Source organism: Diadema antillarum, unplaced genomic scaffold (assembly GCF_040938485.1).
Source record: "Diadema antillarum isolate AM-2024a unplaced genomic scaffold, OU_Dant_1.0 seq00000563_RagTag, whole genome shotgun sequence".
Lineage (NCBI taxonomy): Eukaryota > Metazoa > Echinodermata > Echinoidea > Diadematoida > Diadematidae > Diadema > Diadema antillarum.
In genome coordinates, this window is record NW_027271502.1 from 895540 (window position 1) to 967628 (window position 72089).

The window sequence follows — 72089 nt, forward strand, 5'->3', positions numbered from 1 at the left end:
TTTCATTTATGGAAACTGACAAATCAATTTGAAATTCATGCAAATCGATACTTCACATTCTTTCCTCACAAAACTCATGAGTGATCATCAAGCAGTGTTGGGCATTAATTCCTATTACATACACTAGTTCAACTAGTTCACATTTTGCATACTTCTTTTGTTGCTATGTTTGGCAAGCCACTGGCGGGTTTTGCATGTAGAGTGACACTCACAAGGTAAAATGCTGTCAAAGTTCAAATGCTGTGCTCAGAAAAGCTCACACTTTTACCTGCATATCACTGATTAGCAAGCAACTCACTGGTACCCAGCGCAATAATATTCAACTCTTTCTAATCTGCTTACGTAGTGAGTACTTCATACGCCATAACAGGTTTCGCCTTGTTTTTTACTTTTACTGTATTCTACGAGTCAAAATACATTCACGAAATCAACAACTCGTGAAAGTGTTGTCTAGAGTGACTCTTTATGCATTCCACAATTAGAAATGGCTAAGTTTTCTCTTGAAAAGGACTAATCATTTCACATTCTGTCAATGTTGTCCTTAATCTTGATTCCAATTGCTGGCAAAATCGTCTTCCAAGTCCCAATCCTTGAAATATATGGCATATATGCTGTGTAATTTTGACGAGAGAGGTTCAGTGATTGTGAGTGTGCAAGTCCCTTTCAACTTCTGTGTTTGCACTCTGCATTCTTTAAACATCATCACTCACTGGCATTCCGTTTAGCTCTCTCGTCTGGGATGCTTACAGCTGTATTTCTACAGCAGTCGGTACCCTATAGACAGTCCCATCCACAGGGAGTTTGTACCCCACTTTGGGATTGATCCTGCAGTAAGTGGGCCCTTCAAAGTGGAGCTAGCTTGGAAGTTAACAGCAGAGGGGTACATGTAGTGGCCCACCTGATGACTGATGCAGGTGGTGGGGGTGAGGGAGAGGGCAATACTACTAGTTACCATGGAGGAATCTCAGTCCATTGGGATATTACCAATCAAAGCACTTTTCCCTTAAATCGGTAAGCTTTTCATACACAAAAGACCATACACACAGTGGATCATACTATATACATGTACATGATGATCAACAATTAATTTGTGACTTCATTTACTTGAAAGTACAGGGGTCTACGTCGCTACTGTGTTAATTACAGTTCAGTTGCTCAGTTATTACAAAAGACAACATTTGACAGATGCAACTATTCCACACCTGATACAAGGATACCACAGGAAAGGTACTCAGTCAATACTTGGAAAATGAATATTCATTACCATAAATGTAAATGTTTTTGATTTGTACTTTCACAGCTTATCATTTCACCTTTGTAACATGTTACATACAGTAAATCTTTTCTTAATTACGTTTGACTAGTTGATATCAAATCTCTTGAACATTCTTAGCACCACCTTAATCTCACCATTACAAAAATAGAGATATTACACACATAATACTCTCAAGCCAAGGATGCAATTGCAATGTGAGTATACAAAAAACATTTCCAGTATATACATGTATACTTTTTCGCAAAACAAAAATAATTTTCATCTCAGTTCTGTTAGTATCATTCGCCATTCCTCTACCATCACGAAAAACTGGACATCTCATTGTCTGTATACAAATCACTAAACTTGCTGCAGGGTGGGATCCAGGAATTTTGCAAAGGGGAGGTGCCTTTACAAAATAAAAGGGGGCACACGCATCCCCCCATTTTTTTTTTCTATTTCTTTTTTTTTTCAAATAAAGAGGGGTGCGCACCAGGTGCGCCCCCCCTCAATCTTACGAAATACTAAGATTGCTTTAAAATTCCCATCTCTGCATCGCCAAAATCCCAACACAGTGATTGAAAATCAAATGAATACCAGTTAGACTATGAGCCCTCTCAAAAAGCTACAAATATAACTTGCTTGTGAATGAGTCTGGCAACACATTCTATGCTCATAAAACTTATCTGTCCTGCATCTGCATGCAAACCAAAATAAGGCTCACCAATCAAGTATCTAATATCACAGTTCTGACACTCATAAGAAGGTGTCTTCCAAGCAAGTATTGCTTGATTCTTAGTGCTGATTTGTCATCACATCTGTTTGACCTCTATAAAATATTTGGCAAAGCAGTGCTGAGCTTAACCTTGTATTCCCTTCTACAATAAACCACATGCTCCTTACGTGGAAATTATGTGTATCATAGTATGGAGTATGCATGTGTGTATGTGTGTGTGTTCTATTGCATGAATGCATGTTGAGAGCTAACTGTTTGACTCACAGGTTCAGGATTTGCATCATGCCTCTCATAGAGATTATTATCACTATTATTATTATTATTATTTTTTTTTTTTTTGCAGTTTGCAGTCAGTGAGGAGCATATGAAAAATTTATGAATGCGAGCTGGCATCTGTCTCACTAAATTCATTACATAAATGACATTTTTATTTTTTGGCATCTGAAAGTGAACTATGACTCCAAACACTGTGCTGTGAGCTGTTTCTGTCATGAGGTTCATCTGATTGGTAAATCTCTACTGGAAGCAAATTTCATCACTTTACAATCAAAGTTTGATTATACCATTGTAAGCTTTCCCCTACACTGTTGTCTGCGGGCTTTGGCAGACCACAAGACTGCCAGTACCCTATCTACGGTGAAGTCAATGCCAGTCCGTTGAAGCCCCCAGATATCAGAAGGTGAAAGCTCACGAAGGTGAAATCAAATTTTGATTGTGAATTAATGCACTGCTACTGTGGCGAGAGTGGGAGATTGGACATGCCACTGTCAACGATCTGACGAGGCCAAGCATGTGCCATCAATTCCACAGTACGGAGACATACAGCAAGACGCGTCAGCCTAGCTACCATCTGAGCGAACTCATGAAATCAAAGTGCAATGCAATTTCTTCAAAGAGAAGACGATTATGATGGCGGAAAATGACGTACCATGGAACCTGTCTGCATATCTTTCTTGTTTTGTTTTGTTTTGTTTCTACAAGGCATACCTCTGGTAATCTCTCTCTCCATCATTACATGAGTTTATATGCTGTAAAACACAATACTTTGGGGCACGAAATTTTTGTGAATTGGAGCCAATGGCCTTTTTCACAGCACAAAATTTTCACGAATTGCCTTTAACATTCAATGCATATAGTGTAGACAAGAACTTTGTGGTGGAATTTTAATTTTGCCAATCTTGGCTCACGCAAAATCTGTGAAATTAAAATGCACGCAAACATTCCTGTATGCTGCAAAGATTTTTTTTCTGGACATCTAGATGAGAGATGGAGGGAATAGGAAGAGAGGGCGAAAATGAGGATGTTGCCCATCAAAGCTCGCAACTCATCATCTACATAGAAACATGTGTTGTAAAAAAATGAAAAATTCATAATAACGAATTTTGCAACATTATGAATGGCACAAAGCTACTGTCATTCATTAGAGTATAAGGGGAATAGATACCAGGTACACCAAGTGTACTTCTGGCGACATAAAAGGTGAAGTGGGAAGAGAAAGTGTCATGTGTAAGTTATGTAACCCCAAGACGTGGGCAGAAGAGTTGTCTGTAACTGAAGTACATGTATATGAGTCTATCAACATTTGCAGGAAACCAGGTAGCAGGTGGCCCTTACTGTTGCTGAATGCATTCCAGACATGCTAGCCAAGCAGTTCAGCTACCTCCATCTTTCCCTGACCTCCCCCATCACGATGATGGAGAGAAAATTTCCCACTGGAGCACAGAAATGGTGTCCACACCCAGTTCGCATTTCATTCTGTGCAGCAGTGACAAGCACCAAGCTCCCCTGAGAAGCTGGCTTCGAATGCAGTGATGAGAGTTTGTTTGGCCTGGCTCTACACGACTGCGTGAGGCGGGTCTTGCATCATGAGCAGTGCTCCCGTACTTCAATAGCCTTCTTCAACAGCTGATGAACGTCTATCGCTGGATAATTCTGCAAACAAAAGGACATACACAGATGATCAAGCATTACAAAAGTATAGAAGTACCAGCTCGCAATAGCCAGACTGCTTTTCTACAACACTGGTCCATATCTTGTCTTGCTTTCAACTCAATCCTTCATTTCTACCCTACAATGTAGTAAGCAAATATACAACACACTGTGATGCTATAGATGAAATGATAAATTCTGAGGTGGCAGGAATAGCAGCATTTTTGAGGAGCAAGCACCCCTTAGAAAATGCTGCTATTTCTGTCATCAAGAAATCTGTCATTTCTATAATGGCTTGAAACAGTGGAGTATACCTAATTTGTTTTAAATCCCTTAAATGAAACTTTTAAACAAATAGCAAATATGATGGTAAGGGTGCAGATAATCATTTGTCTCGTGAAGAAAATCTTAAGTAAGATGTATGACGTTTCACTCAGTAGTGCTAGGCTTCGTCAGGTACAATGAGACACAGCGGGGCGTGCACGCAAGTTATAGCATGTATGCGGACGTGGCTGGCGGCACGCCGTCTCCAAGGCCGGGTCGGGCAGTGCGCCATCCTGTGTCTGCTGTTTGTAGCTTTCATGTGGACCTAGTTGGCAACATGCCGCCCTCCGGGACAGGCCCGGCAGTGCGCCATCCTGCATTTGCATTCACCAGCACAAGGGACACAAAGCTACCACCACCAAAGACACAGCAGACATCTTGGACGTGATCTCATCTTCGATGTTCGCAAGAGAGCCGATGAACCGGACTGTCACCGAGTGGACACAAGATGGCGCACTGCCGGCCTGTCCCGGGAGTCAGAGTGCTGCCAACTAATCCCGCATAAACACTCCAAACAGCGGACACAGGAAATTCCATGTAAGCTTCATTTGCAAAGGTTCCCCATATCAACCACAGAGCTTGCTGGAAGTTTAACCTACCAAGCAACAACGAAATGAATTCCTGCCCAAGAAACTCGATGGGAGGAAGCAGATGAATGAAATGCTCAGTTACTTGGCGCAAGGAAAAGAAAATGTAATATTTACAGAAATGGTCTACACCTACAGAATGAAGGCACAATGTAAAACACAAAATTCAATATTCACAAAATACAGAAAATATTCTGTGTTTGATTGACCAAATTAAAGAATTACTGGTCACTGAAAGATAAGTATTCTGATGAAACACTTCCTGAATTTGTGATGTTCAGATTTATTTACACAAGCTGAAGTAAATCTGTCACTGGATTTCACCGGCCCTACAAGTTACTCCTGTTGAGATTACATCAAGAATTCATAGCTGATGCCATTACATGTAGATTCTCTTACCTGAAGTAGTTTGATATTTGTTGCAAAATCTCCTTCTATCAGGGTATCCTTTTGAGACCTGACAAAAATCAGAGATAGCCAGGTTATACAGACAGTGGTGATCTATCACTTGGTCTACTCTCACTTCGTCTAATAGCCATTTAGTCTCAACCCACATGGTCTAATCCTGTTTCTTCTGCAACCAGTTTGTCTAATGACCATTTAGTCCAATTGCAACTTAGCCTCATTACCAGTTGGTCTACTTCCAGATGGGCTATGCCCATTTTGTCTCATACCCACACTTTATTAGACAAAATGGCAAAAAAAAAAAAAATGCAAGGAGTCAAAATTGCAATCAGACCATCTGGTCAATAGATGGAATGATGATTAGTCAAACTGGACATTAGACCAAGTGAGGATTAGACTAAACAGGCAGTAGATGAAATTGATGGTAGACTAAATGAGTTTATCAGTAGTGGTGTTAGACGAATTAGGAAGTAGACCATCTGATATTAGACCAAGTGGCAATAAACCAAGACAGTGATCGAATTCTTCATCGCAGCATTCTTTCCAACTACTTTTAGGATAATTCACCTTCTACCACAACATGGGATTATTCCCAAATGGGGGATTCACATCTGTAGTAGTTCTTTGTGGATTTGACTATCGCAATTATGGACAAAAATGAAAAGGCTCAGTACAAAATCCACCATGAGCAATAATTATGCCAATAAAAACATTGATATTTCATTTGGTGTGCATGGATGACAAAACAGAACCAGAAGCACGCTTAGCAAGTGTTCTTTAGAATTTCTCAAGGCGACAAAGAAAAATGACAGTATTATTTTTCTCTTTCCTCCACTGAAAGACCAATGTAAAAACACAATAATGCACTTAAGCTGACATCTCATTGTGCATTGCATTTTGCAACATGTTCGACTTTTTGGTTGCACTTTATTTTAATTTTTTTAATTTTGTTTTTATTTTTAATCAATGACATAATTCAAACAAGCAAATTTAGAGTTTACATATTTGCCATATCAAACAGTTTATGGAAATGAAAAAGAGAACTAGAGAAAAGCCTAGGCCTTTTGTATGAAATAAGTTCTCTCAGGTATGAATGAGTGCTTTTAGAGGCACATTGACTGTTTTACAATTTCAAACAACAAAAAAAAACATAGAAATGTAACAGTATGAAAATGTACAGAAAATAAAAATAAACAATAAGGTTCAGTATTCATCAAGAAAATACTCTTTGAGAGATTTTTTTAACAGCTTTGAATACTTAAGACAGCATATACAGTTGTATCATTTGATAAAGAATTCCAAACAACGGGGAGATAAAAACGAACAGATTTTTTAGCAAAAGTTGTATTAACTTTAAACTCTATTTACAGGAGCTCATGCGGCCGGATTCACATCAGACTTTCTGCAGCAACACCCTGCATCATAGCGAGAAGTCATGGCTGACGTACACATTACATCAGCAGCCACCTACGAATATTGCAGCGGCCCAATATGCATGGCAACTTATATGGCTTAGAAGGAATAAGCAATCACTCTCTTTCTTGTTGCCTACAGACCAAACAAAAAAATGATTAAGCAAACAAACAGGAAAATGATCAAGGCCAGGATAACTTACAATATCATGGCACAGCAGACACAGAGCAAGAATTCTGGGTTCCCTTCGTCACTTAGCAACGAGTCCCATAATCTGATGACGTCTACAAGCAAAGAAGAGTAAAAATTGAGTAAATAGCTGTCATATATTTCAGTGATAGCCAGATATTAATTACGCCTCAGTTCATGGTTTATTTGTAAATCACACAGCATCATGGAACATGATGGTAAATTCTTAGACACACTTACATTGACTCATCTATTTTCAAAGTGATATGAAGATACATGACTTTTTTTTTCTTGCATACAGCCATGTAAACAGTAAAGCACAAAAAATACCAACAAAATAATCTTTCATCAACAAAAAAATTCATAAGAGAAACAGGTAAGTAAAAATACCCATGAAGGTCCAACTTTGATATCTGATAAAAATCCTTAACGCAGGAAGTACCTACCTTAGGGAGGGTCAAACATTGCCTAGTGAAGTGTAGACAGAGCAAAAGGTAGACAGAGGGGTTCTAGCAGCTCACTAACCATCACTGCTTTACGGGGTGAAGCCATTACAAAAGAAAAGCCTTTTAAAGATTTTATGACATACAAATGCATGTTGATTTGTGTTGATTCATGATACCCTCAACATTACTTTTGCCATGACACAAATATCTAGGAACAATCCATACATTTTTGAATAATTTTTCTTCTATTTTTCTTATGATTACTTGGACACGCCCACCTTCCCCTCGACTCAGCATAACTTGCATGTTTCTGTGATATTAATGTGATTAACAAAAGACATGGTGAGGGAACATGCAAGTTACCCTCGGTCTCAGGGAGTATGTATTCCAATTTCTTTTGTTAATCATAGTGTACTCATACTAGCAATGATTGACAGACAACCAAAATCTTGGTTTGGAAGGTTTTTTTTTTTTTGCTGGGCGTATCCAAGTAATCTGAAGAAAAATAGAAGAAAAATTATTTCAAAATAAATGGAATGTTTCTAGATATTCATTTCACTGCAAAAGTTATGTTGAGGGTATCAACACAAATCAACATGCATTTGTATTTCATATAACCTTTAATCTTTTGGCCAGAAATACAGAGAGAGAAGAAAAAAAAAATCTGCATATATTGTCGCTGCTGCGATGACTGTACATGCCTCTGACATACCAGGGAGGGGGAATTCCTGCGTTAGCCACAGGGTCAGCCAGCGGAAGCCAAAGAACTGGGGCTTGAGGTCCTGCTGCTGGAAGCGCAGCCAGAGCTTCGGGGCGCACTTCTTCACCATCTGCATCAGCTGCTGCATCTTGGCGTTGATGCCCGTCGGCGAGTCGTCCAGTGTCTTGATGAAGTTGTCCCGCATCTTCGACATGAGGTTGGTGAAGCAGAAGAAGGTGTCGGCCTCAGCGTGCTCTGCCGGAGGAGGTGGTGGTGGGTGGAGGAGGGAAGAAGAATTGGAGAGAGGAAGGGAGGGAAATGGAAGACATATACAAGGGAAGATTACTGCTGCCCTACAGACTTTGCTGCAAATGTTGAAGTGGACATCAAGTCTTCACGGCCTATTTAGGAATAGACACATACAACAGAGCAAGAGAAAATTGAGCATACAAACTAAGCTGGAAAGAGCTACAGTTGAACCTCTATTATCCGGCCTCCCTTTATCCGGATCTCTCTATTATCCGGACGCAATCTCGCCATGATTTTTTTTAATAATTACGGGAAGAAAGGGGGATTCCCAACTCCTTGAGAACTCCTACCCAAACACACATGAATTACATATTACTTCCAATATGATTAACATACATTGCATCAAATTTCCTTCCAAATTGCTTACCTTCAGACATTTCAACATCCCGAAACATCCCCAAATGTAACAATGAAAAGGTTGCAGTATACACATTACTACATGTGATACTACAATGGGCTACGTCAGTACATGTGTATGTATATGTACATGTATAAAGCATTGAGTCTCCCGTATCCGGCCAAATCCCTTATCCGGATGAGCCCCGGTCCCGACTTGTCCGGATATGAGAGGTTCAACTGTATATTTATTTTCAAAATAATTAGAATATGAAGTCAAATAAATTGTAGTTGTTTGTTACTGCAATCAAAGTGCGAAACATTTTGCTACTGAGACAATAATTGCCAAATATCAAGTTTAATGCTTCATTGCACATAGCACCTTTTTCATTGCACTTCTCTATGAATGTCAATACAAGAATTAACCTGCTAAGGATGGGCTGATTTTGCTACAACACACATTTTCAATAGACACTTGCCTGAGTATACTCTGGATTCGTCCTCAACAGGTTAAAAGACAACACACAATTTTGGCAGTCATATCTTCACCTGACATCATAAGGCTGAACTATACTGTAAGATCATTGCTATTTGAAGAATACTATTACTGAAAGAGTCTGGGGTGGAATTTCTACGTCCGAGGAGATGGCATATTAAACAAAAGTGTGCCCACCACCATTTGTTGCACATTTGAAAATTAGTCTACTTGTAAAGGATCCTTAAAGGGGAATACTGAAGAAATAAAATTACATATGAAGTCAAAGAGTGGAACACATAGAACAATTTGTTGTTTACATCGTTTAAAATGGCCTTTTTGAAGTGGAGTTAGAGGATTTTGAAAATTTACACCTGTCACCCCCCTGAAATCTAGGTCACAGCGTAAATTTTGAGGCTTTGCCGATGACGTCATGGGTTGAAGGGAATCGCGCGAGGTCTCAAGCGCCACAGGCCCGCGCGCGCATAGTGCATGCATTGTATTATACAAGTTGTTGTAGATAGTATTTGCATAAGTTTTGAAAGTTTGTTTTTCGATAATGCGCGACATCGTACGTTATTAAAGGCCAGTGATGATCAGGATGATTTCTTGGTGGAATTTGAATGTGGAAGCAGTGATGAACTGAGTGATACAGTACACACGAGTGATGATAGCGATGAGAAACTAGCGATGATGACCCTGGTGAAGTTGGAGAGATAGATGTTGATGACGAGCTGCACGGCGGGGCGCAGGAGGGAGACGCTGCGGGCGAGCTAGTGGGGAAGGCCCAGGGCGGTCCGGTTGAAGCGGACGGACTTAGTGGAGATTGGCAATACGAGCCCTTGCCACACGGCAGGCCAGGGGACAATGTTGGTGACGCAGGACCAATGCCAGATAGGCTTCAAAATTTAGATTGGTAAGCGTTGTTTTTATTCTGAACTGAAAATGAATTGAGCTTAGTGCTGACCTGAACTCGTACTTCAGAGCAGCAGTAGGCCTAACTGAACACAACCCAGTCGCTAGCCCTATAGGTAGCGCAGCGTCTGGTCGGGCTACGTATCATCATATCTTATCACATCACACTCACTCCGTACTCCCGTTCACAGCTCATCAGCACTCTATCCAGCTAGGTACCCTCACAAATTCACTGCACGATCCATTCATTACTTCACCGTGTCCATCAAAGTTTTATCACTATCGATGAAAATCGCAGTGCTCTGTATCGTTTATTTTATCACCAGATAGGCCGGCCGGCCTAGTCAAGACTTCGACTTAGCCGATGCCCGCGCGTGGTATCTAGTATTAGCGATCCATGTACGCCGAATGTTTCGTGAGGGTTTTTTTTTTATTTTCGTGAACCTGGTGCTTTTTGCGAATTTAAAAACACAAGAAAATATTAACTCTCTTTCCGTATATATATTTCCCCCTTCCGTAGTGTACTCCCAGTACTCCACAACCATGAATTTAAGCACTCGCGAAATTATTGGCAAGTCCCGATTCGCGAAAAAAAAAAGACTCGCTAAATATATGGCGTACACAGCTGTAGTACTATCGAGGAACTGCTGATATAGTACATTGCACGTACCAAAGAGGTACGAAGCCCAGACTTCTCCGCTCTTTGATACACAGAGACTACTGCATTGCGACATAGGCCTTACGCGGCCGGTGATGGGCGCATGCATGTGACTGATCGACTACAAAGCACCACGCCTATACAGGCACTAGGCCTGACAACGTCTGTATTCGTGGCCTAAATAACACGTAACAGACTCTATCTAAACAAAGAAATGTGTGATTTCACAGGAGACTTTCACAGAAAACAATTTTATTTCATTTTTTATGACATTCTGATGAAAAAAATGTCTTGGGATTTCGGGGTACGAGCCTCGACATCTCGCTCTCATCGAAAGCATACATAGGTAAGCTTAGGCTGTTTTGTGATACTTCCGGGTTTGCCCTTCACCCCATGACGTCATGGACATGCCCCCAAAATAACCACGGATCTTCCAATTGAGCATGATTCAGGAAACAATTTTTCTAAGCAGCCGTTCTCCAAAACGCAATTTTCTAAACGGATGAATTAATGGCCGCTGTGTTTAACATGCTGTAAGCTTGAAAGGGGGGAATAATCCAACAAAATATGCGTTTCCTTTTAATAGTATTCTGCTTTAATGATGAATAAAATTTCTCAGAAAGACAGAGAGAGAGAGAGAGAGAGTATGAGAGATTTGTGCACCAAGTAGAGCAGAGCATTGGAGCCAGCCAGTCTTGCCATATTCTACAGAAGATCTTTAATATTGCATACTTAAAGCAACATTTAGAAAAAACTTACAAAGTTTACAACTCACAGCATCTGCCTATATTGCGAACATTTAAGTCATCAATGTACCTCTCTGGAAACAAAGAAGAAATAAAAAAGGAGGAAAGAGTGGAATGAGGAGACAAGGGTAAGAAGAAGAAGAGGAAGAAGAAGAAGAAGAAGGAGGAGAAAATGAAGAATAAGAAGAAGACAGCATCTCACCTGTACTAGCAGGGTCTTTGGCAGAGGCGAAGACATAGTACAGTGGTCCAATGATCTCATTCATTCCTTGGACATAACTCTGGCCTGGGTTGAGCTTGGCATAGATGAAGAGGATGCGCTCCAAGACTTCCCAGTGAGCTTCCTGGCCCTCCTCCAGTGTGTCGTGACCAAACTCCATCTTCTTTGGCTTTTTGCCACCAGACATCTATGTTGGATTGAGGGAATGCAGTAACATGTAGTCAAAGACATAAACAAAGTTTGAGGAAAATTGGGCAATCCATTGAAATTTATGGATTTTCCAAATTCTGTGCCATCTTGGCTGGATGAGAAGACTACAACATTTTATGATGTCACAAATGGACAATGACATAAAGAATATATCTTTCAAACTTAATATATTTTCACTTTTTTAGCATAATGAAAGAGTATTTGATTTACAATTACCTCTTTCAGAAAGCAGAGGGAATGAGCACTTTTCATGAAAAATCAAATTCTCTTTTTATTTTCTTTATATCATTGTCTTGCAGAGACATTATGAACTGTAGGAGTCCTATCATCCTGCAAAGGTAGCACTGGAACTTTGAAAATTCACAACTTTTGAACAGATTGTCCAAATTTCCTGGAACTTCGCAGATACATATATTCTAATATTGCTGCATTTACTCAATCATCACGCATATTTGTGCTTCACTACCCTTAACCCTAAAAAGGCCGGGAGAGGGGGGGGGGGTTTGAATCCACCCCCTTGGCATTTTTCGCGACTTTTCCAACACGCGGAATTTTTTGACCGCGCCGTTGGCAGACTTTTTACTTACAAGTCTCACGCATCTTTTGACACCTTTTTCACGAAAATCGCTCATACCGTGACGATGCTGCACGACTTTTTATACGTGCATGTCAATCTCAAAAACGTGATTCTGTGTATAAAGTCTATGCAAATGGAGTTTTCTCATCTTATTCATAAAGATATGATTTTTTTCATTCTCATAGGCTGAAATTAATTAATTTTAGCATAATTAAGCTTGAAAAAGGTTCTGTCATAAATTTTGCAGAAAAAAATGATAAAACAAAAGGTTGAAAAACAAAGAAAGACATAAGAAATTCATAGAACAATAAAATACATGAGAAATTAAGTTTTATACCTTTTTTTTTTTTTTGAAGTACATTTAGTAGAGCAGATAAGCCCTCAAAATCACGTGAATTGTGCAAAATTTGACTAAAGCATGAAACTTTCACCAGTGTTAGTACATACCATAAGATTTATTTTAAGATCGGGAGGTAAGTCTGATTTGACCTCTGATGACCTCCAGAGGTCAATGTACTTTAGATATCAGAAAATCGATGTTTTTAGACATTTGCAAATGTTATATGTGGTTATGTTGCACTAAACATGCATTTATACCACAGAGAAATCATTTCCAGATTCAACAGAGCACTGACAGGTTTTTACCTTTGACCTCTGATGACCTCCAGAGGTCAATGAACTTTAAATATCAAAATATCGATGTTTTTAGACATTTGTGAATGATATATGTGGTTATGATTCACTAAACATGCATCTATACTTCAGGGAAACCATTTACTGATTCCACAGAGCATTGACAGGTTTAACCTTTGACCTCTGATGACCTTTGGAGGTCAATGACCTCAAAATGGTATATTGATCTGTGATGTCATTGGTTAATGGTAACCATTGTTAAGATGTACAAAACAAGCATATCTGTCTTACAATGAAATTGTCTTCATATTCTAAAGAGCTGACAGGTTTCTACCTTTGACCTCTGATGACCTTGAGAGGTCAATGACCTCAGAATATCAGAATATTGAAGTATGACATCATTGGTGAAAGGTCAAACATGGTAAAGATGTACAAAACAAGCATATCTGTGTACAATGACATCGTCTTCATATTCCAAGGCACACAGACGAGTTTCTGCCTTTGACCTCTGATGATCTCGAGAGGTCAATGACCTCAAAGTATCAGAATAGTTTGGCATCATCAATGGTAAACATGATGATGTTTTAGAGAGCACTCATAGGCCCTGTTTATTAACGAGCCATTACCGTTCACCTATGAAAATCACACAAGGTCAAATACCTCGAATGAAATGTGAGGATGTTAATATTGATATTGCGATAGTTAATAGTTAATAATTGTTTATAATGTAGGGCTTACAAACCATTCATTTCTGTTACCAAAAAAATGGCTACTCATTCCGCAGAACTTTTCAGGTAATTATCTAAGTCGGGTATGTGCACAGAGCAAGGGGTGTCGATCTGTTTTCACGTGGGGGAGGAACTTGGAAAACATGTAAAAGCATAAGTTCATGGTGCAAAGGAATGAAGCGGAGGGGGAGGGGAGGATGTGGGTGGGGGATTGGATTTTTGCAGGTTTAGACCTGAAATCAGTGATTCAGTGTAGCTCTTGTCTAATGTGTGCGTCATCACTTATACGGAAGTTGATGGGGTGTGGGCGCATCTCACCTACCCTCCTCCCAAAGACGAAGTTTTTTTTTTTTTTTTTTAAGAATCTGATGCATACGTTTTGGGGAATATTTGGAAAATTATGGATCACCAAGGTGTACCAAGTCTATATGGATGGGAACCCAGCAAGCGCAGCGTTGGCGAGGGTAGGGTATTCCACTCCCATTCGACAGAGCTCTTGTATTTTGAGAAATGAGATTCAACGACCTGGCACACAGGCACTTTTGAAGGAATACCTCGAAATTTGTATCAAAAAGGTGTAGTAAGTCAGCCATCTATGGAGGAAGACCAATCGACAGAAGGATGTGGGTGGAGGTATCCCCCTCCCACATTATGGGGCTTTTGCATTCTTTTGTTTGCAATTCAATGATTTCGTGCCACTCTTGGTTGAACTACCATTTTGAAAAAAAAAAGTCCATACCCAAATGTGTAGCCATAATCAATGCATGGAGGAGAGGTTGATACAGCGAGAGGAGGGTATGAAAGGGGCTGTCCCCCAATCCTTCCCATGCGAGGGAGCCTTTGCAGTAAGAATAGAAATGTAAAAAAAAAAATCTAGTATACACATTTATGATGGAATATTTGGGAAATTATTAGTAAAAGGAGTGTACCAAATCTAAGGGTAGAAATCGAGGAGGGATTGTTAATTGAAAGATACACTACCCCCTCCAACAAGAGGGATTTTCTTTAATATGTCGGAACTGAAACTAAAGATCTAGTACATACTTTGTGATGATATAGAACAAAAATGGGACAAAAGCACTGAGCGTATATGGAAGGGGACATAACGAAAGATAGTGTGGGGGAGGGGGTATGCAAAGGAGATTATGCCTTTTAATCTGGTGCATACAACAGCTGAAATGTTCAGTGACAATTCATTTTCTGTCAAAAAAGTGAAGAAAAAAAATCTCAATCTCAGAAAATACTTGGAGGCAAAGTTTTATGTCCCCACCATTCCCCCTCCCATATTTTCTCGGGAGGCGGGGCAAATGCCTCTTGCCCTCCAAAATGAACAATCGTGCATATATAGGAAGGCCTTTTCATCTTTGGAATTCAAATAAAAATATCTCTTAAAACATTTTTCATAGAATAAGGGAAATTATCATTCCCCAAAGTATGTTATATCTGTGGAAGGAACCAAGCAGGGGGAAGGAGTCTATCGAAAGGAGATATCCCCTCTCAAAGAAGGGAGATTTTGCATTTCAGAATTAAATTTTAACAATCCGATGCACACTTAAAGTGAAAAACTTGGGCAGTTTTCTGTCTAAAAAGCTAAAAACAAAAAACAACAACAAAAACTAACAACAACAAAACATAGTCCTCATCTCAGAATTTAATGGGGTGGGGGTCAACTATCCCTGCCACCACCCCACCCCTCCTCCAAACTGATGCCCCGGTATGTGCATGTGTTTTATTCCACTTGTTGAAAAGAAGAGAGAGTTTTAAGAAACAATATTGTTCAGTGATCGCTATCCCAGTCAAGTAAATTGTTTATCAATAAGGTGATTTCCTTCACCTGTATACCTTAAGATGATGTAGGCCTGGTATTTGCCTTGCACGTTATTACATCTATTTCTTTTTTAGTATTCTCGTTTACATTTTGATGTGAAAGTTGTTTACTTTGCCACGATTTTATTTGTACATAGAAAAAATAATCCAAGACTGAAAATGAAACTGATACAATATTTAATGATTGACATGATGCACATATTGTGTATTTCTATAGCAATAAAAGTGAGCAATTCAAAAGGCGTGTACTCATTTCACATGAACATTAGCGATGATCCTCTGACCTCTGGAGGATATTGAAAGATATGCATCAAAATGTAAGAATGTTGATGTCTGGTCTCATTGGTTTGTAATGGCCAGCTGCTTATGAAATAATAATTATATTTTAAAAAAAATCATTTTGTGTGTGTGTGTGTGAGTGTGTGTGTGTGTGTCCAAAATTGTATGCAGAGTATTCCACACACGGTTCAATTTTGACTTCCATCTAGGACAATGAGCGGTTACTTTTTTGTCTCAACTACACTGTAATATCAAAATCTATTGAAAAAACACGGTGGCGGCTGGGTCTAACACATTATCATTCCTTTTCGTTGGAGATCCATGCGGGATGGTCAAAACAAACATAAAAAATAGATATCTCAAACCTAATTGTTATAACAAAGCATCATATCCTCATATACCCAACCCAACCCTCTATGCCCAGACAATGTAAACCACCCCATGGACTTACTTGGAGCTTTAGAATATCCTTTGTCAACAGAGAGAGACATCCAAACCTTTGCAGTGCCGACTAAGATCTGCCATGGAACTGATTGGTATTGGCTCTGCATCATTGACAGCAGATCTCGTTTCCTATTCTCCTTCTTCTTCTTCTTCTTCTTCTTTTTCTTCTTCTTCTTCTTCTTCTTCTTCTTCTTCTTCTTCTTCTTCTTCATTATACTGTGTAATCTTGTAATATTCTGCCATGGAGCCTTTTCTTAATTGGTTAAAGAAGGTATCCAAAGAGCTATATGAAGCAAAAAACAACAAACAAATGCAAAAACAAAAAGAGAGACATATGTACCTTTAATAACAGAGCTGAATATTGAGTATCTCTCTCCTGAAGTGTTTCAAAGAGATACAAGAGACAGTGGCCGAGAGTAGCCGTCACCTTTTTTGGGAGTAGGCCTACTTTGTGTTCTTGCAAATGATGCCTGACATTTTTAGTCATTTGCCCTTTTTGAAGAATGCAGCAATAGAGCCACAACTTCCTGCGGAGTGGATATTGTGGGGTTCTTGATGCAGAACATCATCGCTGAATTTGCCTGAGCTGTACTTTCTTACAGGAATTGCCATTGTAGTTTTGTTTTGTTTTGCTTTGTTTTGTTTTTCAAGTGTGGCTGTAACACTGCTTGTTTTGCATATGATGGTCATTGCAGCTAAAGAGTGCATATCTTCTCTGGATCATTCCAAACTTCATGATGTTTCACCTGGGTGAATGGATCCCAGATGATGCATGCATATTCCAGGACAGTCCTGAGCGGCATGGAGTAGCAAAACACCTGAACTTTATGATACTCGTATCTTCGTCTGGAGAGAGTCTTTGGTTGAAGTATAACCTTTTTAAGCTGCTGTGGTGATTTGATTCCAGCTGAGCCTCCTATTGGAACTCCAAAATATTTAGCACAATCCGCTTTCTCCATTGTTTGCCATGAATGCTTATCTATTCTCTGGGTAGGTCTCGGATGGCAATAGCTAGTTGCAATACACAGGATTGCTTCATGTGGAATGCATGTTGGGCCTCACAGTATGTCGAAGTTTTCAAGATGGTCCATGATGTCGCAGCTGTGGACTGTATACTCCAGGACTATGAGTCATTCATCGCAGTCATACTGTAACAACCCACCAGTTTTACACTGGCCAATACAGGCCCACCAGCTCGAAACTATGCAAATATTGCCTATGAGCTTGACACTTAGGCAAACCAGTCCCATAATGAGTCCGACAAATGGGGGAAAAGATCTATGAGACTTACACGGAATAGATTAAACACTCTGTATATCAGTCGCGTGGGCCTTGTTTTCCTCGAGTGTCGAGATAATGGCCATATTTGCCTATATTTGCTAGTCTACATAACTAACCCAAACATAACAGTTGTATTTGAGGTCACTGCCATCACTCAAGAAACTTAAGCTTTATTTCTGAAGTAATTGACCTCTCACATTTCAGAGACCTGTTACTATAAACCAATGCTCTGTGGAATATGCATACATACTTTGATCAAAACATCAATGCGTGATTTGTACATGAATAAGCATTTACGATTACACCAATGAAGCCAAACATCAGTACAGGTAAGCCTACACATGTGACCTCAGTGACCTCTCATTGTCCTGAGAGGTCAAAGTTGGATAAAATGCACAGGCTAATGACCAATGTTCCATGGAATGACAAGATTCTTCTATTATAGCATAAATGATTGTACATCGGGTATTACAAAGTTGACCATTGACTATACATAGAATATCAATATTCTGATATTTTGAGGTCATTAACCTGTCACCTTCCTCAGAGGTCAAAGGTAGAGACACGTGAGTAATTTCTCTTGCTCTGTGGAATAGGAAAACAATTCAATTGTAATACAAATGAATATAACATCTAAATCATGTTTGTCACCAACCAATTGCACTAAATATCAATGTTCTGACATTTTGAGGTCATTGGCCTCATCGTAGGTCATCTGAGGTCATCAGAGGTCAAAGGTAGAAATCTGACTTGAAAGGCTCAGTGGAACATTGAGGCAATTCCTCTTACAAAAATTAGTTTTTAGTACATAATTATCGTGTTTCAGTTATGAGTGACGCATTAAAATATCAATTTTCTGACATTTTGAGGTCATTGACCTCTGAAGGTCATCAGAGGTCAAAGATAGAAACCTGTCAGGGCTCTGTGGAATATAAAGACAATTTCACTGTGACAAAAATTAAGTTTTAGTACATCATTACTGTGTTTTATCATTAACCAATGATGCAAAATATCAATTTTCTGACATTTTGAGGTCATTGACCTCTGGAGGTCATCAGAGGTCAAAGGTAGAAACCTGTCAGGGCTCTGTGGAACATTAAGACAATTTCACTGTGACAAATATTAAGTTTTAATACATCATTACTGTGTTTATCATTAACCAATGACGCAAAATATCTATTTTCTTAGATTTTGAGGTCATTGACCTCTAGAGGTCATCAGAGGTCAATTCAGACTTACCTCCCGATCTTAAAATTAATCTTATAGCCTGTACTAACAATGGTGAAAGTTTCATGCTTTAGTCAAATTTTGCACAATTCTTCGGCTTATCTGCTCTACTAATTGTTAAGAATGCTACAAAGAATGTTATCACCCAAAATTTGGATTCTAGGAGCTTTATTTTCTGATTTAGAGCAAAATGTATGATTTTATGCATATATTAGCATAATTAATTAATACAATGAAAATTTCCATTTTTTCTTTGTATAGTGTGGTAGATTACGCCACAGGTAATGCATGTGCCAATTTTCATGGTGATTGCGTGATTGACGGCCGAGATCTTGGGGGGGGGGGGGGGGGGCAGCACCAACTAAGCTCCACCCTTCAAAAGTATTTTTTTAACCTTTTGTGACATCATTAAAAGAAAAGATTCAGGTGAAATAAGCATAATGATATCTTTATGGTATGTACACTTGTACCTTGCCACAATCAGGTGCAATAGCTTATAACAGCGAGACTAGTGGTATGTACACTTATACCTTGCCACAATCAGATGCAATAGCTTATAACAGTGAGACTAGTTTTATACCATGCATTTCAACATTTTTTGATTGCTTACCCTGAATTCTGGAATATTTTCACATAGCAATGACCAACACAATGGAAAGAATGAAAATTACAGTGTTAGGGGATACAAAAGTAGCTGCATTGATGAAAGATATTGAAATGTATTCTATCATAACAGGTTGAATGCACAGCAAGTTGCAAAATCATAGACAAAAACAAATGAATATCCATACTTTCCTAATTTGAATTTAGGTTCATAATTTGATAACAACAACCACTTTGTTGTTCGTCATTACCTGTAAAATGCAAGCAAAATATAGCAACCTTTAGAAACAAAATATCTGATGTAGCAGCCATCTTGTAAAAATCCACTTAATATGAACTTCTCTTCTCTCCCGGCACATTATTTTACAGCAAGGAATGAATACTCATGAACAAATATGCATAACAAAGTATCCATAAACCATGACCATGCGGCATTTACAGACTGTTACGACTCACATTAGTGATGCCAGATCTAGACTTCGCCACAGCGACAGACTGAAGCATCGTGTGTTCCACTCGTTTCCTCAGGGTCTCCAAGCTGGTGTTGACATCAACAAGCTCCTTGCAGGGGAACTCTGTCGCTTGCTGGAAAAAACCTATGTCAGGTTGTAACCGTCTGCACAAACACAAAACAAACAAAACGAAGCAGGACTTTCCAGGATCAGTTATGCCTTGGCATACCATTATTAAAATTCCTTTGATTTCTAAGATTCAAAACGCTTCAAAATGAAATACAACTACTGTATCTGAAGAAAACAAAGTCAACAGTTACATAAGCTTGAAAGAGGCCAAACATCTAAATGCACTCTTGAGAGAACATAATAAGAAAAATATGAAGTCATATTCAACGTAAAACAGTTCACATGCAGCTTTCCAAACAAACCACTGAGCAACATCTTTCCCTTCATCATTGGAATAAAAAAGGGAATCATTAGGGAAGAAAGTGACCTACCTTGTGTCTTTGTCTATTTGAAGAAGAACTTCATTATCTTTGAAGTACTGTGACCATTGACTATCAGGATTTGGGTTAAGAGGCTGTAAATATAAAAGAGGAATACACACTGAGTTACAGTCCCAAGTGTATAGCAGAGTAGCTAAGTATTGATTTTGATTGCTTTTTTTTCCAACCTGGCAACTGAAGCACACCAGGGAAAGCCTGACATCTTGTATCCTTGTATTTTGCTTGTTTCTTTTGTTTATCTGTTATCACTTGTATTGTCTTTGAAATGCCGAATAAATGAAATAAAATAATAATATCAATAACAATAGTAATAATAATAATGATAATAATAATAATAATAATAACAATAATGATAATAATAATAATATAATAACAATAATAATAAACCAAACCTTCACTATAAGACAAACCTTCACTAAAATTGTTCTTTCCCGGAGTCTAGCGCTCAGCTGAACAGCACACTTTGCCTTCATGGCACTTATAATCCACTTCAGGACAACTATTTCCAAAATCTTGACATATAGGATTGCTGCAGGCCCCTAATTGGGCAACACCCTCCAATTTTAAGTATCTGTTCCCTCCCCAATTAATGACAAATGACAGATTCTGGACAATTAATGCATGCCTGACATATAGCAATGACAATAGTTCATTGAAAGGTTTCAGCTTTACATGAGGTAACAAGTTCCATCTTTTGCAGCATCAGGTTACTTTTTTTTTTTTGAAGGGTTTGTAGTTGCTGAACTATCTACCAGAATTATGGTCTTCACATAATTTTTGTAAACAAACTATTTAGAGAGTTCTAAAGTGATAAAATAGCCTCTTCTATTTTTGCATATATGCAGTCAGCGCTAACATCCCAATTCAATGAAAGCCTGTGAAGCTTCTAACTTCAGAACTTTGGTTTCAAAACTTCAAACTGTCTTATTCTATTTCTGATTTGGAGGATGCTAAACTGTTTTTTTTTTTTAAAACTGACTATACTCTGATAGCAAAGTGAACTTAAGATGGTGATGGATTACACTTTAACAGAGATGGAGTCCAATCTATAAAGTGGAAACATAACACAAGATATTTGCAAAATTTATCAAAGAAGTAGATGTGCTCACGTGATCCTCCATAGTGACATCTGTTCGGTTGGTACTGTATTTTTTGGAGCCTGGCTGAATGATCATCTCTTGTAAAAACTCGGTATAAAGCATTCTGTGAGAAGAAGTCACAAGACATGACAAATTACGATAAGAAAAAAAGAAACACACATATTACAAATCAAAACCATATCATGTCAAGACACATGCCCCTATCTATATCTCTCCTCTTCAATCCAGTCATTCAGTGCTGTCAGTTATTGCTTTCAGTACTTGCTACTTATAAGCATCCAAATTCTGTGAAAAATGCTGTTCACGGAGTTCTGAGCTCAGAACTTGAGTATGATCTTGCCCCTTGCTTGCTAATTTTTGATGCATCATGCCCACAAACATGTCTCTGAATTGCTCTACTTTAATTCATAGCATAGCAAATGTACATTATGAGACTTTGACACCTAAAGAGAGAAATTACACTACACATACTCATATGAACTTATACTTGAATTTCACCAATTTCTTAGCAAAAATAAGAGAAATTGCCATTTGAATTAAGCAAAACCAGACATTTTCATGTGCCGATATTTCCTTGAATTTTGCGAGAAGCCAAGATTCACGAAATTCAAATGCACAAGAGAGTTCTTTTCTACACTATGCATTGAACACCAGTGGCAGTTAAAAAAAAAGAAAAGAAAGAAATTGTGCCGTGAATATTTCCTGTCTTACAGTGCCATAATAGCTTCAAGTTTACAGCCATTACATACATGTGTATGTGCACACGGTATGCACAGACACTTAAAAACAATCAAAACAACAAATTAAACAAACAAACAAACCATTTACACAAACACACAACGCACAGAGATACGAACATACACAAATTAACACATAATCTTACAAACGTATAAAATAAGAATGATAATATGCAAAAACAAAACAAAACAATAAGTTCATAATAAACTCACCGCTTTTTTGCAAGTATGTCTGGCCACTCTGCCGTCACCGGAGGCAAATATCCTAGGAGAATCTATGATCAGTTTAAGAACACATTTATGAAATCATTCATTCATGCTCTTAAAAAAAAAAGTACAGCTGAGGAAAAAACCAATACAGAAAGAGTTTTACTCCTTGATATTGGTTGACATACATTTCCAACAGAAATGTATTTTCTCTTGAAATATGATAACTGCGAAAGCCAATTCATAACTAGAAATGTCGCTACAGCGACTGGTTATACCCCCGCCAAAAAACATTTCATAAGCTTTGGTAAAAAAACTGAGGAAGTAGTTAAATCCGCAAGATCTTTCCTTGATCTTCTGCCATTAATATGCTGTTACTACGGCAACGTACTTTCGGGTACTGTCGAAAAATGCGTCTTGCACATCTACAACCAAAGGCACACATCTGTACCAAGTTTCATGGAAATTGGGCAAAAACTGAGGAAGTAGTTTGCAACACGAAATTTTCCATCGTTTTGGCTCATAATATGTGAGCTGTTACAATGGCAACATACTTTTTGTCACTGTCAAGAAATGTGTCATGCTGACCTATATCCTAAGACTAACATTCAATATGAATTCCATGAGAATTGGAAGAACACTGATGAAGCAGTTTTGCCATGAAGCATTTTGCCCTATATTATACCAATAACATGCCGTTACCATGGCAACGCACTTTTTGCCACTGCGGAAATATGTGTCTTACACATTAACATATTCAGATGAACATCCGTACCTAATTTCATAAAAATTGATCAAAAACTGTGGGAGGAGTTCGCGACGCACGATTTGTACCCATTTTTGCCCATAATATGCTGTTACCATGGCAACGTACTTTTGGGTACTGTCAAAAAATACGTCTTGCACATCTACAACCCAAGGCACACATCTGTACCAAGTTTTATGGGAATCGGTTGAAAACTGAGGAAGTAGTTCGCGACGCAAGATTTGCAATGGACCGACCGCCCGACCGACCGCCCGACCTCTATTCCTATATACCCCCTTCAAACTTCGTTTGGCGGGGGTATAAAAATGCCAGAAGGAACTGAAGGGAAACAGGAAATAACTAGAAATGTCGCTTTGGCGACTGGTATGCCTCCGCCATAATGCATGATTTTCCCAATAGGTCTAGATAGTACATGTGGACAATGTGTGATTACATTTTCACAAAATTGGCAAAATATTGAAATGACAAGTTTGTCACAAATGTGTTGAATGTTCACCTTCCTTGACCTAGGTTTAATTGGATGAATAGGAGAGCATGTATCTAGGGATTTAAGGACTTTAACTCGACTTTGACCCATTCATACATTTAGGCATTGAGTAATTTTCAAGGTACAGGTGTGGAGAAAAAGTGCAATTTCTGAATTGAATAGTAAATTGTTCCCATTTTCATCTGGCCCTTGACCCTAAAATTCATAAGATAATCACTTTCAGGTAGAACATGCATAATATGCACTAAGTTTCAAGATAACTTGAGCCACTTCCGAGATATGGAGGAAAAAGTTAGTTCAGCACTTTCACTTGATCTTTGACCTTTTGACCTTTGAGGCAAAAAAAGAAGAAAAAAAAACTTTCCAGAGAATTTCTATTAGGTTACACATGTATGCATACACCAAGTGTAAAAAAAAATAACCCTGCTGGCATTGCATGATAGGAGGGAAATAGTAAAATTTTGAAGTGTTGCACTTGACCTTTGACCCCTGACCTTTGACCCCATGAACCCTACATTCTCTAGATAATCACTTCCAGTCAGCATATGTATATACTATGTTCCAAGAAGATACCTTGAACAATTTTCCAAGGTATGGAGAAAAAAAAGAAGTTTTAATATTTTTACTTGACCTTTTGACCTTTGACCTCATGACCCAAACTTTCACCAGAGAATCTTAATTGGGTAATACATGCATACACTAAGTTTTAAGAAAATATCTTCAGGCATTCAATAGATATGGTGGAAATAGTGAAATTTTATGTATTTGACCCTGACCTTTTGACCTTTGACCTTTGACCTCATGACCCAAACTTTCACCAGAGAATCTTAATTGGATAATACATGCATACACTAAGTTTTAAGAAAATATCTTTAGGCATTCAATAGATATGGTGGAAATAGTGAAATTTTATGTATTTGACCTTGACCTTTTGACCTTTGACCTTGAGCATGTGCACCCAAAAGTTGATAGGCACAACTTCACCCCCTAATACACATACATGCCAAGTTTCATTAGGATACCTCAACAGGTTTTGATAGTTACCTTGTCCACAAAATTCATTACGGATGGACGGAAGGACGGACGGACGGACAACCCGAAAACATAATGCCTCCGGCACCACTTCGTGGCGGAGGCATAAAAAAGAAAAACTGTAATTGATACATATCATTAGATAGCCACATAACAGAAGTAAAAGTTAAAAGAATCAATGGGATCACACAGAACAAAATAATTGATCTATAAACCAGTATATGTCACCAATTCGAGTCAATTCTTATCACATGCAATCATACAAATTGTACATACTGAACATTCAAGAATGTACAATGTAAGTAAATATCACGTGCTATGAATGCTTACTTTCCAGCAAAGTGATCGAATACCAGCAGAATCAGGAACACCTAAAAGGATATGATAAGAAAATAATAATGATGATAAGACAACAAATACAGTGAATAGCAAACACATTTATAAAAAAATCTATAGTGATGATGAGTAGCAATGGACTAAATCAATGACACCGACTTTGATCCTTAAAAATACTGCTGTCATGAATGTGCTGAAGTTTAATTGAGGCAGTAAAATATTGCCAGTAAACCACAACATTTTGGACACACTCATTGGGCGGTGCATACTGTCATACCAAGGAGGTTTTGTACATGGAGTTCCAACTGGCTGTAATTATTCAAACAATTGTCAGATTTCTATTGATGTACAAAAGAATTCCACAGGTGCACTTGTGCCATTGATGATCGATGTTTCAAGCCGCCGTCTTGCTGAGCAATCTGAAGATTCATTTTGAACATTTTCATAATGTTGGCCATATTTTGCTTATATATTTATTTATTAAATGAAACAAAAATTTCACTTGATAATAAAGCATGCAAAACAAAAGTCAATTCCATTAAGAAATTTTCGCAAAAGTGTAAATAAGACCTGTATTACGTGAAAATGTTTAAAACTGTACCATCCTGGAAAGCTGGTTTTATCATTTTTTGACTTAATTTCCCCAAATGAAACTAACATGTAATAATCTTAAAGTATAATTCTTTATCAACAGGTATCAGATTAGTGCCCGCGTATGCCCAGTCGAGTAATTTTCATCTTCATTTCAGCATTCCTCAATTTCTGTTTGCGCATCTTCGTGTCTGTACCACCTAGCTTTTATAAGAAGGGATAGCGAAACGTAATTACCATCACAAAGACATATCTTAATTTGAAAGTGGCTGGTGATTATGCAATGAGACACGGGTCAATTGTCTTCGTATCAGCGCGGCAGATCCTGTTTGGCACATGCTTCAAATATTTTTTAGCAGCGGTTTCGAACATAGATCAAAGGGAATAACTCTGTTGTTACTCCATCTCTTCAACCTCCCTGGTCATACTAGCAACAATCTAAATGTATGCCTTTAAAGGCCAAATTAAACATCATGTCACAGGGATACCAACTTTGAACAAGAGGTACATGTAAAAGTGAGCGAGACATTGCATGCACAGGTTGAAACAATAGCACACATCCCCTAGCATTTTAAATGGACAGACCTTAAAAGTGAATATGACACTACCCTTTTATCACTATTATGATTTAATATATGATGACGTTTTTCATGTCTACAATGTGGACCCAGACCCTAGACTACAAACAAATGCTACAGCTTTAGTCTAGTAAATTTTCACAAAGCATTACACAAAATAAAATAACAAACAAGGAAAAGTAGAAATTACGCGGTGCGTAAAATATGTCCCCGCCGGAAGTAGCATTTAGTAGCAAAATGTACAATATCGGTAAAAAATCAAGGTCAAAGGTCAAAGAAGTCAAAGGTCAAAATTCTGTGTAGAAGTTTTGAAGCCCTCACCTAGTGCCATCACAGAAAGCAAACGGAATCGAAATCGGGTTAGAAATGGCGAAGGAGTAGCATTTTGTAGCCAATGTACAATATAGGTCAAAAATCAAGGTCAAAGGTCAAAGAAGTCAAAGGTCAAAATTCTGTGTAGAAGTTTTGAAGCCCTCACCTAGTGCCATCACATAAAGCAAACGGAATCGAAATCGGGTTAGAAATGGCGAAGGAGTAGCATTTTGTAGCCAATGTACAATATAGGTCAAAAATCAAGGTCAAAGGTCAAAGAAGTCAAAGGTCAAAATTCTGTGTAGAAGTTTTGAAGCCCTCACCTAGTGCCATCACATAAAGCAAACGGAATCGAAATCGGGTTAGAAATGGCGAAGGAGTAGCATTTTGTAGCCAATGTACAATATAGGTCAAAAATCAAGGTCAAAGGTCAAAGAAGTCAAAGGTCAAAATTCTGTGTAGAAGTTTTGAAGCCCTCACCTAGTGCCATCACATAAAGCAAACGGAATCAAAATCGGGTTAGAAATGGCAAAGGAGTAGCATTTTGTAGCAAAATGTACAATATAGGTCAAAAATCAAGGTCAAAGGTCAAAGAAGTCAAAGGTCAAAATTCTGTGTAGAAGTTTTGAAGCCCTCACCTAGTGCCATCAGATAAAGCAAACGGAATCGAAATCGGGTTAGAAATGGCGAAGGAGTAGCATTTTGAAGCAAAATGTACAATATAGGTCAAAGGTCAAGGTCAAAGGTCACAACTGAAATTCTGTGTAGAAGTTTCAAAGCTCCCATGTAGTGCTATCATATAAAGCAAACAGAATTAAAATTGGCTCATAAATGACAGAGAAGTAGCAAATTGAACATTTTGATCACACACGGACGCACAGACAGACAGACGGACGGACAGACAGACACACGGACACACACACGTACGGAGCCCGTTTCATAGTCCCCTGCTCGAACTCGTTCGGCGGGGACAATAATGTGATTAGTGTGAAACAAGAGGGAATAAGATGAAATGCAAATGCAAAGTTCATAAATAATGCAACATAGGATCAAGAGTTTGAAATAATGAGATGGTATAAACTTTAACAACTTAGACAAGGCAATTGGTGGAGAAAAGCATGAAAGGAAAAGCCCTTGTGAATAGCTGACCCATGCGCTAACTGCTACTCAATACCGGCACTCGTACCAAGGTTCAACCGACGACCATGCACAAAAGTACGATATAAAGGTTTCTGTGTGTCGCAAGTGGCCAAATTTTTTACTGTGCGCAATCGCATAAGTTTCACCCTGAAAAGAGTCACACTTACCGTAATTTATGTGTATGAACGGGAAATTGCATTAAATATTCATTTTTATGTTCACTTTCCAGTACATCTTACAAAAGGAATAATAAGTGTGGTGCACTTTTTACCACACATGTTGCTTAAATTCATTTTTTTTTTTTGGTTACTGAAATTGCTAAATGGTTTCACCATTATACCTAGGAATTACGGTGACACAAGATCTGAGATGGAATACCCACTGTCAGAATATCAGACACAAAGCAAGTCGTACTCTTGGTCTCATCCGGCGAACATTGTCACCATGCTCTATGGAGGTCAAGACCAGAGCTTATGCTGCGTTAGTCCGCCCACAACTGGAATACGCAGCCAAAGCATTGAACCCACACACTGTTACCGCCATAAATGCACTTGAACTGTCCAGAAAGCAGCAGCCCGGTTCGTGCATGGGGACTATCACACCTGCAGCTTATATTGGAAGGCATGACCACCAACTCAAGTACACAGTACCCAAAGCACCCATTGACTCCTACATGTTTTCACTATTCCCAAAAGCAATAAGACCGTGGAACAGCTTGCCAGGTGAAGCTGTTCAACTCACCAACCCAACAGAATTCAGAGAGGCTGCACTCCCACATATCAACATAATGCAACCTTCTTCTGGTTCCAGTGTTCTGCAATATGGTGTAAGGAGCCAACCTTATTTTTACTTGCACGGGTTCAACCACTTTTATTGTAAATATGTGGGTTACGATTATGGCACCTCTGCACCCTTGTTGATGCACAACAAGGATTGTTTATCCCAGTATAGAATAGCTTCAATGGAGCTGCAGTTTTATTTGGGATTATTTCAACAAGTAACAAGTAACCTGGCTTCATGACAAAAGGTATTAAAATCACAGTTTCATATTTGTATGCCATCTTTAAACATACACATTGTACTTTAAACCCTAAAAGTTCACTCAGGAAGAAGGAATTGTGTCTCAAAACAAACAATATATCTTACTGAAAGAGCAGTGTTCCTGACTGTAAATGTGTACAAACATATATGACATGACACGGTGTTACAGTGTATCTAGTTTTTCTTTATTTCAATGTTTTTGTTAATCTGTTATGACTTAGATAGTGTTTTTTTTTTCATTTGGAAGTGTTTTTATACTGTGATGTCAACCAACATCATAAATGATAATTTCTTTCTATCTAAAGGAGAAACACTGTGAGTTGTAAGTACAACAGGATTTTCCATATCACCGGGTTTCTACACACATTTCAGAGGTCACGGTGTATAACGGTGCACTTATATATAATCCATGTCATAGTTTTCCTGTCAATCAATACTTTAATCAAATTCTACTTTGTTATTACCATTGAGTCTAGTCTCTAGCACATCCAATGAACAGATCCACTTTTCAAAATGTTCATTAACTTCACAAGAGTTTGGTAAGTAAAACAAATCAAACAAAAACCCATTGCGCTTGCATCACTGTGTTACGGTGGTAATTAATTATGCATAGATATCTAAGTTTTAACTCATTTAGGATATACCAAAGCAATTTTTTTCTTTCTTTTCTTTTCACAGTTGCTTATTAAATGATGATATGCATGATAGATACGGTGATAAGCACAATCAGGGTATGCAATCATGACTTTCTCACTTTAAAAAATTGTAACTTCTAAAAGAATGCACCAACTGACTTAAAAATTCACATGCATCATGCTAAGACATCAGTAATCACATGTGGTAAGACAATAGCTAATTTCTTCTCATTTACTGTTAATTATTAAAGGTTAATTACCAAAAAGTCCCCCAAAACCCATGTAATGCGTCAAAAAAAGCGTTTTACAATTTACGTAAAATCAAGATTTGAGGTCCATATTTTTAGTCTACCCCTATGTGTTTGGTATCAAATTAATGGATTTTTTCCTGGCATTGCTTGCATGCAATAAAAAACAGTGGTTCTTTCAGCTGGAGAAAGTTATAAGGTCTAAAGTCCCATCCTGGTAGGAGTGTAATGCTGGCTTATTTTTGTGACATTGTGACCTTTTAACCCATGCTGTACAGCTATACATGGAGAAACAGCTTATTTTTCTGCTTTTCCTGAAAGTACTGAAGACACACTACAATATGGTGCGCTGTTTGCCAATAAATGTTCAGCCAGTTTTGAGTTTTGAGCCATTTTCAAATGCTGAGTAAAATAAGTGCAGCCGTTTTTCAGTATTTTCAGTGAGGTATATCCTAATTTGACTACTTTAAAGAATCTTTTCCCCTTATTGAGTATCCTTGTTTTTTTAACCATGAATTGTATGTAGAAATCTATTGTGTGAAAATTTTAGCAAATTTGAGCAATAGGAACTTATTTTTTTATATTTTTACAAATTGCTGAGCATAAAAAAGTGTGATACACGCCCATGTTATACTGCATGAAGGTCATATGATAAGTGTTCAGTGTTCATATTTCAATGCTTGTTCAATTTCTAAAGATATCATAAGCAAAAACATAGTATTTTGGCTTAATATGTCATTGTTTGAGTGTCACAGCTTGGATATCAACTCAAGTCATCATAAATCTCACATTCATTCTTCTATCTGTGTTTACAAATATGAGAATTGATCAAACACTGTGCGCACATTCAAGGTCAAACTGTACAGATAATTTTTTGATGAAAAATATAATATCTTCCAAAGTACCAGCCCTAATTTCATAAAAATTTGTAATAATGGCCACTATATGTCTGTTACCTATTCCTGAAAGTTTCACCTCTTCACTCTTTGGCAAAAGTGAAATATGATAAAATATGTAAAAGTGGTTTTATTTGAATTCAAAATAATGCCTACAAAATTGATCATCCATTTCGAGAAGTGAAAATATGAAATTCATTCATATTTTGTGATATGTCATGGCTATGTGCTGGTGGTGAATGAAAGGGATATTTATCAGGAATATCTAACAGCAATATCAGATGAAAAAAACATTCTCCTTTTTTTAAATGAATTTTTCCAATATATTAGTCATTTCAATGTAATTCGACACCCCTAATTTAAATGCTGGGTCAATCCATGTCAAATCATCCAGTGCTTGTCACCCCACCCCCTCCGATTTTCTTTAAAATCGCACCAAATGTTCCCCAAAGTGTCTGACGGAAAATCCCAAAATATTTTGCCCCAAGGTCAATTGGTTGCTAAGATACAGCCTCACATAGCAACCGGTGCGCATTCAGAAAAAGTAGTTAAAAGAAAATTAGGCATTTTTGATTGATTGTGGTGGCATGGATATTTATGCAAAAGTGTTCATTTTCAGGAAATTGAGAGAACTTTATAGTCTTTGCAAGAAAAACTGACTGTGACGCAAAATTGACTTTTCGTTAACGTGCACGAGGTCACCGAAAATGGTGTTAAATGTTAATTTCCAAAATTTTGATGCATATTTAGAGGCTAATATCTTCCACATTTCATCACCTTAGGTTCTAATTTATATTATGCTGTTGAAGGCTTTGACTTGCTCAGTTATTTTGAAAAAAATCGGTGCATTCATGCCCACCGTTTTAACGGAGAGCGCCCTCAAAGTTGACAAAAATGAAAAATGTGCCAAATTCAAGGTCACGGATCACCCTTCGTCCCACCTAGGAATGGCACCAATTTTTGTGTATTGATAGACATTTACCTATATTATCTTGGGTTACCAAAGAAATTTTGCTCCCGAAATGTTCAATGGCAAATTTACCCTACCGAAAATGGTCGTAAATGGCCAAATTCCCATGTAATATCACATATTGGGTTTAGAGGACATTTCAAATGTCCAGGCTTTCAAGATAAAAAGGCCTAGCCCTGTGATATTTGCAGTAGGGATAGCCTGTTATACATATTTTAGTAATATAGACCACAAAACACTTTCATTACATGATAATGACCTTGAAATTTAATCCAAATTTTGATAAAAACAATAAATTGCTCCATTTTCCTCATTGCACTGCATATCGTCGGGTGCCCGTGCATTGGCCGCTAACGCAATACAAATTGTATTGCGTTAGCGGCCAATGCACGGGCACCCGACGATATGCAATATTATGTAATACGTGTTTTGTAACACTTTTCACAGAGCAATATTTCAAGAATTATGAAAGCTGACAGCCTACCACATTACGGTTCTATAGTATTTGTGCTCTTCTTTCAGATTTTGTGTCAATTTGATCATGAATGTTATACCCTTGACCTTGAAGTACTTCTAAAAATAGCTGTAAATTTGTTAACTACAAACCTACACACATGACAGGTGTATTATGGCATTCTATACTTGTGATTCTTTCACAAACACAAAAGCTTTTTATGGTGTAAATGTATATACTGGAATTAATCTATACATGCTTGCAAGATATGTTACAATTAATTACTTTGTTCTGACAATGACCCTCAATTTCAATCAAAAAAGGGGACAGTAATATTTTGTGATTTTGTGTGCATTTCCTATGGAAAACAGTGCTTTGTGGTGAAACTCATAAAAACTTGACCATTTTTACTATCTATCACTTTGATTGATTAATTCTATTGTAGTTATGTTAGAAAAGTGGGCTGTGACAATTTCCAATAAAAAAAAACATGGTTATGATGTAGAAAATAGAAAAACAAGGAAATACATAAGAAATTCCAAAAACAAGAAAATACATAAGAATTGAAATGATTTTGGAAGTTTTCATAAGGTACAGAACAAATCCCCCGAAAAAGAAGACTCTCAGTCCTTTTAATGTACGTTTCACAGGCTAGAATAAGAGTCTTATTATGTTGGGCGCAATGTCAATAATTACAGTATCAACTATTATTTACGTACTTAAATACAGGTCTTTATGGAGAGGAATAGGCATTTCTCATGATTTTGAAGTTCATAAATCGAGAGTCATTATCAGAACAAAGTAATTGATTGTAACATATCTTGCAAGCATGTATAGATTAATTCCAGTATATACATTTACACCATAAAAAGCTTTTGTGTTTGTGAAAGAATCACAAGTATAGCATGCCATAATACACCTGTCATGTGTGTAGGTTTTAAATTTACAGCTATTTTTAGAAGCACTTCAAGGTCAAGGGTATAACATTCATGATCAAATTGACAGAAAATCTGAAAGAAGAGCACAAATACTTTAGAACCTTAATGTGGTAGGCTGTCAGCTTTCATAATTCTTGAAATATTGCTCTGTGAAAAGTGTTACAAAACACGTATTACATAATATTGTATGCAGTGCAATGAGGAAAATGGAGCAATTTATTGTTTTTATCAAAATTTGGATTAAATTTCAAGGTCATTATCATGTAATGAAAGTGTTTTGTGGTCTATATTACTAAAATATGTATAACAGACTATCCCTACTGCAAATATCACAGGGCTAGGCCTTTTTATCTTGAAAGCCTGGACATTTGAAATGTCCTCTAAACCCAATATGTGATATTACATGGGAATTTGGCCATTTACGACCATTTTCGGTAGGGTAAATTTGCCATTGAACATTTCGGGAGCAAAATTTCTTTGGTAACCCAAGATAATATAGGTAAATGTCTATCAATACACAAAAATTGGTGCCATTCCTAGGTGGGACGAAGGGTGATCCGTGACCTTGAATTTGGCACATTTTTCATTTTTGTCAACTTTGAGGGCGCTCTCCGTTAAAACGGTGGGCATGAATGCACCGATTTTTTTCAAAATAACTGAGCAAGTCAAAGCCTTCAACAGCATAATATAAATTAGAACCTAAGGTGATGAAATGTGGAAGATATTAGCCTCTAAATATGCATCAAAATTTTGGAAATTAACATTTAACACCATTTTCGGTGACCTCGTGCACGTTAACGAAAAGTCAATTTTGCGTCACAGTCAGTTTTTCTTGCAAAGACTATAAAGTTCTCTCAATTTCCTGAAAATGAACACTTTTGCATAAATATCCATGCCACCACAATCAATCAAAAATGCCTAATTTTCTTTTAACTACTTTTTCTGAATGCGCACCGGTTGCTATGTGAGGCTGTATCTTAGCAACCAATTGACCTTGGGGCAAAATATTTTGGGATTTTCCGTCAGACACTTTGGGGAACATTTGGTGCGATTTTAAAGAAAATCGGAGGGGGTCGGGTGACAACTTTTCTGAAAATTGGATGATTTGACGTGGATTGACCCTGCTAATTTATGCGCAGTTTAATGCAAAATTTTGACTCGTTCTTTACATGAAATGAAAATTTGAACACTCAGCTACAACAAACAACAAAAAAAGCATTTTCACGAAGTTTTTTCATTTTTGCCCTGTTACACAATTGCATACCCTGATTGTGCTATTGACCATACACAATAAAAAATTGTTCTCAAGTGTTAACAGTTGCACTTTGTTTAGTTATTTATGAGTGAAAATATACTCAGTCAGAGTCATGTTAAAGTGTCACGCGCGCGCGGCTACGGTGTTAAATCATCATGGAATATATCTAACACTTTAGATCTAGATTAACTATACACAGCCCAGTCGCTGTACATGGTTTCGCATAGCGTAGTAACAGCGTCTGGTCGGGCTATAAACTTTACTAGTCTATGGCTGCGTTCATGCGAAACTAGAATTGCGTTTCTAAACACGTTTAGTCGCGTTGCGTTCATGCGATTTTTCCATTTAAACGCGTTTCAAAACGCCGATCTGAAACGCGGAAAATAGGGCGTTTTGAATCATGATTCTGCCAGAATCACAATCGCAGAAACCGCATGAACGCAACCGTGATTTCAATCATGATTCTATGACGTCATTGTGCGTCGTGCGCATGCATGTCTCGAGGGGTATCCCACAGCTTCTTGTTCTGTTCGCGCGCTTGTGTACGTCTTATGAATCGTGTGTTTCGGTACCATACTTGCACTTATTTGTTTACATCAACGCCATACACCAATTCTATGCTATACAAATGATGCACAGGATAGAGTGCGTTAGTGTAGGCGTAGTGCACTCGAGGGTATTTACAATTGTGAAACATGCACGAGGCGAAGCCGAGTGCATGTTGCACTACATTGTAAATACCCGAGAGTGAGCTACGCCTACACTAACGCCACGAAATAATCCTGTGCATCATTTGTTTTATAAAATGGGTCGAAAATTCGAAAACTAACATCATTTTTCAGCGTTTTTCACGTACCTTTGTGGGTCAAGACGTCCGAAGATGTTCGTCCCAAACTTTTACGCACGTCGCACTCGCGGAAGTCCCGCACATACTGTATAAGTATAATGGGGGTTGGGTTTCCGGACACCCGCATGAAAACTTACTTATTTTACATAGAATATGCACCCTTTACCTTAAAGACTTGATATAGACTCCTCATATAGGCCTACTAGACAACATACTCTGAAAACGGCGTGAGAATTAACCTGCTAAATCGTTGGATTTGCTCTTCAAAGTGACTCCATGTACGCGTCCGGTCCCATAACGCTTGGTCTACTGTACTGTACAAAGTGTACATATAGTACAGTATACGTACGTACGCCACATAGTGTTATGCACAAGGGAAGACAGGCCGGCCGGCCGGCAGCCCAAACTAGAAGTTGTTTACAGGATTGACAGCGCGTACGCGTATGCATGCAATTCATCAAAGGAGCCGCCGCGCGCACAGACGATCGGCAATCTACCATAGGATTACAGGCAGTGCAGTTGTACTGAAGTAAAGGAAGGAGGTGTGTCTCATTTCAGCGCTTCCTATTGGCTACATTCTTGAACCCATTTTATAATAGTATCTAACGTTAGCTGTTTAATATAATAATACATGTAATTACTCTCCGATTGAGTTGATAAAAGTAATGGCTGCAGCGCTGTGTCTACCTAGGGAAACGATTGGAGAGACGAAGAATTAGGATTATTCCCTTCTGTGGGCAGAGCCTGAATGCCACACCTTAGTATTGGAAAGTATTCACTGAAATTAAAACGTAAAGGCCTAGAGTCTATAATAACTGACTGATCAGTTGGCATAAGGAGGTCTGGCTCGAGTTGCAGAAACTGCGCAGTGCGCTGCGCAATGGCAAAGGATGAGCAGAGCCAGAATCAGCATTGCGAAAGCCCGCATGAACGCTCTTCCGCTGAGACCGTGATTTGAAACGCCGTTTTGAATCATGATTCATGTTTGTGATTCTGGCTACGAAATTCGCATGAACGTGGCCTATAACTAACTGCGACAGCCGCCACACGCAGTGTGGCGGCTGTCGCGGTCTCCGGGGCTAGTCTATAACTTACTATAAAGTTTTAGAACTAGAGTCTAGAGACCAGTTCTACTATTTCTAGATCTAGTTCTAACAAGTTAGAAATTAAAATTATAAATTTATGTAAAATGTAAATCTACACTGCGCTGTTAACTACCCACAATGACTGAGTCCTGACCATGCCCTTTATTGTCTTGAATGTAACTTCGTTAGCTAGTAGGCCTAGGCCTACAATCATTGTAGGTCCTACTAGCGAAAGGCATCATATCGGACATTGTGCTACTTTACAAATGCAACCTCATTTTCAATATGCGGGACTATGATGATAGATGCTTACCGCTGAAACACATTTTGGACAGCTCATGGTAGTCTATTTTGGGGCTCTTCAGGATTTCGTCAAACGAAGAAACTCTGAAAACAAATAAATATAAACAATTTCAATGAAAAACTTATATCATTTTCATAATCGGACAAATCATGTTGCTGATTTTTCAGTATTATTGGAACAAAAGGGTAACTCCCACCTTCCCACATAGGACGTCGCCATCTTGAAGTGAAACAGACGTTTGGATACGATTTAGACTAGAAATAATGCAGAGAAATTAGACAAACTTTTTTTTCTTCCTTAAAAATTAAAAAAATCTATCAACATATTTTTGCTTGCAATTTTAGTGTTTTATTATTTTTTTTTAGAAGAATAACTTATACAATCAGATTTATGGCCTACTAGATCTATATTCCTCTCGCTCAACCACCAAAGAGATTACTAGTATACCACAAGAGGGCGTAATAATAATAATAATAAACTGTGCTTGTATAGCGCATATCACATTCAGGGAGAAGTCTCTATGCACTTTAAGAATGAAACAATACAAGTAAAGGAAGTAAGGTGAAAATGGGACAGGTAAGTAAACAATAGAAAATTAAGATTAAGCGTAGTCCTGCGGAGGCGGAGGCCAGAGCGGGTTGACCAAAAGATCGGTCTGTATCATTCTGGGCGTCGGGGAAATGTTCCGCGGAGACTGCGTGTGGCGTCACGGATCCCCTCCTATACATCTTCGGAGGAGAGCGATAACGTCAAAGAAATTAAAAGACTCCTCCGGACAGACGGATCTTTCTGTCAATGTGGAGGCCAGTCATGGGTGCCGCATACTGTATAAAGCGAGTCTGGCCGTGTACAGCGAGAGAGTCTGGCCTGTATTGAAATTGAAAAAAAAAAAGGCCAAGCAAATCCAAATCATTCGGAATGAGAACAAAATAAGTTATGCACAGACCACAAAAGTCTTCAACGAAAGAAAACACTGCTGAGCCAGTCAAAATCACTGAAACTCAGCAAACCGTGACCGCTCCTGCAGAAAAGCGCAGACCCCCAACAAAGGACAGGATAGGTCACAAACAACAAACTCAAAATTGTCGAAGGAATGACGATGATTCCAGAAACAACCCAGACGAATAAAGTCGATCCGCCGAATCCAAAAAGGACTAGAGAGTTTTCGCAAGCACGACGCAGCCGGTATTTTAGCGTGCCGTGTGCAAAATTTCCTTCTGCGCATGATCAAATCCGAGAAACGTCCCGTCCTGGGGAAAACGAGTACGGTATTCGGCCAAAATAGCGTTCGGTCCCGATGCAGCTGGGCAGGAGTGAGCCCGCTAGCTAGCCAGCCAGCCAATCAGCGATCTTGTCCCTCACGCCTCCGTCTACTTAGATGTGGGGACGGAAGTCCGAGTAGTGGGACTGTCACAGCTGATTGCTTCCGCGTATTCTCGGTCTTCCCGTCGTGTAGCGAAAACTCCCTACTTATATCACGCCGGAGAGGCTAACAGCCCAAATTTTGTTTGGACTGCCACAACCGAGTCGCTTGATACAGTCACTCAGACAAGAAACGTCCCTATCTGAACTATTGCCACAACAGCGGAAGCAGCAGAGCGAATACTAAACATCTCCAAAGTTGATCAATTATCCGTATCAATGCATATATATAATATTAGTATAATATTGCACTCATCAATATAAATAACGGGGAATGCTGACAAGGAAACTACTTTTAGCAATGAGTAATACGATGAATTATCCTTTGAAGTCTGTTATTGTTAGATTTACTATCCCTGTTCGCCCCAAATAACACGAGTGTGTCATTAAATCTTTCATGATTACCATTACCATGACAATAATTGCCATTCCAGCAAACATTGCTATCACATACGTTTTTATGATATGGAGCCATAAATGTCAATACATTGTACTCAGAAGTCACAAATTATCTCCAACTCAGATCATATCTCTCCTTGATGGGCATTATTTCTTTAATTTCTTCACTTTCGTATTAGTTATGATGTTTACATAATACTTATATGTATATAGAGTATATCAGTATATCAGTGTGTGTGTGTGTGTGTGTGTGTGTTTGCGTACATTTTTTTCACATTTCAACTTTTATTTTCAAGGATATATTGTATCTACATTGTAGAAGTGCGTTGATTACAGTAACATTATGTTCTCTTTGACATAATATTGGTTAATATATTCATTTGATTGCGTATTCATCTATTTAAGAAATATACACGTACTGCGTATATTTGCTAAACCGGATAGATGAGTAGAGTAGGAATTGTTAACTTGGTATATCTATCAAAGGGGATAAAGATACATGAAGTTTGAGAATGGCCAAGAACCGTCTTTCATTTAAAGGCAATAGAGATAATTGGTTATATACTAGTGTCAACCTTCGTTGGTTATTTTACTGTTGCTCCATTTCAATTAGTGATATATGTTTGTACTGTGATATCTTAGACGCTTTGGTATTCATGATTAACAATAACATTTAGAATCTTAATTTTCTGAATATAGCCTGAACTTGAACATAACCTAAATATTGCATGGACTCTTACCGCACTCCAAATTTAGAGTGGTCATTAATTCGCGTGTTGACACTGATATATTTCGAAGCAAGCTTAGTATACTTTTGTTCGCTATATACACAATAGAATATGTATATACATATATATATATATATATATATATATATATATATGAGTATAACATTGCACTCATCAATATAAATAGCGGGGAATACTGATAAGGAAACTACTTTTAGCAATGAGTAATACGATGAATTATCCTTTGAAGTCTGTTATTGTTAGATTTACTATCCCTGTTCGCCCCAAATAACACGAGTGTGTCATTAAATCTTTCATGATTACCATTACCATGACAATTGCCATTCCAGCAAGCATTGCTATCACATGAACCAGCCGTGTACGCTTTTCATGATATGGGGCCCTGGTTCGGGTCGACGCTAATGTCAATACATTGTACTCAGAAGTCACATATTATATATATCTCCAACTCAGATCATATCTCTCCTTGATTGGAATTATTTCTTTAATAGAAGAATAAGGTTTGAAAATTAGGCTACCGAATATTGCGGCTGCTATACACGCATTAATCACCATTTGCGAATATATATTGCCAATTTCTCTTAGGTTATATTTCCTTTATTGATTGAACGTGTTCCCCCCCCCCCCGTAATTTTGTGGGTGAACTGAGCTCCATAGGAAAAGTGTATGAGACATGCATTGCATTATATTGTATAACATAATGTTTGTATAGACTGTGGCATTTCTCTTAATAGAAGATGGATAGTGAAAAGACTTTCACTTCCGTATTTGTAATGATGTTTACATAATATGTACATATAATTATGTATATATATATCAGTGTGTCTCTGTGTGTGTGTGTGTTTGCGTGTTTTTTTCTTCACATATCAACTTTTATTTTCAACGATATAGTGATACAGAATATCAGTTTTCTGAATATAGCCTGAACCTGAACATAATCTGAATCTTATCGCATGGACTCTTAAAGCATTACTCCAAATTTAAAGTGGTAATTAATTCGCGTGTTGGCACTTATATATTTGGAAGAAAGCTTAGTATACTTATGTTCGCTGTATACACACATGTATGTATGTATATATATATATATATATATATATATATATATATATGAGTATAATATTGCACTCATCAAAATAAATAGTGGGGAATACTGACAAGAAAACTACTTTTAGCAATGAGTAATACTATGAATTATCCTTTGAAGTCTGTTATTGTTGGATTTATTATCCCTGTTCGCCACAAATTACACGAGTGTGTCATTAAATTTTTCATGATTATCATTACTATAGTTTGTACTGAGAACATTTTTTTTGATATGCTTACTCGTATAAGGTAAAATTATTACAAAGTCATCTGAACATACTTTGAAAGGTTGCTTTACTTTCTCCTTATTGACATTTGTGTCCATCAGCATAAAATATGTTTAAAAACTAATGAAATTCTAGGCCTCCATTTAGAGATTCATACAAACTAAAGCTATTACATTACATAGACAGGGATTTGGGAAGAGTTGAGATATGCATTAAAGTCGAGTTTTCATACTTGTTGTTTTTTTTTTTGTTCATTTGATGGTATATTAGAAGCCAACGCGACGACAGATGTCTCAATCACGTACACAGTTAATGCATTGGAGAAATATGAATACCAGATCCATTCACGTAAATCATTTACTAGATAAAGAAGATCTTACACATTAAAGGGACTGTACAATAATGGTTGAGGTAGGGATTCAGGTTTTGAACATTCCTAAGTGAGATGATGAAAAGCCTCTTATGAAATATGAAAGAGCATGTAATTCTAAGAAGGATTCAACATTTATTTGATGAAAATTGGTTTTCAAATAGCTGAGATATCCAAAAAAGTGCTAATAATAAAAGGCGACATGCCCCAACCTTATTAGTACCTCTTTCTTTCACCTTGTTTTTGGATATCTCAGCCATTTCAAAAGCGATTTTCCTCGAATAAACTTTTGATACCCCTTAGAACCGCATGCTCTGTGACATCTCATTGAGTGGTTTCTGAATATCTCACAAAACGTTAAAAGCTAAATCTTCACCTCGACCAGAACTGTACACACCCTTTAAGTTAAAGTTACTGGTAACTCATGTTCATGAAGACTTCAGATAGTAAACTGCTTTTCAGCTTAAATTTGACGGGATGAAAAAGTAATTACAGTGTATAATTACTATGCAATGCGATTTCGGACTGTAAAATGACAACCCATCTATTGAAGAGAATCTGTGTCTCTGAATTTCAAACTAAGGGTATTATTTGTGAAGACGAAGAAACCTTAACCCTACCATGATACTTCGTCAAGTCAAGTTTCGTACAGATAAAAATGTTATATTTTTTTCTGTATAAAAATAAAACAAAAGTGACGATAGATTTTGTAAGGTGGCTATCATAATCATTATGCATGAACCAAAATGTCTGATTAGCCAATTCTGATATTTGCGCAATATACAATCTACAGAAGATGAAAGCAATCTAACCCTTTTCTTAACATCAGTTCAGGGATGAACTTTGTCACTGATTTATTGCTTAAGAAATGAAGAGTTTATAAGGTTTTGAAAAGCAGACATCTTGAGTGAGAAGCTTGCCAACTTGCACTTGGTGATTGACAATGGTAGTTCAATTTTACAGGATCCTTTATTTTTCCACATTGAAAGAAGAACGTCGTTAAACAAGCAACTTGTGATATATTTTTCATGCGCCTCGGCTTTTTGTGTGCCACGTTTTCAATTTAATCGCCATCTCAGTGAGTGGCGTTGTTAGTCTTTCCCCCTTTTTTTTCTTTGGGTTATATCTGTGAATGAACCATCATCTCAAATCAGTTGGGAGATATTTCTTTGCCTAACGCTAGGATCGGTGGCGTCAAAACATCTTTTAGGCAAGTGGCAACTGTGTGACCAGACACGCACTCTGACTTCCAGGGACATCGTGCTTCTATTCTGGTACAATCAGCTCCTAATTCAACATTACAAAAAGTGTGTGAGAGAGAAAAAAAAAACCACCCCTGATGTTCAGTAAACGCGAAGCTGTTGGTTTGACATGTGAGTTAAGTTGATCGTTTTCTTTATATTATCAAGAATATGTAGCCACAGAAATCCTATCTTTTGAGAGATCCTTAGAATCGAGAAAGTATTTATTAAAGAAAATCCTATAGGCCCTACTTTTGTCGCATTTCAAACAGACATAGCGAAAAGGGATCGTGATATTCGTATGTAGGAAAAGAATCATGCAACTTGCATTTGGTGATTGACAATGCTAATTAAATTTTAGAGGATCCTTTATTTTTTTAACTTTTATTACAAAAGAAGTCACTCCGTATTATATGTCGTACTGCATTTCTGTCTCATACTGACCCGTTATTTTTTGAAAACAAAATATTAAGATTAAGGATTTGTATTTATATAATTTAGGACAATTCATGTGTAATTATGATAAAAATAATCAGTCCGGTCACAATTACCCGACAAGGCGTTCGAATGAATTTTATTTGCCCTTTTTCAGAACTCTGCTGGCTCAGAACACCTTCATTTACGATGGGCCAAAGTATTGGAACTCACTTCCTAACGAAAGTGTAACTGCACGAACTTTGAATTCTTTCAAGAATAAATTGAAATTATTTTGATTGAAATCTTATAACATACAACCGGATTAGGTTTGTTTCATTAACTCAATTAAGTCATCATCTTTTTATTACATATGCATTAATCAATTATAAATCAACTATTTTCCATTATAGAGTAAAATAATCTGTCGAATATAACTTCTCCTCAAATGTTACTGTTATTGAACAATGTATCATTGTGACTATTCTTTCCTTTTAATATGCTCTTCTGTATATTTTCTGGTATATGTACCCAATTCTTAATTCGCAATATCATTCCAGGGTGCGTCTTATTCAGGGGCGGATCCAGGAATTTTGTAAAGGGGGGCGTAACTAATATTTCTGGTGCCACTTCCGGGTTTCATTTCATTTGTTTTCTTTTTATTTCGTTTGTTTTTAACGATAAATAAAGGGGGGGGGAGCGTGTGCCTCCTAAGCCCCCCTCTGGATCCGCCACTGTTATTAATCCTACATCCTGGAATTCAGTTTACTTGTGGCGTGTGTTGCAGTCTCATTTTCATTTTCTTTTTTCCTTTTTGCTTTTTTTTTTGTTCCTTCCTGTTATTTCATTTCATGTCAGTTGACATTGGTTTCTTTGAGTTTGTTTCGTAAATTTGTTTGTAGTTTCATGAAGGCATTATTCGTTCTCTTATGTATTTCTGAGGGTCCCATATCGTAGAAGCTTGGCTTTTTAGTGGGACCCTCCATTTCCATTCCCATCCTTGTAATATGCATATGTATATACCTTATAACTGCAATTGTGTTGTTACTCATGATCACATGTATCTTGTTGATGTACGTTTTTTGAATTACTACAAATATGTTCTGTCAATTCCCTGTTTATTTAATGGAAATGAAAAAATAAAGTTGAATCATGTACAATCCTATTTGAATTTAATGTGATGTTTGTTTTCACAATGCTTCTGCTTGTCAGCAATTTAACATACAAACACTTTTAATGTCATCTTTTGTTTTCTAGACGTAATCTTGCGTGCTCCACATTTGTTACTAAACTCAAAGTAGGGAATTACAAATAGAATATGGCTAATTTTATAGGTCGAGACTTGGGCAACTATTATGAAAGCAAACATAGATCCACTTTTCACTGAAACTATCGTTCAAATCCAAGATTGATTACTGTCGTGTTACAGGATCAAGGTTCCTCGTGTAGCAATGTAAGCTCTCTCATGGACTGTGTGCATGTATAAATTTCAGTTCAATTCAATTCAATTCAGTGGTTCATTTATTTCCATCATTAACAAAGAAAAGAAAAAGAGAACTTGATTCAAAGCGGTGAAAGTTGTCGATATGTCTTCCATTCGTCTGATAAGGGCATTTTTTCAAATACAAAATAAATTATATGCACGAATGATGTCATAAAAAAGAAACAATGTACTTTGTCATGGCAACAAAAATGGTAAATAATCATAACGATGGAAAACAGTGTTCCACTAAAAAGCCAAGCTTGTAATACGTGGAACACTGGAACAAAACAACAACAGCAACAATTTGTTATACCAATGAAATATATTCATCTTAAATTCTTCTATATACCATTGTAAATTTACTCATTGATATATGATGCTGATACTATAACCAATACTTACTATGGTTCTAGAACGCAAACATATAAACTATATAACATATCACATTTATAGCACAGACACTATAAGGCCAGGTATGCCAGGAAAATTGACCAGAAAGGAAGATGGCCACAAAAAACATAACTACAACAACAATAACAGTGTAGGCGTGCGGGTACTCACGGAGGTCTCACCTTCCCGCTTGTGTGTGTGCATCCCCTATTATGTATCATGCATGAGTTCGCTATGCATTTGGAAGTGGAGTGTAAGAAAGTATGGGACGATGTATGAGTGTGCGTGTTTGTGTGTGTGTGTGTGTGTGTGCGCGTGCGCGCGTGTGTGTGTGCCGTGTGTGTGTATGCATGTGTGTGCGCGCGAATGGGCCGGATGCATAAACGCTAGCAATTCATTGCTTGTGCTAGCCTTTTACTCGAATCCGTATGCATAAAAACAAGCAATTGCTTGCGAGCAGAAGCTCTTGCTAGCAAGTACAAGCAATTGCTTGCTGTCCGCAAGCAATTGCTTAGAGACCAAGCATTTGCTTAAAAACGTATGCATAAAACATACCTTTTGCTAGTTCTTGCTAGCAATTGCTTACGATTTTCCCAGCTCTGTAAAATGAGCTTGAGCTTTTGCTTATCTGGGACGTTCCCTTTTAAGTGTCATTTTCATATTCATGAAAGAAAGACAACAATTGTGAAGGAGTGGTATAAATCTACAAGAAATTACTCTTAAGTAGAGTAAGAAATTTTTCATTTCAACAACGGGAATGTCCAGTGGTTAGCACGCAAAATTTGATGAAAAACAGGTAGGATGTCTCACTTCGGTGGAGAGCAAGGAGACGTCTCTCCACGTGCGATCTGGCAGATGCGGGCTATTGTAAGCAGTGGTGGGAATCAGCCAGTAATATGAGTGTGTGTATAGCTGTGTGTGTGTGCGTCTGTGTGTGCATTTATGAGTGTCATTTCATAGCTCTTCTGCTATGTCAGGAAATGTTTCCGCACACACATGCCCTTTCAAATGCATGCTGCCACACTCGCCTTTGTTCTTGTGTTCGCACAGGCGTGACGCTAACTGTTCGAACCCTAAGCAATAATTATTGCTTGCTGAATGCAAGCAAAAGGTATGTGCACAAGCAAAAGATTATGCATATGTATTTAAGCAATTGCTCGAGCTACACCTTTTACTAGACGAGCTTGTGCTTTTGCTTGAAGCAATTGCTTACAAGCAATTGCTTGTTTTATGCATTCGGCCCATTCTGTGTGTGCATGTGTGCGTGTGTGCGTGAATGCGTGTGCGTGTGTGTGGGTAAATGTGTGTGTGTGTGTGTGTAACGGTATACATGTGTGCGTGCGTGCGCGCGTGCGTGGGAGTAATGGCAGGGTTTTGTCTCACTTCCCTGGATTTTCGGGTTGGTGCACCAACGTGTCTGCGCCAAGTGGCCTGCATTGTGTGTACGTACGTAGACGTGTGGGTTTGTAATTATTATTATTTTTTTTTTGCCGGGGGGGGGGGGGGGGGAAGGGGTATGGGTCATTTCACTTTTATTCTATGTAAAGAAATATATCTATTGAGATGATTTTATTTTATTCTGATTGATTCTTTGTATTATGATAAGTATTCATGTGTGTAGATTTTAATGTTTTACTGTTCAATAATGTATGAAGGTTATTTTGTGTTACGATGAATGTTTATGTATTTTTATCATGGGCAGGGCTCTCTGGAAGAGCAGGACCTGCTGGTCTTGATGAGACTACCCAGTGGAAATAAAACTGAAATAAATAAATAAATAATAGAATAAATAACAACACAAAACACAGAAATATAAATGGAGAAAAATGCACACACTCACTACTGGACAAAGAAGAACGAGGAAAGAGGAATAGGGAAGAATAGAGAAGGAAAAGGGAAAAGAAAATGAATGGAAAACGTCTGTGGACACGCTACAAAGTCTCAAGGACAATTGAAACATAGTGTGTACAGTTCTCACTAAGGGAAGATGAAATTCTTTAGATTGTCTCGTGGGATAGTTATGTACGTGGATGTTACGGTGAAATAAGGAGTGAAATATTTTGGGTAGAAGGTTGCAGCTGTAACTAAACATAAATTGACCAAGACATTTCAAAGCCCATTTCTTACAGCTCTATAGCATTATTTGAATCTCCAGAGTCTGAATTGTTTTATGAATACAAACATTCGAGTCTTGAGATTTGAGAAATTGTTTTGAAATATTAAAATGACCACTAGTTTATGATATTGTTGTAAATACTAGTAAAGTTGGTGCAAGAGGGTTTTGCTCGTTATAGGTACGCTGGTGTATACTTGCGGTGGCCTGCATCACTGAGAATATTCCATGTTTTCGCAGGTGTGGTGACTTGGCATGCCGTTCTTGTAGTAGCCACCGCTAGGTGTTCCTGTCCGTTCACGATCCAATCTGGAAAACCTCGAGTGATGGGCGTGGCAAACCAAGGCCTGTCCAATCAGGGCAAAATTATTACGTGTCATACTCTGGGTAAGAAACTCTATATCTTGTATTGGCTTGCCTTATATTTCTGCCTGTATCATCTCGTCAATTTACAAGTCATTCCTCACTTCCAAAGTTACGAGAAGAGAGCAGGAAAGAATAGCTTCGAAAGACCGTGAAGAGAAAACAAAGATGAAAATAGTTTGGCCTCCCGATTTTTTTTTCACTTGTGAACGGAGATATGTTATCTAGGGTATATAAAGGCATGTATTATCATACCCAGCATGGATACTTTTTATGCACCCTTAGGGGTACTAATCTGTATCATGAAAATACTTATATGCACCTTCAGGGGTACTCATTTGTATCATTAAGGGTAGGACCTACTCATATGAACCCTTAGGGTATTCCCTTGTCAACTCAGTGGAGCAAATAATTTGAATATAAGCTTACTGTCTTGGTTTTAAAGTCTAAACATTTTGATATTGATTTTTTTTTTACTTTTAATTTTCACGTTATAGATGAGTGAGTATACAATGATTTTATTAAAGGACAAGTTCACCTTCATAGACATGTGGGTTGAGTGAATGCAGCAATATTAGTAGAGCACATCATTGAGAGTTTGAGGAAAATCGGACAATCCGTTCAAAAGTTATGAATTTTTGAAGTTTCTGCTCACTCATAAAAAGGTTGGATGAGAAGACTACTATAACTTGTGATGTCACAGGAGTACAACGATATAAAGAAAGAATAAAGAAAATTCAACATATTTTCACTTTTCTCGCATAACAAAAGAACACTTGACTTCTCTCTTTCAGAAGGCAGGGGGAATAATATTACCCTTTACATATGTCAGTAACAAGTCGAAGAAATGTGCACTTTATTCAAAAAGTAAACTTTTGTGAAATTCTCTTTTTATTTTCTTTCTATGGTTGTACGCATATGACTTCATACACTGTAGTAGTCTTCTCATCCAGCAGTGACTACGCAGATACTTTAAAAATTCATAACTTTTGAACGGATTGTCCGATTTTCACTGATTTCAACTTTCACTGATGTGTTCTACTAATATTGCTGCATTCACTCAATCCACATGTATATAAAGGTGGACTTGTCCTTTAAGTGAAGCAAATTGGTGATACCTTTTTTTCTCACTCTAATGTACGATGTACAGTAATGATTATGCTCTACACTCTAAAAAATAGGACAATACCTCTCGGGGTACAGACGCTTGTCCATGTACAAGCCTCCCTAAAGGTACACATCTGCACCCTATATATGGGTACAGAGTCTGCACCCCTATTTTGAGCGCAAACATGCACCCTGTGGGGTACTTATTTGTACCTCTGGGATGATAAGGGATTACCCCTAGGGGTTCCTATAAGTACCTTTAATGATACAAATGAATACCCCTTAAGGTCAATATACTATCCTGAATGATACAAATTAGAACCCCTACAAGTGCATAAAAGTATACCCATGATGCTACAAATGAGTACATTCAGAGGTACAAATACGTACCCCATAAGGGTTATGTCTGAATACCCCAGATAGGGGTGCATGCTGTCTACCCTTATGGGGCTATATAGATATAGTCTGTATATAGGCCTACATGGACAAGCATCTCTACCCCTAGAGGTTCATATTTGTGGAGAAGGGCTAGTAAATCTCTAATCAACGGTCTATGCAACAACAACAACAATTAGAGAGTAGAAACTAGAGGTCTGTTATAATACTGGCTACAATGAAATCATAGCGTTCATTCACATTCAATCAGCAAGCAAGATAAACTACGTGGATCTTTGTAATAGCTGCCAAAAGACCAGACCCGATATACCCCCCCCCCCCCACTAAACCAGACATCCTTTGCCACTTGCCAGACAGAATCAATTTATCATCCTCTAACCTTACCTCTAGATGGAATTTGAAATGAAACGGTATATACATGAATATCTAAACACACGTATGCACATAATACATTATAGGTGCTTGTATGTTTTATAGTAATAGTCACTTCTCCTATTTGTATCCAAACTAGAATCTCGTCCAGTGATGATTATTATCAGAGTAAAGAAGGAGAAACGATCGAGATGACATACCTGGATGAGCCCCCGTCCTTTTCCTCTTATGCTCTTCCTGAAAAACTGCGGGCAGAAATACTTGCATACGATGCTACCTACGACACACTGTACATTTCAACTTCCGAGGAACGTAATCCCCTTTACGTCCACCCCCGAAAACTATGGCGCTTGATGTTATGGAACAAAAACTTAACTCTCGTGACAGCAGAACGCAGGTGTGAGTGCCAAAAAAAAAATCAACAACAACTTAATACTCAAAATTTTTAACACACTTAAATAATCTTATCATACATTGGTTAGTCTAATACAATCAAGGTGGTTTGAACGATCTCCATCGTATCTGTATGGGAAAGACCTAAGGACCTAATATTAGAATCATGCCTTATAAATGGCGGAGATCAGACCAGTCGCCATTACCTTAGTGTTTCAAAATCAGATAATTATAATTATATACACGTAATATGCTTTTGAAGTGTTTGTTTTGTTTTGGTTTTTTGTTTTTGTTTTGTATGACTTACTAATTGAACAAGACGACTTCTGAACCTAACGGCATTTGCTATCAACGAGAATCAAATCAAAAGCGTTTACCACAAGAACTGTCTACATTTTGAAGGTGTTGGAACATAGACAGTAAACTACTTTGTCGATATTGATTCAAAAGACAAAATTCAATCTTCTCTGTCTATGCAAGTGTACATTCATCTCTCATTATTTGTTTGTTGTACAACTTATTCACGAACAAAAATCTTGCAAAGAAAATACAAACTCAAGAAAGGAAAATATACTGGAACATTTCTTATATCGGGATATAAGATAATACTAGGTCGTTCAAATCAGCGAGCAATCTCAATCATATTATTTTCTAATCATTTTCCCTATATTTAATAGGGATGTTGGGAAAACACAAATGCACACAGAAACAAACAGCAGAACATGTTGATCTGTGGTATCTGCAGTAGGCCTGTCGTTGAATTCCCTCTCACGGAATCGGTGGATTGTCGCTCAGCAATTGCAACAGCGCGCAACTATGCAGCGCACTGCGAGCACTGGCGCACTGCGGCGTTAACAGGAATAGGAAGATATGCACTTGGTGCAAAGTACGTACAGACCCAGCGCTGTAATATCTTAGCAAACCGCAATTTTTTATAAAACTATGTCTAGAAAGATCAAAAAAAGTCTACCGTTTCCCATTGACGAGTAGGAACCATCGTAACATGAATCTCAAGCTAAAATCTTTTAGTTTCAGAATCCGCCCGAAGAAAATTTATACCACACTCCAGTAAAATTTGACAAGCCTTCGATTGTACACCGAGCCCTCAAAATCGGGAAATTTAGCGAAATCTCCACAGTTAAGATGAAAACACGGATAGGGCCTATTTAAATGCCAAAAAGTCTACCCTTTCCTCTCATCGAATAATTGCAAATCTGGCATCATTGTACGCAAAACATTTTAAAGTTTCAAAATCCGCCCGAAGGTTTTCGAAAAAAGTGACTTTCTTCTCATAATTACAGTCAATTCATCAAAAAGCGCTAATTTCGATGTCCACTTCCTGTGTTAAACGAGTTCGCGCCGGGCGTGCGGAGCAGATGCGCGCAACTTTTCCATATGCAGATTATTATTATTGGTGTGAAAAAAAAAAATGCATTTATGTCAAAATGCATGGAAACAAAAGTTGCACTTTAATAATAATAATGATAATAATAATAATAATAATAATAATAATAATAATGATGATAATAATAATAATAATAATAGTGGCTACTTGTATAGCGCACAGGTCCACTTTTCAGTGCTCATGGCGCTTTAGTGATTTGCATTGACTTGTACACAAATAATCAAACAATCAATCATGATTCTGAACATTTAAGCATGGTTTATTGCGTATTTTTCTATACTCTTTCTTTTCAGGAGCACACAGTGAAGTATTTGATAGAAATGTCCACCATCCGCTTCAATGACCAGCCGGCATCTCATCCTCATACTGTTAACTAAAATTTGTACTTGGAGCTGCTCAATGTTGGCCCACGCTCTCTGCAAGATGCGCTGAAACTATTGCAGTGAAGTGTCGTTTTTCACCTTCTTGCTCGCTTTCCGCTTAATGATATCCAAAAGATTTTCTACTGGATTACAGTCGGGGGATCTTGCAGGCCACTCCATACGTTCGATGCCATTTCCTCAACAAACTGATCTACAACTTGAGCGCATGATGCAAAATGGCCATAGGCACGATTAATGGGATCAACCCAAAATTGGAATTACAAATCACATGGCTTCTACCAACATTTTCATATTGAAAAGGCTATGGTTTAAAAAAGTATGCATAACATCTTTTTAATAGGGAAACACATTGTACCTGAAGAAAATATTGAGAATTACACAATGTAAAAAGGTAATTTGCTAACTTACATAGGAAATGTATACAATATGCTTCATATAGCCTAAAGTGCAACTTTTTTCCCCATGCATTTTGACAGAAAATGCGTTTTTTTGAACTAATAATGATATCTGGTGGCAATGATATTCTATGAGTAATGAAATTTAGTATCCATTATCGTTTGAATTATGAAAATCTGTCAAATACTTTTTGAGATATATCCAAAAATGTTAGAGGGGAACTTACTTTTTTTGCTGAGTGTATATGGATACAATACGTGTCTATATTTGTCTCAAGTATACGATTAAATTGTTTTTGAGCAGGTTCGATTTGCATTACCTTCAAGGTCCACTCACCTATCAGCTTATGAATATAATGCACTCTTGAAAGATAGATAAGCTTATCTTGTTATCACGTTATTTATGTTTTCTCTTTCTCTGGTATTCCAAGGTTGTTGTTTTTTGTTATTTGCTCAGTCTGTTTCTATTTCCCAACCATGCGGTCGAATCATTTCTGGGTACACTTGTACTTTCGGTGGGCATTAGTCAATAATATGGTTGTGCATTATTGAAGGATAGACAAGGTTATCATGTTATTCATGTTGTCTTTTACTACTATAATCCAAAGCATTTTTTTTTTTATTTGCATGCTTCGCTCTGTTGCTTCGTGAATATAAGGAAGCTTGCAACAGTAATAACAACAACCTTTTATAGGTTTTATTTGAATGAGAAAGGTCATCACGGATTAAGTTCTTTATGAAACTTAACTGAAGAAACTAAACTAATAAATCTACATTATAAATAATAACAAGTGATCACCACTCGTCTACCACCGTCTGGGTTTTTTTATGTAAAATATTTAGATCGTTATGTATTTAGGTTTTTTTTCAGTATCGTCGTGCATGTGGTTGAAAGAAGACGATTATGTCTTGTTGAACCTGGTGTTTCTGTAGTGATTTATGTCCTAATGTTATCGAATAACCTTGTGTGTTCATTCTAAAAACTTTGGAAAGTCCAGAAATAATCAATACTTATCTTCTCATTAGGTGATCAGCAGCATCATGTAAATTTGGAGTTAGTAATTAATTATCTATCGAACGGGGTACACACTAAGAAATAAAGATTCATATTTGCTCCCTATTTGTCACTATACAAGCACTGCGGGGTGCACATTCGTACATTCAATTATGCAAGTAGAAAATTAAGTCTCTTAATATTCATATTTCTACCAACAAAGATGCGGACATTTCCATTAGAGTGTAAGATTGATCTTACGAGTATAACCTTAGTACTCGTGGTCCAATGTTTAATTCACAATGTATTCATGTTTATGGTGCATGTTTGCACCCTTGATTAGGACAAAACTGAGAGTGTAAATTCGCACCCTTGCAGGCACAAAATTCATTGTATTGCACCTCTAAGGGTGCAAATTGCTTATTGCGGTGCAAAGTTGCATCCATTAGGGTGGTTGTATAGGGACAATTTGGGGATTCAAATTTGAACCCGTATAATTCAATGAGGAGAAGAGTAGAGTAGTAATTGTTAATCTAGTTTATCATACGATAGTTTTAAATAGCCATACATGTAAATAGCTTTCAAGGTGGTCACATATGTTTATTTGAACTATAAATAAATCATTATCACTGTTCCCCTTTATTAGTTGTTGTAGTTGTTTGATTTCGACCAGTGCTATCATGGTACCGTAGCTTCTCTAATCTCCGAAGAAATATTGCAATCTAGGATATCAAGTGATATGTTTTCGCTGCATCAGATGTTAATGTTGTTTTCCATTCTGGGAACGCTCGAATATATCATAGATTTGATATTGCATTTCTCCAAATCCAAAATTGTCATCAACAAGTTAACTGGGTTCTCTCATATTCTTTAAGAGCAGCACACTTAAAAAAACAAAAACAAATAAGGAATATCGATAAGGGAACTACTATGTAAGGATGAATTGTCCTACATGCTTTTTTTTTAAAGAAAATAATTGCATCTTCCTTGTCTGCTGCGTTGGTACCATCTCTGTGTGCCCCGGAATACGCAGATGTGTGATCAAATCTTTCATGAAAATTGTAACTGATACTAAGAATATTTTCACTTGATGTGTTTACTCCTGCAGACATAATACATAATTATTATACATAATCTATTACCAATGGAAGTATTAAGGAGTTGCTTGTTTCTTTCTGTATTATCATTAGTCTTCATCAGTATGTATATTATACAGCGTGTCACAGAAAAAAAAATGTTGATAATTCATGCGTGACTGATGTAGAAAAATGCTGCGCTGGAACTGTTCATTGTGTCTCGGGTGTAAGACCAGTATAGTTTCAGTGATTCAAATTCAAATTTAAAGTCAATTGACGGTGGTGCTTCCAAATGTTCATTTGCACGCGCAAATAATGATTTTGTGTGAATTTTCAGACTATTGCTGTTCTGTTTTCGTATTAAAAAAAGTCAGAATCCAAACATCCAAAATTTCCTCTGTCGTATGAGACCTTATGCGTCAAATCTGAATAGCGCATGCTCGATAAAGAAAAAAAATACTCATTTCTACCGGTTCTTTGTATAGTCGAGAAATCAGCATTCAGCTCTAGCGACTACAAAGTTAAACGGGACGATGGGCTCATCTGCGCGATTAAATTCACACAGAACAACCGTTACGACAGTGTGACAGTGAATGTTGTTAGGGGGAAGGGGGATATTTACATGGAAAGTTGAATGGGGACGGGGAGCCCTTTGTTGTCATTTATTTGGTATAAGCTATGAGATTTACCAAAATTGTGAAGAGTGATGTCGTGAGTATTCTCAGGTTGCATGGAGTCCATTGGCTGTGGGAAATCAACGTTGCAACAATGGTGTAAATTTCCCCTGAACTCCCCTCCCCTCATGTCTGCCTAGATTCACTGAAGCATGAAGGCCAAAGTTATCTGCCAAGTTAAAAGCTAAATGGCTCCTTATTCACTATCTATCTATCTTGGTAAAATTAAGCAGACTTTAAAGCTGAGTTTTCTCGAGGAGGCGTAGATCATTTTTTTTTTCTCATGAGTTGTTATATAAAAGGAAAATCAAGAGATATAAGGCTATGATTTTAGAATTTGTTTTTTTTTGTGCAAAAGATAGCCAAAAGACCTGAAAAACTCATTCAAATGATATTTGGTAGCTCTAGAGTCTATTTTGTTTTATGAAGTTATGCATAAATTATGTACAATGAGTTATGCATCAAATGAATGAACAGAAGGATATCTTTCCATTCATATACATCTAATGAAGTAAATTTATGATTATGATTTCAAAATTTTGAAATGAAACTCGTTTTCTTTTTTTCCTCCCCTGTGTCTAAGCGTGTCCAAGAGTTATATTGTGTATATCTATACACAACCGTGTATACACACACACAAACACGCATTGTTATGTCTATATTTGTCTCAACTCTACAATTAAATTGTTTATGAGCAGGTTCGATGGCCATGAGCTTCAAGGTCCACTCAGCTTATCAGCTTATGAATGATATGCGAATGCACGCTGGAAAGATAGATAAGTTTATATAGTTATGTTATGTTTAGTTTAATGTTTTAATTTAAGTTAAGCAATGTTTTATCTTCTTTGGTTTACCAAGGTTTTATTGTTTTTTGCTTGGTCTGTCTCTATTTCTCAACCATATGGTCGAATTGTATCTGAGTACCTTCGATGGGCATTAGTCTTCATGGTCACATACCTTATCAGCTTCTCAATAATATGCTCCTGTACTATTGAAGGATAGATAAGGTTATCATATTTTTCATGTTCTCTGTTTCTTTTATAATCCAAGGCATTTTTTTTTTTAATTTGCTTGCTTCGCTCTGCTGTTTCGAAAGTATATAGAAGCGTGCAGCAGTAATGCAGTAATAACAACAACCTTTAATAGGTTTGTATCTGAATGAAACAGATCATCATGGATTGAGTTGTTTATCAAACTTAACAGCAAAAACAAAACAGATAGATATACGTACATTGCAGATAATAACAAGTGATCACCACTCGTCTACCACCGCCTGGTTGTTTGATGTAAAACATCTAGATCGTTACGTATTTGGGTGCTGTTGTTTGTTTTTTTAGTATCGTTGAGCATGTTGTTGAAAGAAGACGTTTACGTCTTGTTGAACCTGGTATTTCTGTAATAATGATTTATGTCGTGTTGTTATGGGATTAACCTTACAGTGCTCAATCTACAAACTTTGGAAACGGCAGGTCAGACGTGGTGCGGAAGGGAACTGTAAAGGAGGTAGAATTCAAAATGAAGAAAAACAAACAAACAAACAAACAAAACAGCCATGACATGTTTGCCTGATTTTGTAGTTTTGCACTTGATTTTGAGAAAACAAAATTGATTTTCGGTTTGAGTACTCAGCCATTTTCTCTATAAATCATAACTGTAGACAGTTTATTCTGAAAAAAATTATAATACAAATTGTTCACATTGTGTGTATTTAACAGTACTTAATATTGATTATACAGATTGATTTTTTGACATTCTACGTCTCTATCCCTAACTCATGTTTTAGAATTCTTTTGAAACACTTAAGCTGGGTTTTTTTGTTTCATCTGCAACTTGTAGATAATGTTTAGGCTTTCAACCTGTAAGGTCAACAGGGAAACTTAACGCATGGGTGAACACATTCGTTTTTTCTCTTCCAAAGCACAAGTTTTTTTGTTTTTTTTAATCGTATAATTATACTCTTCTATAAAGTAATGAGAAAAAATGGCAAATTTCACATAAAAAGAAACGCAAATTAATTTGCAAACATGAACATGCGATTTCTGTCTTTGTAGCCATCAAACATAAAGAAAGGTAACACAAAATAGAGGAAAATGAAAAATCTTCAGACAAATCAAAATTCAAATGACATTAGAGAAGAAGCAACATTAACAAAAAATGGTAGAAATTGGAATGTTTTCAGACTTAGAACATTAAAAAATGATATTTGATTCTTGAATTTGTCTCGATAACCAATATATTCCTTGATTAAAAGAATTACATAAAAAAATTCTATCCATTTTATCAGCTTTGCAGGTTACTGCCTAGGTCATTTGAAGTTTGAGTTGACAGAAAAAATTATATGTCACCTTCAGTTTCCCACCTTGTATTTGTTTGGGGATATAAAGAGTTACAAGGGAACTTTTTTGCACTTGTTTAATGTCTCTTATTGTTTTAAATTTTTTTCTTTAAGCATTTTATCTTTAAGGGCAATGGCAAATAATTGAAAAAGTTCTGCAATTTGTATATGTCTTCAAGGACAAAACCACTTTCACTCATGCACAAAATATTCTCTCTTCTTCACCTACCAGGTTCATAGCCAATGAAATAACCCGTGATATGGTATATGTCAAGATGAATTTTTATCAAAATATTCTATGATGTATACGTACTGGAAATAGTGTTTACTTTCCTTTTTTTCTGTTATATATGTGAACCTGCACCTCAAAACAAACAAAAAGTCGCCAGACATGAATTTTTAGTTAAGACCATATTCTGAAATAGCAGACTTTAAGCATTAAAATGATGTATGACTCAAATCAAATGGACTCTCATTATCTAAATATTGGAAAGAAAGCACAAACTCAGGAAAAGTGTGAACTGAGAAAAGAGGCTCTGAAGTACAGTGTCTATTCAAGCGCATAATCTTTACCAAACCATGCTGCCTGTGCAATGAATGAGACAAAAAAACAGGAAGTAAACCACCAGAGTAACAACAATGAAGGGATTGTCAGATTAAACTGAAATTAGGCATGCCTCACTAACACATTCTGTCCATAATTAATATTAACTTTCAAAGCAGTAGCACTATCCTTTCAAAAGTTATTAGAGCTGAAAGTGAAGAGTGTGGACAAGGTTTTTCACAAATGAAAAAGGGATTCTAAAGACACACCTAATCACACTATTCTACCAAAAATGTTCGAGATAAACTGCTAAAAAAAAACCCACACTTTCCTGCCCGTTTTATGATACCAAATTTTAGCATAATGCAAAAGAAGACCCGCTCTTTCAAAAAATATGAAAAAGTCAAGTTCGACTAGGTTGACCCATTTCACTTATTTTCAGTCCTCGCGCAAAATCAGTGTGTGCGACTTTATGTTCGTTTTTAGGTGGACGGTCTGTGGAGCCGGGAAATGTGCAAACGCCGGGAAATGTGCAAACGCCGGGAATTGTGCAAACGTCTCGCCGGGAAATGTGCAAACGCCGGGAAATGTGCAAACGTCTTGCCAGGAAATGTGTAAACGCCGGGAAATGTGCAAACGTCTCGCCGGGAAATGTGCAAATTTCATCAACGGGAAATGTGCGAACATGACGCCGGGAAATGTGCAAAAGTTCAATTTTGCCGGGAAATGTGCAAAACGTCGCCGGGAAATGTGCAAATCATTTACTCTAGCGATATTGTGTATAAAGATAGTAGATAAACTCCATATCTAAACTGCCCATGAACTTCCACCATTTAGATTTTCTCAATGAAATCCTTGACAGATTTTCAACAAAATTGGCAGGTAGCACGATTATGGCAATGGGATATCAATTTGTTTATATAGTAGCCACGCCCCCCCCCCCTCCCCCGAAAAGGGGGAGGGGGCCTCAAAGTCCCAGAACTACGGTATTATCGAAATTCTTCTTGTATCATATAACCAAATAAGAATGAGCTAGGTTGGTTCTTAAAGACATTGATGACAGGAGTTCACGTTTAATGGCAGATCCAGGGATGCAGGGCACGGGGCCATAAGTGGGGAGGAGTCTTCAAATTGAAGCCTCAGAGTCCCTAAACTAGTGCTATGAAGACATTAATGACTGAAATTGCATGTTTGATTATGACGAATCCAGGGGTGTCCGGATCGCGGGGGGGTGAGGGGAGGAGAGGGATTTTTCAACATTTTCAGTATCTTCTTTAAAAGTCTAGGACAGATTTTCACTAAACTTGTCAGATAGCCTCATTACGGTGATATGATCTTTATGAATTGAAACTCCCCCTCCCCCCCCCCCCCCCCCACCCCCGGTCGAAAAGGGGGGGGGGGGGGGGGAGTTGAAGCCTCAGAGTCCCTAAACTCTGGATTTTTTAACATCTTTTTCTGTCGAACCAAAAAAAAAAGAAGATAGAGCTAAGTTAGTGCCTTGAAGACATTAATGACTGAAATTTCATGTTTGATTATGGCGGATCCAGGGGTGCCCTGATTGGGGGTGGGGGGAGGGGAAGTGATGGAGAGGAGGGGGATTGTCCACATTTACTGCATCTTCTTGATAAATCTCAAGAAGGATTTTCACCAAACTTGGCAGATACCATCTTTACGGTGATATGGTCTTATATGGTAAAATGAGCCCCACCCCCTCCCACCGCTAAGGCGGGGGGGGGGGGGGGGAGGGGGCGGGGGAGGAGGAGTTGAAGTTTCAGGTCCCTAAACTCTGGAATTTGTAATCTTCTTCTGTTGAAGCGAAGAATATGGAACTACGTTATATGAAGACACTATAGTTACTAAAATTTCAGGTTTGATTATGACGGGTCCAGGAGTGCCCTGATAAGGGGTGTGAGGGGGAGGAGGGGGATTTTCCACATTTTCTGCATTAGGTCTTGTAAACATATGACGGATTTTCACCAAACTTGGCAGATAGTATATCTATGGTGATTCGATCTTAATTTGTTAAATTGAACCCCCCCCCCCCGCAGACGTGACGAGGAGGGGGGGGGGGGGGTTGAACCCTCAGAGTCCCTATTCTCTTGATTTTTTTTTTTTACTTCTGTCGAACCGAAAAAGTTAGTGCTGTAAAGACATTAATGACCGAAATCTCATGTTTGATTATGGCGGGTCTAGGAATGCTCTGATCGGGGGTAGGTGAGAGTGAGGGGGAGGGGGTGCTGTTCGTTATTCCGAAGGTTCGCTATTCCGAAGGGTCGTTATTCCGAAGGGTCGTTAATCCGAAACACGCAAAGTCCCTGTACCTAGAGGTTCGTTAATCCGAAAATTTGTGGCGTTATTCCGAAGGTTCGTTATTCCGAAGACTGGTTAATCCGTAAATAAAATTCGGAACAATGAACCTCCGGGATAACGAATCTTAGGAATAAAGAGTCTTCGGAATAACAAACCTTCGGAATAACGAGCTGTAACCAGGGGGAGGAGGGGGATTCTCAAAATTTTCTCCATCTTCTTGAACAATCTATGACGAATTTTCACCAAACTTGGCAGATAGCATCTTTATACTGTAAATACAGTTAATGCATGATGTAGGTTCAAGTTTACTATGACAGATGAAAGGATGCCCAAAAAGGGGAGGGGGTAGGAAGGAGGCTTAATTTTCACATTTTTTGTCTTTTTCCTGAAAACTCAAGACGCATCCCTCGGATAATAAAATTATATATCAGCTTAAAAAAAAAAAAAAAACTTCTATACAAAAATGATGGAGCTAATAGAGTGCTGGTGCCTGTTATGGTAAGTTGATTCATGAATTAATGTTAAGTGCGGCGGAGGCGGATTTGTCACATATTCAGCTTCTTCTTGAAACCCTTTTATAGGGCCTAATAGATATTTACCAAGCTTGAAACGTAGCGTAGCGTATTTATCTGGTGATATGACCTCAATTTGTCTAAATTAGCACTGCCCCAACCCCTAAGGTGGGAGGAGATGGAGCCCCCCCCCCCCATCTCCGCCCCTTGAACTTGAAAGGGACCAAGACGAGGGGGTGGGGTCGTTCGGGTGGAATTCAGAATTTTATTGAAAACCCTGTACATATGAAAAAAAAAACCGGAATACATACTTTTTAAAGAAATTCTCTATACAACCAAGGGTAATAGAACACAATTTTATCACACTTTTAGAAGGTAGAAATTTCACGTCTGCTTACTAAATGGCGTGGGGGCTACCCTGGTCTTATCCCTATCTTTGGGGAAGGGGAACAACTTGGATTTGTTGTCCCTTCGAACAAAGTGAGATTCTAACCCTAGAGATGCTACCTCCCACGTTCGGTGAAAATCCGTCAAAGATTTCTCAAGAGGATGCAGAATATGTGAAAATCCCCCTCCTCCCCTCCCCCCTCCCCCCCCCCCCCCCCCGATAAGGACACCTCTCGATCCGCCACAATCAAACGTGAAATAAAATTTCAGGCATTAATGTCTTTATAGCACTAACTAAGCTCTCTTTTCCGGTTTGACAGAAGAAGATAAGAATTGAGTTTAGTGACTCCGGGGCTTCACCCCCCCCCCCCCCCTTAAGCGGTGTGTGTGTGTGTGTGTGTGTGCGTGTGTATGGGGGTCATTTTAACAAATTAAGTGCATATCACCGTAAAGAGGCAATCTGCCAATTTTGGTGAAAATCCGTCGTAGATTTTTCAAGAAGATGCTGAAAATGTGGAAAATTCCTCTCCTTGCCCTCACCCCCCTCGATCTGGAGACCCCTTGATCCGCGCCATAACCAAACATGAAATTTCATTCATTAACGCTATGTCTTCATAGCACTAACTTCGCTCTTTCTTTATTGGTTTGACAGAAGAAGATTTAAAAAATTCCAGAGTTTAGGGACGCTGAAGCTTCAAACCCCCGCAGCCCCACCCCCCCCCCCCTTCGGCGGTGGGGGAGGGGGCTCATTTGAACAAATTAAGATCATAATTATTACCACAATCTTGCTATCTTTCAAGTTTGGTGAAAATCCCTCATAGATATTTCAAGAAGACGCTAAAAATGTGGAATATCCCCCTCCACCCATCATCCCCCCCCCCCCCGATCTGGGCACCCCTTGATCCGCCATGATCAAACATGAAATTTCATTCATTAATCACGTTAATGTCTTCATAGCACTATCTTAGCTCTATCTTTTTCGGTTTGACAGAAGAAGATAAAAAAAATCCAGATTTTTGGGATGTTAAAAGTGAAGCTGAACCCCCCCCCCCCCCCCTCCCCCTTCGGCGATGAGGGGGGGGGCGCATTTTAACAAATCAAGATTATATCAACATAAATATGACTGTATCTCACAAGTTGGGTGAAAATCCGTCCTAGATTTTTCGAGAATGTGCTGAAAATGTGGAAAATCCCCCTCCTCTCCCCCTCCTCCCCCTCACCCCCGATCAGGGCACCCCTGGGTCAGCCATAATGAAACATGAAATTTTAGTCATTAATGTCTTCATAGCACTAACTTACCTCTTCCTTTTTCGGTTTGACAGATGAAGAAAAAAATCAAGCGTTTAGGGACTCTGAGGCTTCAACTTCTCCCCCCCCCCCCCTCCTTAGGACTGGTGTGTGTGTGTGGGGGGCGGCTCATTTTGACAAATTACGATCATATAACCATTAAGATGTTATCTGCCAAATATGGTGAGAATTCGTTGTAGGGTTTGCAAGAAAATGCTGAAAATGTAATTAAAAGCTAAAAATGTCGCTATGGCAAATGATGCCTCCGCCATAATGCATGATTCTCCCAATAGGTGTATGGTATAATGTCTTCACAATGTGAGATAACAGTTTCACATAACTGGCAAAATACTGAAATGACAGGTTTGTCAGAAATATCTTGAATGTTCACTTTCCTTGAACTACGTTTGCTATAATTGTCTATTAAAGTGTGCAGTTACATGTATTTGGGGAATTGAGGATTTTTACTTGACTTTTGACTGACCCTTTTATGAGTTTATGCATTGAGTAATTTTTCAAGGTATAGAGAAAGAGTGTAATTACGGTGTAAAATAGATTTTTTTTTTTGCATTTAAACCTGGCCTTGACCCTTAACCTTTGACCTTCTGGCAGGAAATTTCCAAGAGAATCTCCATTGGGTAATATATGTATATCAAGTTTTAAAAATGATAATGCAAGCATTGCATATACTAGTATATGAGGGAAATAGTAAAATTTTGACGAGTTGACCTTGACCTCTGACCCATGACTATTGACCCATGACCCCTAAATTCCCTAGATAATCCCTGCCAGTCAGTTCATGTGTATATACCAAGTTCCATGAAGATAGGCCTACATTGAAGCATTTGTGAGAAAAGTGAAATTGTAACATTTTCACCTAATCTTTGACCTTTTGACCTTTGACCTTATGACATGAAACTCCCTCTGGAGAATCTTTATGCAGTAGATATGTCTACACTAAGTTTCAAGAAAATACCTTTGGGCATTGCATGGATATGGGGAAAAAGCAACATTTTTAACATTTGACCTTGACCTTTTGACCTTTGACCTCTTGCAAATGTCACTAAAATCTACTCAACTAATTGCCGTATCATACATCATCCTTGGACCAAGTTTGGTGAAAGCTGCTTCATCCAGTTTTGAGTTATCACGTAAAAAGTTAAATTTTAGGATTTGACCTTGATCTTTGACATTTGACCTCTGTCCGATTTCACTCAAAAATTAATTAAGTAATTGTCCTACCATACATCATCCTTGGACAAAGTTTAGTGAAATTTGCGTGATCCAGTCTTGAGTTATCGCGTAAACAGACATAATTTCATGACTTGACCATGACTTTTGACCTTTGACCTTTGGCAGATTTCACCCAAAATCTAATCAAGTAATTGCCCTATCATACTTTATACTTGGACCAAGTTTGGTAAAATTCCAGTAAATATTACTCAAGTTATCGCGTAAACGAATGCGGACGGACGTACGGACCGACGGACAACCCGAAAACATAATGCCTGCGGCACCACTTCGTGGCGGAGGCATAAAAAACAAGACAGATAGTCGCTAAGACAGGTGGTAAAGATGGTAATGGTTCGTGCGCAGCTTTGATCGAGAGTTTCTCTTCCATCTCTACCTAATATAGGTGAGATGAATGGTTTGCACATTTCCCGGCGACGTTTTGCACATTTCCCGGCAAAATTGAACATTTGCACATTTCCCGGCGTCACGTTTGCACATTTCCCGTTGATGAAATTTAGAGATTTGCACATTTCCCGGCAAGACGTTTGCACATTTCCCGGCGTTTGCACATTTCCCGGCGAGACGTTTGCACATTTCCAGGCGTTTGCACATTTCCCGGCATTTGCACATTTCCCGGCTCCACACGGTCACATATACTAATAGACATATATATGTATATACATATATATATATATATATATATATATATGTGTGTGGGGGGGGGGGTTCATATAATGTATTATGAGATGATTTCTATCCATATTTGTCCACTCACCTTATCGGTTTATGAATAAACTGAAAATGTATTATCGAAAGACAGATAAGGTTATCATGCTATTCGGATTTCTCCTCTCTTTTTTTTTTTTGGTATTCCAAGGTGGCTGTTTTTAATATACTTGCTCCACTCTCTTATTACTAAAAAAAAAATAAAATAGAATAAATGTTAATAAGTACCTTCGATTGGAATAATATTGCTTAAAAGATTCACTGACCTTTGCAACTTATGGTTAATATGCAAATTTTTAAGGTATTTTCTCTTCCGGGTTGTGAATTGTCTACTTTCAATTCAATTCAATTCAATTCGTTTATTCATCTCATTTTCGGATAAAACAATACAACAGTATTGGATTTTACAATACACAAAAGGAATAATCAATCATTTACATATAACAGTCAAAATGAAAAAAGAGAACTTGAGAAAAGCCAAAAAGGCCTTGTGAAGTAAGTTCCCTTACGATTATGCACAGAATAATTGATTTTTAAGGTACAAAGTGTAGACATGGACAGAAAACCAACAAATACAACAAAACATAACATAACAAAACAAAACAAAAACATAAGACAAATGATATGATAAATTGACTATGACTATGTGTGATTTGCTAGAAGGTATATTTTCAAAAATTTCTTAAAAGAGGACAGGCTATTGCGTGAACAAATATCTCTAGGAATCGAATACCAGATTAACGGAAATTGGTGACGTACAGAGTTTGAAACCAGATTTGTTTTTTCTACCCACATATGAAATCTATTGCAATTTCGTGTATTGTATTTATGAATTTCATTATTAGTTGAAAACATACATGAAATAATATGAGGTAACATATCTTTGAAATAATAAAATCCCAAAACAGCAGTATTATAAGTATACAAATCAAATATATTCAAAGTATTAAATTTACGAAAAAGAGGAGCCGAATGAGCAAAATAATGACTACCAGAGCATATTCGTAATGCTTTTTTCTGCAATTTATGTAAAACTTCTATCTTGGTTTTATTATATTTGCCCCATACAGATACACAATAATTAAGATACGGAAGCATAAATGTATTATACAGCAAAAAAAGTGCAAACTCTGGAAGAATATTTTTCAATCTATATAATATACCTACACATTTAGATACCTTATTTGCTACATTCGTTATATGTACATCCCAATGCATATTACTCTGAATATAAACACCAAGAAAATTTACCGAATCAACTTTCTTTAGAGGAACAGAATCAATAGAACATAACACATCATCAAAAATATATTTATCATCACAAACATTACGGTGAAATATAACATAATTTGTCTTAACAAAATTAACAATTAATTTATTAACTTTAAACCAATTACTAACTCTATCTAACTCCTGATTAACTTTAATCTCAATATCAATCAAACTTGGATGAGTATAAAACAAAGTAGTATCATCAGCATACATCACATACTTAAACATAGTAGAACTTTGATCAATATCATTAATATAAATCAAAAACAATAAAGGACCTAAAATAGAACCTTGCGGAACACTACGGGTTATTAATGAATAATTTGAGGAACAATTCTTAAATGATGTATATTGAAATCTATCAGACAAATAATTTTTAAACCAGAGTAAAGGTGTCCCACGTACCCCATAATGTTCTAATTTATATAAAAGAATATTATGATCAACAACATCAAAAGCTTTTGACAAATCCATAAATATTCCAATAGCATATTTGTTAAGGGTTAGAGCAGAAATAATCTTATCTTGTAAATCTATAACAGCATGAGTGGTTGAATGATTTCTTCTGAAGCCATATTGACAATTAGAAAGTATATCAAATTTTATTAGAAAAGAATACAGACGGATATATATACACTTTTCAAGTAGTTTTGATATGACAGGGAGAACTGATATAGGTCTATAGTTTTGTAATAAATGCGGGTCATCTTTCTTGTATATTGGAATAATTTTTGCAATTTTCAATTTTGTTGGGACATCACCAGAACTTAAAGACAAATTAAATATATAAACAAGAGGTTTAACAATAAAAAATATTATCTGTTTCAAAATATTACAACTTAGATTATCAAAACCACAAGAATACGTTGTTTTTAAAGCATTACAAATTTCCAAGAGTTCACTCTCTGTGGTAGGGTTAAAAAATAAAGAATGGAAAAAATCACTTTGGAGATAATCTTTAAAATGCATATCAGAACTAGGTTTTGATAAAGATGATAATGTTTCATTACAAATATTTGTGAAATATGAATTAAAATTGTTTGCAATCATTTGAGAACCTGTTATTTTTTCTTCATTTCTTATAAAAAATGTAGGCATTTCGTTTGGTGATTTATTAAGCAGTGAATTTATAACAGACCAAGTTTTATTCACATTATTTCTGTTTTCTTTTAATTTATTACAATAAAATTTTTTCTTGGCGTGTCGTAATATATTATTAACTTTATTCCTATAGTCTTTATATTTCTTTTCATTTGTTAAAGATCTATCATATAAAAATTTCTTATATAATCTATGCTTCTTATTTATACACCGAAGATGAAAAGGAGTTATCCACGGTTTGCGAATCTTTTTCTTTTTTACTTTCATTAAGGGAAATATATCATCGTATAAAAGATTCAATTTCGCAATGAATATATCATATGCTGCAGTTGCATTGGAAGTATCATATACTGCTGACCAATCTGCACTAATCAGTTTCTCATTCAATAAACAAATTCCTTCATCTGTTATTTTACGGGAATAATTCTGATTAATGTTTTTGTTTTTCCTTATCTTATTCAACATTAGAAATATAGGTAAATGGTCTGTAATATCATTACTAAATGTACCAAAACATAATTGACAATTCATAACATTTGTGAAAAAATTATCCAAAAGAGTTGCACTGTTTAAAGTAACGCGAGTTGCACTCTTTATAAGGGGTTCAAACCCAAATGAAAAATTAGCAATTAAGAACTTATAAGCATCTTGATTTTCTAAATACTTAAGGAGGTCTACGTTAAAATCACCTGTTATAAATATATTTCTATGTTCCTTCGTTACAGTACAGAGGGCTTCAGGATAAAATTCTATGAAATCGTCAACATTTGAGTCCGGTTTTCTATAAATGACACCAACAGTGTACTTGGAGTTATCATGTACAAAATCAATAAACAAATACTCACAAATACCTTTATCAATTTCACTTGAAAACAAAATATCCGATCGAATTTGAAAAAAAATATCATTCTTTATAAAGAGACCAACACCTCCTCCACGACCAAAAACTCTATCTGAATGAATGAAAGTATAACCGGGTAAATTAAATGGAATCACAGGGTCTTTACATATCCATGTTTCTGATATTGCGATTATACTAAAAGAGTGCTTCAGTGAGGACAAAAATATGGATATATCTTCAAAATTCTTCGGGAGACTACGGGCATTAAAATGAATCATACTAAGTTCTGAGATATATTTGCAATGCACATTAAATTCATCAGAGGTAAAACAATTAAATGAACTGTGGGTATTAAACAAGTGAAAATCAGGATCGATGCTAGTGAATGGATTATTCATGTCGCAAAAGATTGAGTTGGTATATCTCCAATGAGCGGAAATAAACATACGACAGCATTGTTGTTCTGGCAATAAACTGAAAAAGCATAGTATTGATACACTTTACGTTATATACCGATTCAAGAATCATAACACAAACAACACATCTACCATCCTCAACGTGAACAAACATGGAAGAAAACACACACATAAAAAAGGAAATCATACAAAAGAAATCTTACAGAAAAAAATAGGAGAGCGAGTGAAACGTGCAACGAGAGATGTTGGAGTCAGTACACATTTTGAAATTATTAACTCTGTAATCCATATCCATTTAAATTTTCAAAAGTAATACCTATATGTTATTATAAAGGAGCTTTTATCTTGTGTAGGTATACATCATGTGTGTTCAGTTTCAACAGGCTGACTGGTCTTCAGTTCAAGAGACAGGTAAGTATAGCAGGTAAGTTATAGGTAGCTTAAGTCTTCAGTGCAGTTGATGATTTTCTTCCTTGTTTTCTGGCCATTCCCATGCAGTATGACGAAGATGCGTCCATCCACAGACAAATGCATTATTGAAGGACATATTATCATTCCATTCTTGCTTTCTCTTTTCTTATCCCATCCACGGGATTAAATAATTGTTTATGAGTACCTTCGACTGGCATTAGCCTTAAAGATTCACACACTTTAAGGATAGATAAGAATATCATGTTATTCTTGTTTTCTCTTCTTTGGCATCGTAGCTTTCTTTGGTTTTCTTTAACTTTTGTATTCCAAGGCCTTTTTGCTGTTTGCTTGCCCCATTCTACAATTTCTCATAAATTTATGGCAACGTGCAACCTTCAGCACATTGCCTATAAGTACTGCCACTCCTTTGGACTTTTCACACTTCTCTCTGTTGACCTCAACAAAGTGAGATCTTCCGACCAGTAGGTGAGTGCACGATCACACTTAATGTTTTTAAGATGTCTGTTTATGTCATCGAGCCAATGCTTTTGAGTAAGGATAGGAATGTTCTAATCTGTGACAGACTAAACTTGGTTGTTCTCCATGTATGAAATATCATAATTTTTTGATTTTCTTGTTGTGTTTGGGAGGTTTTCACCATTTTCATTTTAAAAGTTTCGTCTAAAACTTCCCTTGCTTGAAGTCATTTGAAATTGCGTTAAAACGCATCAATGTGGGAATTTACTTATACCCATTTGCGTAAAGGACAAATGCAGTACCAGAATCTACTGAGAGCCATGAAAAGAAATCCGAGAATACTATCGTTTACATAATTTTTCATCGTCCTTAAGGTTGTGCAAAACAAAACCAAGGGTAATCATTGTAATGTGAAACACTGTATAAGAAGATCCTTCTGCAGCCCGTGAGGGATCGCTATATATTTAAAGTCTGAGCACCCTGTATTAAAATAGAAAAGCCAAGGATTTCCTAGCAGCGCTTCAGCAGTGCGTTGACACGTCCAACTTTGCATGGATGGTCGTCACCCAACGTACAGGGATCTATACATAACAGGCAAAATACAGAAAAGCAAAATGATGTTTTCAGCGTTGTTCTGTCCACCAACCAAAATATCTGCCAAAGCTGGTCGTCGGCATAACGAAATCCTAAACATTATGACAGGCAACACCAATGAAGAGACAAGATTTGATCCATAAAATTATTATAATATCCCAAGATCCTGTTGGCTTTCTTTGCTAAGTGTTTAGCGTTCATGGTGTTGAGTGGTTGTATCCTGCAACAGGTACTAATAATTATGTAGGCAAAGCTCAAGACAAAATTTCCCGCGAGTGATAGAAAACATGGAGAAGTGAGCAATTTGTATTGACAATGCCTGGTACCTTGAAGTTGTCTCCTTCTTTTTTGGCAAACAGATCAAAGAACTCTCTTTTTTCCTGGTCTTCCTGTCTCATTGTTCTAAACTTGATATTCATGATGATTACGCAAAGCTTTACATTTTCTACCAATTTGTTAAACTTCCGGAACGAGTACGAGACTCGTCATGCTTCCCGTTTTCGCAGCCAGTATAAACTAAATGCAATAAAATTAAATCGTTTGCCTGACAAATACGAAACTTGATGCACGTTCAAAAATTTTTAGTGAACAGAAAGTCAAGAAATGAATTTGAAACTCCGGTTTCTTTTTTGAATGTGTATTTTACATTGACGTCTTGTAGTTTATGTAAAATGCCACGTCACGTCAAAATTATAGTTTGTTTGTTTGTATTTTTCAAATTCAGCTTCACATGAATGTTCTAAGGAAATAGTAAAATATGTACCAACATTGGATTTAGAAGCTCCTGTTGCCTATTGCTCTGCACATACATTCTTCGCTTTGTCAGTTCTTTTGACATGAAATAAAATGGAATCAGATAGGTTCTTTCTTACAAATTCATTCTGTCTTGCAGTATAACCTTAATAACAATAAGAGGTATTATGGTCTGAAATGAAAAGAAAATGGTTGTATTATTGTTCTCAGAATGAAACTTATACAAATGGCGACCCCTGTTCATGCAGGGCGGTCAATAAAAACATAAAAATTGTTTAGAATAAGATAGCGAGTTGTTAAGTATTTAATCATTATCAGCTAATTAGCTTAAATGCAATAGCTGTGATGGAAATTAGAGAACTCTGCATGGTACACCAAAATGAGAACGGAGAGAGTGTGACTTGCTGTTAGTGTGTATTTATTTGCATCGTCATTAATCTCATCATCATAACGTATCTACTGATTATCATATAAAACATAATCATAAAGCATATGCGAACAAAATGTGATTCTACACGCCATGTTGACGCCATGATTACCCTCTCCTCTGGAGCAATCTTACACGATATACAGACACGACAGAGGCTGCAGAACAGGGGTGGGGGCTCACAGGCTGCACAACCCACTTCCTTCCCAAGCAATGCACATATTATAGTTTGTGTTTGTAAAAGAACACACACACACACACACACACACACACACACATATATATATATATATATATATATATATATATATACACAAACAAGAGAAATAGACATGAAAAAGCACAAGCAAAAATTATTTTCCGAAATGTTTTCGTCCTTAGATAAATTCCGTCCAATGGGGGAAGGGACAATAACAGTACCAATTATGGCAATAAGTCCGATTCTGATTTGTTTTGTTATGTTTTGTTTGTGTTTGTGTTCGTTTTGTTTTTAATGGCCATCGTCCCCTTTTGTTTTCTTTCTCTAGAAATCGCACGAGAATGCGGGGAAACGTACTGTTGGTCTGCCTCCTCGTCGGCATGTGCCGGGAAATCACATGCCAAGCAACGAGGTGTAAGTAAATAATGCTGCATGTTGCTATTCTTATACTGAGCGCGGAAAATCATATCCAGTGTTATCAACGCCCAATTTTATTTCTTACTACTTTGCTTCTGCTACTTGCTACTGCTTCTGCAGTATCGCGGGCTAGACGAATCAAAATTAGTACAACCAGGTGGTTAGGGCATTTTAGAAAATTTCTGGACCATCTGTGAAAAAATTGCTTACCAATAGCTTTCTTCACCAGTGTGTTCATAAAGGTGTCTACTAACACCTCTCAATTAGTTCCAACCCAAATCCTTGTGGAAAATTCTGGGGAGCCAATCAAAGTTGGGCATCCGGAGGGGGGCGGGGCAAAAATTGAAAAATATATATGGTTAGGGCATTTTAGAAAATTTCTGGACCATCTGTGAAAAAATTGCTTACCAATAGCTTTCTTCACCAGTGTGTTCATAAAGGTGTCTACTAACACCTCTCAATTAGTTCCAACCCAAATCCTTGTGGAAAATTCTGGGGAGCCAATCAAAGTTGGGCATCCGGAGGGGGGCGGGGCAAAAATTGAAAAATATATATTTTTCCCAGTATAGGCGTGTGAGATGTCTAACTAGGGGTTTCTGGGGGTGCTGAATCGATTCCAACCATTAGTTTTGAGTAAAAACTACTATTTGACAGTAAAATAGACCACGCCTCCTTTTTGCCCCCGCCGAAATACGTAAATATTGGTATTTTTATACATATCTCATTGGGTTGATATAGTGGGTTTTTAGGGTGAACTGAAAACATTTATGTGCGATGGGAAGTAGTCGTTCCCATTTCTCTTACATCCATTATACTAAATATACCAACATCCGTGTGGAAAAAAAAATGGGGGGGGGGACGGATAAACCATAGGCAACAAAGGGGGGGGGTCGAATAGGAATTTTTTTCAGTATTAACATCTGAGATGCCTAATTAGCGGTTTCTGGGGGTGCTGAATGGATTCTGAACATTAGTTTTGAGTAAAAACTACTACCTGACCATTAAAATAGGCCACGCCTACTTTTTGCACCCGCCAAATCATGTATTATTGGTATTTTGTACGTATCTCATCGAGTTTAAAATTATAGTGAGTTCCTTAGAATGCTGAATTGAGGTCTATCATTGAATTTGAGCTATACCCACTCTAAAAACAGTGTGCAAAACACTGCAACATAAGTGTGCAATTGGAAGTAGTCGTTCCCACTTCTCTTACTTCCATTATGCCCCATTATAATCCAACAGAAATGTATCTCAATATCAAACCTTGGTACTTTACCCTACTCCCCGACATCTCCCTCACTGCTCTCATTAGCTGTTTGGTTGATATTCTGGCAAGAGTTATCACGACATTTGCCGCAAGCAGAAAAATACTTGACTCCTTGCTTTTTACAACAGCACCTATTAAGTGTGCTACAGTCCCCTCACAGTTGCAGCTGACAAACTTCAGAAGATAGTCCTTTGCGATGGGGTCTGTTGAAGGGACCGGTGCGTAACCTAGGTCACTGAGCTTCCATCCGTACTCCAAGATCTCCAATGATGGAGTTTGCAACATTAGCCAATCTCTGGTTTGGAGATAAGCTCGTAGAGCATGCTGCGCTGCAGCTTCTGTTGTCAGGGGCAGTTTCTCTAGTTTGATGCTCCCAGCAGCAGCCCGCTTGCTGAAGATGTCAAATGTCAAGTCTCCCATTGCAAGTCTTTGGATGGTTTTCCATGGAACATGAGCTTAACTAATTCACAGCCAACTTTAATGATATCATCTTTCTTGGCTCGGATGTCCAGAAACACATCCATGGCCCTTTCCGCCTTGTCAGTCTCGCAGAGCTTGTTTATCAAAGTTGATTTGCTGAACCCAGAAATCGCCGACCGTCTGTATAATCGCAGCCATAGAAGCTGTGCAAGAAGATCAAATACTTCCTGTAACTCTCTTGGAGGGCCTCCCTGATCTTTGCGCTATCATAATATGTTTCTTTGGCTGTTTTTATGAGGAAGATGGGGTGGTCTGCAGCATGATGAATCAGCAAAACCA

At 37.5% G+C, this 72089-nt stretch overlaps 1 protein-coding gene across 1 annotated transcript; it reads right to left on the reverse strand.

Annotated features, from left to right (window-relative positions):
- Window positions 1–3001: 3001 nt before the first annotated feature.
- LOC139735092 (TBC1 domain family member 13-like) lies at window positions 3002–36591 on the reverse strand. The gene is made up of 12 exons (XM_071645863.1): window positions 36569–36591; window positions 36382–36455; window positions 25073–25113; window positions 22464–22525; window positions 21523–21616; window positions 20405–20487; window positions 19909–20068; window positions 11626–11830; window positions 7997–8239; window positions 6852–6933; window positions 5231–5288; window positions 3002–3923 (listed from the first exon to the last, which is right to left on the reverse strand). Exons 1-12 carry the CDS (start codon window positions 36589–36591, stop codon window positions 3855–3857), a joined length of 1194 nt encoding a protein of 397 aa, XP_071501964.1. The 3' UTR covers window positions 3002–3854.
- Window positions 36592–72089: the final 35498 nt, after the last annotated feature.

What these genes read in the sequence shown, in the direction of transcription:
- LOC139735092 (XM_071645863.1), bottom strand. Translation starts at nt 36,591, where the DNA reads ATGGCGACGTCCTATGTGGGAAG. An exon ending in CTAGATCTGGCATCACTAAT is followed by an intron (nt 11,831 to 19,908) that starts GTGAGTCGTAAC and finishes AATCCAACATAG; the next exon opens with ATGTCTGGTGGCAAAAAGCC. An exon ending in GTCTGCTGTGCCATGATATT is followed by an intron (nt 5,289 to 6,851) that starts GTAAGTTATCCT and finishes GATTTTTGTCAG; the next exon opens with GTCTCAAAAGGATACCCTGA.